This window comes from Fistularia commersonii, chromosome 11 (genome assembly GCF_037954325.1).
Source record: "Fistularia commersonii isolate RoL2024-O1a breed Wild chromosome 11, RoL_Fcom_v1.0, whole genome shotgun sequence".
NCBI classification, from domain to species: Eukaryota; Metazoa; Chordata; class Actinopteri; order Syngnathiformes; family Fistulariidae; genus Fistularia; species Fistularia commersonii.
The window spans coordinates 3,824,862-3,885,809 of record NC_141294.1 but is presented as its reverse complement, the minus strand read 5'-3'; the positions used below and the strand labels follow the sequence as shown (position 1 = coordinate 3,885,809).

The following is a 60,948-nucleotide window of genomic DNA, read 5'->3' as shown; positions in this document are numbered from 1 at the left end:
ATACAGAATTCATACTTGATGTGAGTAATTGAATGATTGGATCAATGAATGTGGGAGCTATAACGGGAGATTGTTTCATTTTTTGGAGCTACTTGAGATTTTTCCTGAGCTAAATGACTCAGATTGTCCTTGTGATTTAGCCTTCACTGTGGACATACTGACACAAATGAATGAGCTGCACGCGAGGCCACAAGGGAAAAACTGGTTTGTGCATGAAATGTATGCAAATGTCGGAGCCTTCAAAAACCAAGTTGGTTTTATTTTTAAAGCAAATATCAGACGAGTCTGATGTGCACTGTTTACAAATGCAATTTTTTTTTTTTATGTATCGTATCTTGTGCTGACCCGGCCCGTCCATCAAATTTAAAAAGTGAAAACGCCCCCTGAGTCCAAAAATTTGCACACCCCAGATCTATAATCATTGTGATGTTCAGTTCATCTCTGCTTAGCTTCTTGCAAGAATGATTCACATAATGTAACATCCCCCTCAATATAGCCGGGAGCTCTGAAGCTGCGCTTTTTCGTTAACTCGACGAAGCGTCACTCAAAAAAATTTCATTCAAAAATCAAGCGAATTCTGCAGCCGAAGAGAATGTGCAGTATGGTGTGTACGCCCGCCCTTGTTAATGGCCCAAGTTAACAGCCCTCATTATGAGCACACTCCACTCTAATGGGCCATAATAACACCTCCTGATAATCAACTCGATAGGTGACCCGCTGGACTGTCTAACGTTTGATTGGTTGGCCGGACGGTAATGTGGACACAGTGATAGGCCATCAATTAGAAAGGGGGCTGCACCGGCTGGCTTCTGGCCACTGGAAGTGATGGGACCCAGAGGAAAGCAGGCTGACAGGCAGGACATCACATAGATGAAAGAGTGCTGACGTAAACGCTCCGTTTTTGTGACGTTTGGGTTGAGCATTTTAGCCCCGACAAGAAATTACGAGCTACTTAGGGAGGAAAGTCCGGGTTTCTGAAAAAAATTGCATACATCTTTTCCGCGGAGACTTTCACAAGAAAGGATTACAGTCTTTTTTTTTTCATCAGCGACGATGAAACAGCCCTTCTCGCGTTTCAGTGGACGTGAATTGATCTTTATTATAAACTCTTGTCAAACATGTGTAGAATTACAGACAGCGATGATCCATTTCTTATCTCGGCTAGCCATGTCAGATGAATCGATTTTATAATGTTCACAATAATATCACATTTTAGAGGCTGGAAACTAGAAAAGAAGGAAACTTAAATTTAAGTGATGTCATGAAGGTTTTTGTAACATTTTAAAATACAAATATGCACATGTACACGCAGACAGACTGATAGGCAGACAGGCAGACAGATGGATAGATACAATTCAATCATCATTGTAATTCTGCTTCATTCCTGAAATAACAGGTAAAAATGGAGTGTTTACTTTTTTTTTTCAAATCCCCACCCCTTTTTTTCCCCCCTCTCATTTCCCCCGTGCTCCTATATAACCTCTGACAGAGACCTCCTCCTGCACATACTGCTGAAAGGGAGCCAGCAACAGGTGTCTTAGAGTTTTATTACATTTCTTTGTATCCATCTTTTTGGATGAGAAAAAAAAATAAAATAAAAATCAATTTACTTAGAGCAAAATTCAACCTTAAGACACCAAAACAGTGGACTGGTAAGTTGACGAGTATGACAAACCATCCATCTATTCGCCTCAGAATGGCTCTGCTGCTGCTGTTCCTGGTGTTGCATGCAGGTAAGATGTGTTTCTGTTTTGTGCTTTTTAGACGTAGTAGTTGAATTGTCATCATAAAATTCTCCTCACAATGTAAGCATGGTTAAAAGTAGGTATTTTTAAAATGGTAAGTATTGCATGTCCTTAGTCATATGTTCTACATCATATCAAGGGCTCTGTAGTTCCTGTATGTATTTTTTTGCAATTACAGTTTAAAAAGCCTTTTTTAAAAGTCTTTTTTAAATCATGCTGATGATCACCAATCTCTCTCATATACGTAGGTGAGCGTGATAATGATTTCATTTTAGTTACCCTTTGAAATGGAATTTTGTTTTGCAGGGATTCACTGAGCTCCATCTATGTAACAGCAATTGCTCTGAAAAGGAGTTGATTTTATGAATGGAACTGAAATCAACAGACTCACCAGATTTTCTCTCTTTTTCCAGATGCTAAAATGGAAATCACTAGCAGTAAGCAAGACATCATGGTGGGAGAAGAGATCTTATTGATGTGCTCAAGTAAGTCATATTCATTTTAATTGATAATTGTGCATCTGCGTGTATTAATACACGCGCCCATCAATACATGGGCTCCTCTGTCGTCTGCAGACGCTACTGGCATATTAAAATAATCAGAAAAGTGGTATGACGGGAGGCAACATCTGATGAATTGTGCAAGATAGACATTTTGAAAGACCCTCATTTCATTGTCTTTAGTGGGATGTTTTTTTTTTTCCTATTGACACCCTTTCACTGTCTGATGTTTCCAGCTGAAGGAGAAGTTGAGTTAACGTGGAAAAAGGATGGTGGGGATGTTAATGTAGGCCATGTGAAAAAAGTAGGCGATTCCTCGTCCCAACTCCTTATCCATAAAGCTACCATGGAAGATGCAGGCAGGTATACCTGCCTGGGTGATTATGAATGTGGACACAAGGATGAAGTTAAGATACAGCTGTATGTTTATGGTAGGTGAGAAATGACACACAAATTCACAAAACTACTTATTACTTATATATCAGCCAGGGAGTGAAACTTTGTTGAATATGCTTTCATATTCATATATGAGCGCTTAATGTAAATGAATGCAATCTTCTTCAGCACAGAAAATGAACTCTGCTATCCCCTCTCCTTTGACAGAGGGCCCATCCTTCAACAGCTCCACCCTTCATTATGAGTTTCTGCAGGGCACGGATGGGATGGTGCCTTGCCAGGTGACCGGCCGGCCTGAAGTGACCGTGCAGTGGCAAAGAAACAAGGAAGAAATCTCTTCAGAGGGTAGGAGCGACACGTCCTTTGCGGGATGTTAACCTAGAAATTATCATTTTGATAACGACTGCCCAGCTCATTCATGCCAAATAGCGCAAAAGGAAAACCAGCCGGGTATTGCACATCACTTGTTCACACTCATGCCCTCCGGGAGGCGCAACAGGTCTCTCACAACCAAATCTGTCTGATTTAAAAACAGCTTTTTTCCAATAGCCATACGGACTCTGAATCAATCAATGTCTTGATGTATCGTGTCTGTTAACCATGATTTTCTGTATGTATTGTTGACGATGGAACTGACACAGGAGAAATGTGAGCATTATGTGCTGTACCGAAAACAAATTCCACCAACGCTGTTGTGTGGCCTTTAATAAATGATTCTGATTCTGATTCTATTTCCCAATAACGTCTGACTGATGTTTTTTTTTCTCTTCGTTTCCCCTCTTTCCATTTATTTCTCTCACTCTCTCTTTGATACTAAAGGGGATCGAGTGCGACAGCTGCCCAACAACACACTCCTCATTGAAAACGTGGAGCGAGGGGATGCTGGGACATACGTGTGCAAGGCTGCAATCAAAGGAAGACCAATATATAAGGAGAAAATGATATCTGTTGTGGTCATTGGTCAGTATCTTTATCCTATATCAGTTTTTTAGATGAGAACACACTGTTACTGATTTTTAATATATTTCCAGAGAGATGAGGAAATTGTTCACGCTCAAAACAGACAACTGCTTTGATGACAAATTGGATCTGTATTTTAAAAAATCTATATTTCCTTCCTGCAGCTCCTCCAGTGGTGAATCTGAAAAAGAATGTGGAGAAAGCACCGGTCAGATCGGATACCAACGTTTCCCTGCTGTGTTTGGTGGACGGTCTTCCAAAACCCACGATCATATGGAACATGTGAGAAATGATTTTGCAGCTGTTTTCGCCAACATACTTCCAGTTTCCACATATTTTTTTCTGACTTCAAGATGGGATGAGATGACTAAATGTTTAACTTAATGTAAAACTCTGTCTCTCAGGCCAATGGAATTTGACGAAACGCATCACCACTTCAACTCTGACCGAAGCGAACTGACTATATGGTCGGTCGGCAGGAGTGACGATGGAGAGTACAGCTGCACCGCCACCAACAAGATCGGCCAAAAAACGGCCTCCATTAAGTTCAGTTACATTGGTCAGTTTACTTCAAGATTACTTATAACTGAGGCATAGGATATAACACAATGTTTCCCAACCTTTTTTGAGCCGCGGCACATATCACATGTCAGATTAGAAACCGTAGTCTCTTAGCATGAAAGGTGGTCCTGTCTGAACGATATTCTTGCAGGAACTGAGGAAAGATGCACACAAAAGTCTTCTTAAACTGCTCAGAGTCTCTCTTGTTTTAGTCTTATTGCAGTCGTGCTTGAAAAGCCCGGCTCACATGGTTATGTTGTGTAGAAAGGGAGCAGAGCTGAAATAGCGCTATTTGTCAGAATGGGGAACTCCTTCTATCCAAAGATAGAACGGCAAAGCTCAGTTTGAGACCACGATTTCTTCTCTGCCTGTTTCTCAGTCTGTTAACATAGATGAACAAAATAGTTGGTGTTATTATCATGAAGTGAGGGGTGTTTAGTTTGGAGATGGCATTTAAATTTGCTATCGTTGGACACCGGGCATAATGGAGTTGGCTCGGTTGGTTCCCCGGTAAAAGTGAATCCAGACGCAATATAACTTTCATCGTATTGTCTCGAGCTCACCTTTTTTTACTTTCTTCTGACCACCACTCCTGCTCGGGGCTCCATCTGGGTCAGAATGTTTGTCCGAGTGAGAGCATTTCATTGTTCTGCCTGTTACTGCACGCTGCCCGCATAGACAGACATATGGAGACACATTATTTCGTTTAATAAATCATATTTGGACCGTTCAGGTGAAAGTGGGCATTTTTCCACGGCATATTAGTGTGGTTGGGAAACACTGTTATAACACTTATAAATGTACTCACTGTGTTTTAAATGGGGACGTTTCATTTCAGAGGCCCCAGAAGTGTCTGTTTCAGCGGAGCGGCTGAGTGCATCAGTTGGCCAGCGAGTCTCTGTGTCGTGCAATGTTTCTGGAAATCCTCAGCCTGATCTGCACTGGATCAGAAAATCTAATGGACAAACACTGGTAAGAATGTTGGGATACTGCAGACAACATCATCTATGCATAGTTCTACCGCCAGATCAGTTTCACTGGGACTAGCAATTACGGAAGTAATCTGCAAGATTAGCAATCTTGTCTATTGCAAGATAGACATATCTCAAAGGGTGGTACGGAGACAAAGTGGTCAGTGCTTTTGAGGTTCGATTCTGACCTTTCTATCTGGAGTTTGCATGGTTTTCCGGTTTCCTCCCACAATCAGAAAAACTGCGGTAGGTGCACTGGAGATCCTAAATGGACTAAGACGTGTGAATGAGCGAGTCAGTGGTTCTTGACCTGGGTTCGATCGAACCCCAGGGTTCGGTGAGTCAGTCTCAGGGGTTCGACGGACGTCAACACACACACCCGACTCATATAATTCGTGATGACACAACCCGCTTGGCTGTCACTGGCTGAAGGTGATCATGCTAAATAGCTTGGCTATTGCTGGAGGGATTTTGGTGCACTCAATAGTCAACTTGTAACTGTCGTGATGGTGCATTGTGTGATTTCTTTCTAAATATTTCAACCCCTTCATACTAATTATGTCAAGCAAAAGCAGAAAGTGGACAGACAAATATGATTCACATGTATAACAGAACATGATTGGAGTCAGCGTTCTAAATGTTTTTGTGTGAAAATCATGTTTTGCTGGTTTTGTTCTTTGAACACATTCATTTTGTGCGCCAGTAAAGCAAATACCTATGTCTTGGATTTGAAAAATCATATTTTATTTTTCCAATAAAGATGGGTTCGGTGAATGCGTTTATAAACCTGGTGGGTTCAATATCTCCGACAAGGTTAAGAACCACTGCTCTCAAACCATATGGGTGCACGGCCCTGTGAACAACTGGTGAGCAGAACCCCTTCTCTCACTCCTGAGAGCAGGATAATGAATGAATGAATGAATGAATGGATGAATGGATGAATGAATGTATAAATATATCTGATGCTGAATTGTAATTTTCTTTGCGTGCAGGAGTTACAATCTGGTCGGGTCAATGTTGTGGGTGGCGTGTTGGTGATTGAAGAAATAGTGCCCACCGATGGCGGCCTTTATTCCTGCATGGCCGTCAGCTCGTCTGGGAACGCGTCAAGAGATGTCGCAATAGAAAGTATGTCTGATCAAGTGAAATATGTTACTCAGTAAGATCTCTGGAATGTAAAAGGATTGAAAATGAACCCAAACGTTATTTAAATGTTTTTTTTTCACATCTGTAATCCTCGAACCTGTCCCGCAGCCCAACCCGATCGGCCCCACTACATGACAGTGTCACCTGGGCCTACCTCAATCCGCTTTTCCTTCAAAATCCCTCCGATCGATGGAGGAACACCAATCACAAGCTTTACCCTGCAGTGGAGACAAAGCGCTGCAGAGGATTGGAAAGAGGTTGTCGTTCAAGCCTCAGGTAAAACGTTTGAATCTCCACAGAGGCTTTTCTTGTTCTGAATTCAAGCAAAAGTCAGGTTAAGTCAGTTTCATTTATGTAGCTTTGAATCACAAGCCTGTAAGGGTTTTACAATACAAATCCCAAGCATATTTTACTTTGAAAATACATTTTCATTTAATAAATTCTCCATTCATCTGACTTTCTACACTTTAAACCTCAAATGTATCAAGAAAAATTGACAACAAAGTGTGAACACGTGCAAACAATGTGTCCTGGTGGTGTTTGTAGATACCCTGGCCATCACACACCTCAAACCCTACACGACATATTCAGTACGATTGGCCGCTCTGAATGCAGTGGGACAAGGAGGATTTTCAGATGAAAAATCTATTAACACCCAAGGACAACGTAAGTGTCTCTCAACAATCGTGTTCACATTCATTTTTTTTGGGGGGGGGGTTCTGTATGCTGCACTGTAAGGGTGGTACATAAAGTAATTTAAGCATGTTTTTGTCTTGTGATTTGCAACTTCTGATCAAACCGTCGTCCCGCATCGTCTTCCAATGCACGATGTTCATTTATCCTGCTGATCATCCCATGTGATCCACCCCCGGTCATCCTCAGGAGGTAACTTACAATCTTCTTGGCTTTGAGATCATAAAAAGCATCCTCAGATAAAAGCAAAAAATTCTTTTTTCCACGTGTTTAAATTATAGTGGTTGAAAGAAAGGCTTGTTCATCGGTCAGTTCAATAAAGTCAACAGGCTTGAGTAATTTTTTTGTATTCCGAAAAAAGGAGGGAATGGTAAATATTCCCAATTTAATCATGCCATAAGCATTAAAGTTGCTGACATCCCTTCTTATCTCTTGTGTCTTGTTCGTAGGCGAGCCGGACCGTCCAATGTTGTCATCTGATGGGATGAAAGTTGAGGGCAACTCTTTATATCTGCCTCTCAAACAGAGCGATGAAGGTGAAACTCCTCTTCAGCACTTCAACATACGATACAGACAGGTGAGGGACAATGTGTGCTTCACACCTTAATGGACTTAAAATATGCATTTTCAGTGGAGTGCCTGGCAACTACATTAAAAATGTATGGATATCTTTGAAAGTGAAGCAGACTATTTCAGGTTCTCACTGTTTTTCCAATCTCAACCAATAATACATTTGTTTTTCCTACATTTTCTTCTCTGCATCACATGGGTAACTTTTCTCTGCTTTTCTGTGTCAGTTTTTGAGTCACCATCACTCTGTTGTGGTTCACCCCCTATTTTTCACCAGGTTAAAGACGGAGCTGAGTGGAAGGATTACAAACTGCCATCAAAATCTGAAGCCCTCTCTCTCAAGGACTTGTCTTACGGTGCCGAATATCAACTTGAAGTCACAGCAGTCAATACAAATGGTTCCTCAATGCCTGCCGTCTTTAACTTTTCCATCGCAGGAAAGCCTGGTAGGTCTTTGGGGACTAACTATTTCAAATAAATTGGCTTTCACACATAAGTCACTTTTACATAAACTTGTCACCTTCCTTTCCCTTTTCCATTTAATCACAGTGAGCAACCGTATGACCAAAGGTAGCATCGTTGGCATCGTCATGGTGATCTTCCTGGTAGTTTTCCTTGCAGTTGATGCCACCTGCTGTTATAGAAATCACTGTGGTCTGCTAATGTCCATTGCCGTGAAAATCTTTGGTAAGAAAGTGCCGGGCCTCAAAGTGCTCAATGACGGAGACGGGACCGTGAACGGGTAAGTCGGGTCTTTTTATATCCCTGTCTTTGCGGAAGTCATGCAAGCAAACTTGTGGTCATTTGCATTGTCGTATCGCTGTTGCAGAGATGTCAGCTTGAAGGGCATGTCCCTTCCAAGAGGCAGTTTGCAGCATGCAGGAATTAACACATACCAACAGGAGGGCGGGCAACTAACGGAGGTCACCTGTGACAAAGCTCCTCTCACCAAACATGAGTATGTTCACTTTGATTACCTTACCTTTTTGAATACAATTCAAAGGACACATTTTGAAAGCACGTGTAATATAAGGAGCTTCAGCTGCCAATCCTGTGTTTCTGTATTCATTCATCAATCATCACTATCCCATTCCCACAAATTTTTCTTTCTTTACATCCTACATCTTTGCACTCAAATTTCAGTCAGGATTTTTTTTTCTCCCACAGGAAATCACAAGCCATCAGAAACCTGCCTATTGCAGACGCTTGAGGTGCATTTCCGACTAAATAAAAAGAAACCAAATACTCAAAGCAAGAACATTTAGATGGAATGAAACAAGTCATACAGGGCAAGCCCAAAAGTGTAGGATGTTGTCAAGGTGTATTATAACAGAAAGCCGTGGTTCTGTCAAACGTCTGTTCAGTTGGAATAAACTGTGAGAGGACAGCAGGTCTGTGTTCTGTACCCCTGACGTCACGTTCATTCCTCAGGATGGAAATTTCAACTTGCAGTTAATAAAAGACGTGAGTCTTTTTCTAGTTCTGTTTGCTTCAAGATAGATAACATCAATATTAACTTTAATGTATTGTGTGTGAAAAAACAAACAAACTCTTTTTACAGTGTAATCTTGACATCTGTGTTTTACAGGGTAAAACTGTCCTTGTTATAATAATTTATTCTTTGTAGAATACTCTTACAAGTCATTGAAAGCCAAAACTACTGCCTTTTTTAATCTGTTTTTCTGAATATATGATGGTGAAGTGTTATGCTGCCTTTTTTTAATATTCAAGCTGTGTTTTGATATTTTTAGTCTTGTATTTATCTTTGTATTTACATTGCAACTTTGCTTCTCCACTATTCATGATGGCAGATACATTTTATAACTATATTGTGATAGTGACATATCAGAACATAATTTTAAATCTCTGGGACATTTAAGCTGTAAACAAACCGATCTAATCTTATAATATTTTGAAAACACGAGAGACATTCATTATGAGTGGCTCTGAGTCATTTATATGTTTGAAAGTGGAAATCAGGTTGCAGCGGTCACATTGTGAATCGTCAATCGCACACTCATCCGGAACCTAACAGGACTTTCAGTATCAATAAAGATGAGAAAAGATCCAAGTTCCTTGGTGAAAGTATACTTGCATTGTACAGTCACATTACACAACATACAAGCATGCGAATCTGCTAAATATATGAACTCAATTTTATGTTGTTTTTTTTTTTAATGCAATTACTAAAATATTGGCATTTGTGAAACATGTGGGTAAAATAATGATGCGCTGTACCTTTTTGTTTTTACCATTTGGTCTGTGATGAAACTCTATAAATGGTTTTATACACAGTTTATTTATCAATAAGTTGGATGAAACATGCATTACAAAATAGATGTGTATAAGATGTGCTTATTCTTACTTTAAAGTATTCTGACTTTTCCTCCATTTATCAGGGTCAGCAGTAACTGTACTCTAAAATACTTAGTCACAAGTATGTAATGTGCTCCTCTCACTATGCAGGTTGTTTCAAATCATAAAAGTAATATAAAATAGAATAGAATATCGCTATTTTCACTGTTTCAGTCATATTTTCTGTATACCAGCATTACAAAGGAGTTCAAAAACATAAACTTAAGAATACATACAGCATTAAAGATATGTATAAAACTAGAAATGTTTGTCCAAGACAGGACGCTGCTCTTTCTCAATGTAAATATGAAACTGTGGGAATGGGATAAAAATGAAACAGATATTGTCGGAGACCTGCTCAAAGCATCAGTGATTTGTAACTAAATAAATAAATATCTAAATGTGACAATTTTAATGTTATTTATGATTAAGTGCCAATTCATGCTACTCTGCGTGGATTAGTGGTGATAATATCCCACAATATATAATGTAATCCATATCTATGATTGGAATGTTTAATAATTCTTGCATTGCACCTTTCTAGCTAAGTGCTTAAAACTATTTAAAAAGGTATAAAACTACAGCAAAATAATGCAAATGGTGCCAATTTATTTTAATTCTTAAAAGTAGGTCAACTCTAATTTTAGTACTGTATAGCATGGTAGAAAGCACAGTATTTCCCGTGGGAAATTGTGAATTGAACGTATAAAATAGTGAAACACCTACATTTGTGCTGTGGTTGATCAATTGTGCTTTGTTCCTACTTAATCGAAACAAACCAAGATTTGGCATTCAAAAAATCTTTTGGAAATAAAACATTTATATGACCTCTAATGTCATAACATAGCATTAGATGCGCAGATGCAGAGCGATGCCAGGTGCTGTGTTCCCCCGTCATTTGGTTCCGCCCAAATATTGGTTCCGCCCGCCCGCCCTCTGATTGGGTCCTGCTGACAAGAAGCACATGACCAGGCGTGTTTACAGTCTCTGGTTTACACCTGCAATGACAGACGGATATACGCAATGCCGACTTACGCTGTCCCGCTAACAGCGAAGTCTGCAGTCTGAACGGCCACAGGAAGCGACGCTGCCGTGGGTTCTGTCTGTCCGTGGGTTTCGGTAAGTCAAGCAAATCGGCTGCGTTTAGTTGTTCTTAACGGTGATGCGTGGACGCTACGCGCTCTTCCGTAGCCGCGTCAGCTAGGCTAGCATGCTAATGTTTTATTATTTTTTTTCATTATTTTTTCTTCTCCCTCGGTTTCATCTCAATCCTAGCAGATTATTTTTAGAGCTAAAGAAGGAATCCGTAATATAATCCTGTTCAAACCATAGATGACAAATTGTCTAAATTGAGGTTACTCCATACATTTTCACTGAACGCTGTGCCTTTTTGTTGCTCCGTCAACATTCAAATTGCATGCTGTCATACTCGAATGTGTAAAAATTGAAAAAATAAAGATAAATTGATAATTTATTTGTTTTACACAGCCACTTAGGCTACAATTTTCGCTTACCTGTTTCTCAATCAGTCATGTGACTGTTAGCCATCATGTCAAGTGAAAACAAACACCTTTTTTTTACTGCAGATGAATACATATCAATATCTAAAAGAAACAAAGTAAAAGTATGTGTCAAATTCAATTTGTAAGCAATTTGGGGGAAAAAAAAAACTATTTCTACTTTGAAAGCAAATGTCATTTAACATAAAAGCCTATTTTTCACAGATACAATGACTCTTTTTATGTACACTCTTTTGTTCTGTAGCTCCAAAACGTCGTTGCCTTTTTTACGGTCCATCCTTTGCCACGGGCTGCAGGAAAGTAGTCCTCTCTTTGTTCGCCATGGATGACACAGACGTGGAACGTAAGCCTTCCTCAGAGAAAACCTTCTGATAACTTGCATCTTTTCTTTAGCTCTGTTGTACTCTAACAGCAACATTAACTCAGGCTAAAAGTTAACATCTGCATCTTTTCCCTCATACTCGACAGCAAACACTGATAATTTCTTTTGAAGATTTGTATCTGCCATGTGTGTTTTTCACTCCAGAGGTGACCCTGGCGCTGCTGGATGCAGCAAACGATAAAAACTGTGAAGTCCAGGAGCAGGTCAGAAAATCTATGTTGACTCTGGGAAAACAGCAGCCAGACCGAGTGTTAGCTATGTGTCAAGACTACCTTATGAGACACCCTAAGGTGAGACACTCCCACACTTGGATTTTCAGTCTTATCAACCACTACAGTACATGTTACAAATCAGAGAAAAATAACTAAACACAACTAACATATCACAAAGATACAACATACCATTTAGCTTCCTGGCAAATTCTGGTTTTATTTCTTTGATTGGCTGAGAAGGAAGAGGGTTCCAGTAAAACAATGAAACACTCGAGAGATTTGCAGCTCACATTCAATGTTATACTTGTGTGATACAAAGGTCTGTTGACATATTAGAGCTTTCTCTTGACTCCAGTAAACCCAGTGAACAGTGGACTGCTGTTAATCTGTTAAACCTGGTCACACTTAAAAGGCCTATCGGTGCCTCTAACATGTAGCTTTCCAGCATATTACAGAAGGCAACATGCAAGTTAAGACATTCACATTCACAGGAGGTAAAGATGCAATGACCCCAACTTAAGTTAGTGTGAAAGGCAACACTTCCCTAAAATTGTCATTTGTACTTCTGTTTTTGTTGTTTGTATCATAACCCTTTTTGGACATTTCATCTCAGTCATGAATGACTTTTGGTGTATGTATGTAATGTGATGAGGCATGTTGTCATACTCGGTCTTATGATAATCTGTTGATGTAAACATTACACTTGGAGAAGATGTAGAAAAACGTATTTATAAGTATTAATCAGGGTTTTGTTTTAAATCAAATGTTTTTTCATATAATTCAGAAAATCTATATGCGATGTTTTCATGTTGTTTTTATATTATTATTTACATCCTCTCTCCCTTCTGGTTCCTGCCCTCTTCCTCTTGATGTATCTTTGCCAATTCTTTTCCTTTTTTTAGTTGGTCATTGGCCACAGAGTTGTGATTCTTCAGACAATTGAACTGGTTGTCAGCTGTAAAATAGATGTGATCAGTTACTCAAGGATTAAGAGCATTATCTCCCTGGCTTCGGATGAGATGACACGATCAAAGGTAAAATGGTAAAATGTTTTTTTTTTTTTTTAAACCTTTTTTTACCTCTTGATCAGTGATTTATTTCAGAACAAAATGAGCAAAGACACTGACATGTAAAATAGACATTTTGCTTTTCTTTTAAGTCATTGTTACTCATTTTATTTGTCTCATAATCTTTTTGGTTCACTCAGGAAGTCATTCCTGATTGGCAGCAGGCAGCCAGCAATATCCTTGTTGCTGTGGGCAACAAGCACATCAATGATATCATGGAGGAGATACTTAACAAGTTTCAACCAGGGGTTTTACCTCACTTCTTTGTGGTCCAGACTCTAGCAAATCTCTCTGATTCCAACGGTAGGCATACAATTGCACACAGTCAAGAATTAATCATTTGTGTTTTTAAAAGCGGCATCGTTTTTGAAGCGTTTTTTTGTTTTAAAGCCTTTTTTTATTTTGGTATATTTTGTATTCATAGCAGTTACATTTAGGGATATCTGTAATTACAATCGTAATGGATATATTTTCAATGAATAAATCCCATGTATTGACAGCAAAATAGACAATGTACAGCTCTTGAGCCTCTCAGCTATTAGTACTCCAAATGCAACAGCAATCAATGTTTGTATAACAGAGGGGGCTCACTAAACGTTTTAAGTTCAGGATATTTACATAAAGCAGCAATATACTAGCCACATTTTCTCAGTTTAACAGGCCTCAAGTTCTGCTCATGACCTAAAAGTGGCATTTTCGATTATTGTGCAAAAACCTTTTGACTAAAGTTCAAGACTGTGACATTGTACAACAAGCGAAGAGTAAAAAAAAACAACTTTCTATTTCACAGACACAAATGGGATTCATAAGGAAAGGATGACTTTATTTTATAACAATGATCTGATGTTGGGGGAAAAACTCATCTTGCTACATCCTTTACTTTCATTGATGCGACTTCTGAGAGTTTAGAAACTATTTTGTTACATACTGTAAAATTATTAAAAAAAACAAATTCTGTCACTCATATCACACTTCCCTGATTGTTTTTTTTTTTTTTTTTTTCCAGTTTATGGTATGGTACCATTCCTGAATGCTATTCTTGGTACAATGTTGCCCATGCTGGGCTTGGCCAAGCAAGATAACATGAAGTGGGTATTCTCCTCAGGTAAGAGCTGCCAGCTGTTTGCTGAGCACCTTAATCACGTTTAGGTTTTTTAAGAAAAGGACATTGTATATCTTATCCATAAGATGCATACCCAACTCAAAATTCTTTTATGTCTTCAAAACTGCCTCCTTTCTCTTCCTGTTATATATGTATTCTCCTCTCATCAATCCCTTCTAGCCCTGTGTCATTTCAGTGAAAGCATCTTGGAGTACCTTGCCAACCTAGACAAGGCTCCGGATCCCACAGTCAGGAAAGACACATTCTCCACTGAAATCTGTGCCGCTTTTGACGTCCTCTTCAACAACTGGTTACAAAGCAGGGAATCAAAGGTAAAACCACAATTAGATAGAAATACGGGCTGAGTTTTAGACGTCTGGTTGGAAATTCTATTTGTTAAGGCTTTACTTTGGGAAGCTGAGGGACATGAAATTTGGCTTGTCATTTTGAGAATGGGATTATCCAAGTGGCTTAGAAGTGTTAAACCGTTCTGAAGGGCGCAAGAACTTTGAGTGTGATGAAACGTGCAAGTTGAAGGGGGTTTGTCAGAGGGTTCCTTTCATTTAAGCTTTCTTTGCTAAGAATTCTGACTATTAAATCTGTAATGAACCCTTTTCTGTAATTGTTCTTGTTTTTAGACTGAATTAAAATAGATTTTGTGTTGGCCAGAACTTTTACTTCTATTTTGATCTGGGGAAAGTATCCTGTCTTGAAGCCCTTAATGGGTTCTGGACACAACACGCTGTACAGTATGTCTTTTTGTGTTGAATCCTTCCTGGATGAGACCAGCCAAGTCCAACCACTTAAACAATATTGGTTTGTGCAGCATTAGAGAAGGCAGGGAACATATTACAACTAATGATGTTTGACTGGAATGTCTTCCAGATATTTGGTCATGAGGGAACAGAATTCAAACCAAATAATTACAGACTACTAAACTGTTGGCTATTCAGAATGGGGGGGGGAAACAATAAAATCACTATAATAAAGAGTAAACCATGATAAAGATGCTGTAACCATAAAGTGGAGCAAGATTTGTTTTTTTTTTTTTGACGGCTAGCATTCCCTGTGTCATTTCCTTTTCTGGTTATAAACACCTTGGTACTCAATGGATAAAAGTGTGGCCAGTTATTTGTAATATTTTTAACCGACTCTCTGCCCTTCTCTTTGTGTTTCAGCTGCGGCTGACCACAGCAGAGGCAGTGGGCTCCATGTGCCATTTGATGGCCAACGATAAGTTGGAGGAGCAGATTCCTAAACTTGTCCCTACCATCCTGTCCTTGTATAAGAAAAACAACGAGCACTACATAATAAGTAAGGTGTGTGTGAATTGTGGCATAGGTGAGATGAAATAAGAACCCGTGATGCTGGTTAATGGGTTCTAGAAAATGATATGATTTTTTTTTTTTCCACACATATCTTCACAGATATCTAATTGTGTAATTTTTTTCAAGTTATTCCCTTTAACATACATTTTGAAGGACTAACAATTTCTCCAGCATTAGCATTTTTAGCATTTGTCCTCGTAAATTATCATGTAATTTCCCTCCACCTAGAGCCTGTGCCAAGTTCTTGATGCCTCCATGAACATGGGCAGCAGGGTGCTGGAGTCTCAACTGGACAGTCTGCTTTTTGCTCTGCATCATCAGGTACATCAATTGACAATAGAAACATATTATTTACCTGGAGTGAACAAGATTATTATTAGCTTTTATCTAAATCCTAAAGGAGCTCATCTTAAAATCCAAGTCAAATTACAGGCATTTCAATAACAACTTACTATGTTTTTGGTGATCGGAAAATTGAAGTTATTTCCAAAGATGTATAACATGTAAAACCAAATTAAAATCTGAAGAGTAATGACAAAAATACACTCCCGATTTATTACTATCAATTGTTCACTCTCCTCACAGTTCAGTTATTACATTTTCACTTTGCTGGTCAGGTCAGTTCCATAGTCCTGAACTAGTTGGGGAACATTAATGACAAAACAACAATTTCAATCCAAAAAAATAAAAATAAAAAAGAGAGACCAATACCATTGTATTAGCTGTTACTAGATCATTGTAGTCTGATTGCCTGCAGCTCTCCTTGTTGCACTTTATATCATAACAACTTGTTTCTGTTACATCAGGTAAGCCTGTTACTGATGTTGTTTAGTTAGGAGAATGTCAAACCATAAATCTGTGGCATTATAGTTGACTGACTGGGTTCCTTCTTTGGTTTCTATTGTCTTAATTCCTTCCCATAGCCATGTCAAATGATTGTCATAGTTGCTGTCATCAGATGTTTTTATCATCTTGTGACTCAGCTGACACTTGGTCTAATGCTTTGTCTGATGCAAGAATATGACCATGATGGGGATGTGTCAGAGCTTGGGGTGCGCTTGTTAAAAATAACAAAACACAACCTCTTTCTTTGGCACATAGACCTATGACTCAGAAAAACAGACTTTCGGTATGGTACTTATTGATGATCTTCTAATGCCAAGTCCATCAAGTCTGACTTGATAGTGTTACTTTTTTGAAAAGGAAAAGTTGTGTTTTTTTTAATTTTTTTGTTTGTTTATTTTTTACAAAAGTGATAAGATTAGAACCAAAATTACTTCTAAAACCTGCTTCTCAGAGGCACTTATGTTTTGATCTAATAGATTGCTGAATGGCTCAAGGTTAAAGTGGTGAGTTTTCTAACACTGTATGCAAATGTGAGCATTAGGTTAGAGTAGTAGAACATCCCAAAATCATTAGAATTGTCCATAGCAAGATCAGCACAAAAATATGCCAATTCCAGGAAATTATTATAGTTCAGGAATAAAATGTAATTTCCAACACTCAAGGGGAAAGAGACTGTCATTAAATTATTTAAATGCAAGAATGACCACGTTAGGACTGATAGAATCACAACTACTTCATAGCACCTGCAGTTATAATTTGGTCTTAAGCATTTTTTCAAGCCTTTTGCCTTCATCTTAAAACAGATTATATTGGGCCTTTTTTTTTGTTACTTTTCAAAATCATCATTACTATTTTCGATTACCCAGGGCCGAGTCATGGACTGAAAAAGTCGACCAAGGTGCCCCCCAGCAACACGTTCAATCCCATCATTGTGTTTTGAGTCAACCTCAGGGCTGAATGTCTTTTAAAAAATGCTATCCATTAATTAATCGCATTACTAAAGGTTACAGCAGTTCATTAGGTACATATTTTGCTGTTGGAAATAAGAAATTCTCAAATATATTCTAAGCCGCTACTTCCTTGTGAGAAAATTATCTACAGAAAATGGTTGTGACCGTATTCTTGCAGATTCTCCTGTGTGACTTGGTGATCTGTCATGCTTTTGCCATGCTCGCTATTGTAGCAATTTAAGATTTTTTTTTTTTTCATCATTATCATGGTACTGCATAATTGTTGAGGTGACATAATTTTTCTCCCGTAGGTGTCCAGCTCTGTTGATTACAGCAACCCGCCTACGGTGAAGAATCACAACGAGGTCCTGCGCTGCTTTAGTCTGTTAGGTAGTAAAAACCATTATCAAGTCACTCCTTGTAGAGTAGCAAATAAGTGTTTGGTACGGAATTACTATCGTTTTTACAGCATTAAATCGTGAATAATTTGAAAAAATGTGAAGAGTTGTGGGAACCAAGTTGCGTGTGTAATTGTAGATAAACCCTATCCAACTGAATCAGGCTCTGTTAGTCTCAGTTCAGTCACAAGAACAGTAATGAGTTAATCCGTTAGTTTCAGAGACTCAGTGTCCCTCCACAGATAATCAAATTAATGTTGGCAGTCAATCTTTTTCCGCTGCATCATTTTTCTTTCTTGACTTGCTTCTTTCATGTGTATGTGCTTTTATCACATTTCTTAAATGAAGTTCATGTTTTGAATTAAAAATTTTGATGTCTTTCTGCATCTTCCCTTTTTTTTTTTGACTTCCTTCCAGCCAACGGCTTCCCAGATCGGCTAGTTATGTTCGTTCTGCAGAGGCTGGAGAACAGCAACGAACGAAACAGAATGGGATCTCTGGCTGTTTTACGTCATCTCATCAACTCAACCAGTGAGTTGAGTCTAAATCAGACCTGGGCATTTTACGGCCCGCGGGCCACATTGGGACAATTTTTTGTTTTTTTTTCATCCGGCTGCCAAACTATTTTTTTTTAATATTTTACTATACGAATATTTATTTTCATATATTAATATTTAATATTTTAGGTATTTTCAATCAATATTGAATGTAGAAACTTCTTATTTTTTCTTATTTTGAATGGATGATAACATACAAAATAATGTTGGTACATTTATATGATCATTAATTATTTTAAAGTTGAAATAAAATGCCAAAAAATTAAATATTCAAATTCTGTTCAATTTACATAATTGCCCGTGCATAACAATTAAATAAGAAATGTGGCCCGCCAGCTAAAATGATTGCCCACGCCTGGTCTAAGTGATTAACACGATTCGTTTTTTCTATAGCATGTAAATGTTTGAATGTGTGTGTTGTGCAGCTTCGATGATGGAGACTAAAAAGTTACTCATTTTAGCCAGCATCAGACAACCAATGGCTGACCATAGCAACAAGGTAACGCACGCATATCAAGTGGCACAATTTCAATGCAAATGTTCATGTAGGTTCACATGAAATGCTCCAGAACAATGTTGTGGTGCAATCAGTGATTTATTTCTGCTGTTCCAGGTTAAGAAGCGTGTTGTCCAGGTGATAAGTGCCATGGCCCATCATGGCTATCTGGAATTAGAGGGAGGGGAGTTACTAGTTCGATTTCTAGTTCAGCACTGTGCCTTACCGGACACGTATCAGGTAAATGTTCTGTGCCATTTATTTGCATGATTCTTTATTTTCCAATTTCTGTATTTTTTTTTTTCTAACTTATAAAAATATATAGTTTTATCACAAATTACTATCAATTTATGAGAATTCATACATATGCTTCAATATGGATTTAAAAAAAAAAGGAAGCGAAACCAAAATATATTTGTGCAGACCAATTGTTTAACCACATCCCTAGTATATCAAAAAATATTGCATATAACTGCAGACGATAATGTGTTCATTCAGTCAAAATGGGAAACAATGTTTGATGTCGAACCAAACACCATTTTCAATTTTTGTTGATTATTTTTTACCTGGAACAACTTTATTGGAATAGATCATTTTAGTTTCTCCATTTCTGTTTATTTGTTTGCATCCAGCGAGGCCAGAAGCCACCAGATCCTGATGATGTAAGTAATGAGGCATTGAGAACAATGTGTGACAACACTCTTCATCTCCTGACTACTACTGTGGGAAGACTAGCTGATGTAGGTATACATTTTTTTTTCCAAACATAATCCTACTTTTTTTTTCAGAGGATGATGAAATCTTTTAATTTGCTTTCAAGGACTCCAAATTATGCCACAGCTTAATAAGTGATGCGTATTTTAGAATTACAGGTATATTGTTATTTCTGTATACATGGATTACATTAAACATGCTCAGAAACATTGTTTTATACTTTCTTTTTTAGGTGTTATGGCCAAAGCTGCTTTATTACCTGACACCTTCACAGTTTAGCAATGCTACCACTCCTCTGTGTAAGAGTCTGATAGTGTTAGGCAACAAGAAGAAAGAGAACAAGGAGCCCAGCTTCAAAATAGACTTTACCCAGGAAGGTAGGTAGAACTATCAATTGGATCTGTTTGTATAATTTTCCTTGTTTTAATCCATTCCACATCTGTGTCAGTTATAAAAGGGGATGTAAAACATGGTAAGGTTACAGTACAAAGTACCAGTGATCTGACTCTCATGCACCTGTTTCTCAGAGCAGACTAGTATTTCATTTTGCACCACTTGCTGTCGACTCTTTATAGAGGTTAAATACACAGAGATGAATGATATTTATTTCTCTTGATTTGTCAATTAGTGTAGGTAAAGAGCCAGCTGGTTAACGATATAAACATTGTGCAAGATCAAGTGTTATGTTTTGCCCTGCTTTCGTCCCACCCTGGAGTTTAGAATACACAATATCATGTCTTTGTCCAGGTTGCAAAGTGGCTTTTTTGCCTCACAGCATGAAGTACCTTGGTTCTATTCTGATAGACGTTCCCCCCGTGTGGGTTTTCTCCCGGTTCCCTGATTTACTCCCACAGTCCAAAAACATACTGCAGGCTAATTCGAAAAATTGCACAGATGTGGATGGGTGGATGGATGCCTTTGTCTATAATTACTGATCGCTCTTAAATATCTACAGTTTTAGCATGTGAAAATGTGCCTGTCATTGATGGTTGTCTGAAAGTCTCTTATATTTCTCCTTCAGTCAACCTGCCTTCTCCGCAAACACTTATGATCAAGCTGCTGGTGAGTAGTCAACGTCCTCAGAACATGCAAAAAATCAGGAGTCATTTTTAGACTGGCAAATACAGCAGAGCCACCATCTTAATGTTTTTAATGAAAGTTGTGTGCTTGTGTGTGTCTGCATGTGTTTGTCATACTATGACAGTCTCTGATTATTTCATTGATTTTTCCACTCCTGTTTTATAGGTGAATGCAGCATTCCCATTTAGTTGCAGAGACCATGGAGCCCCATCGCTCTCTCTTCTTCAGATTCTCAGTATCAACATACACCCCAACACAGAGACACTCTGGGAGAAAGAGATACCCCTGCTTCTGACCACATTAGAGGGTATTCTACATCAGTTATTTGAAAATATACATTTCCTTTAGTGCTAAATAGAATCTCTGTACTACTCGACTTCACTAAGATGCAGCTTGTTTGTTTACATTTTCTAAAAGGGGTTACTTTAGAAATGCTATTGAGTGCTACCTAAGGTTTGCTAAATAAATGGCATCTAAATGTGGATTGCTTTGGTCATCAGTTTGGAATTTTAAGGTGAAGCCGAAACATTTCAATTGCTCTGCACAATGTGTCCAATGTTTGGTTCTTTACTGAAACTGTGTGACTGTTGTTGTTGTTGTTGTTGTTTCCAGAGTCAAAAGCCGAGAACCTAGATAAGAAGCTCTGGGATGAAAATCTGCTTAAGGTCTGCTTTTCTTGATAGAAATTTTCCTTAACTGACACAATAATGACTGAATTATTGTGGGACTGAATTGAATTAAAAATTCCTTAGCTTATTTTCAATATATATTTTTTGTATCTTTCTGTCCATTTTTAAATTTTACTGGAATGGGACACATTCCCATTTACTCACCACTAAGCACTACCTAAGAATTAGTGGCAGTAGACTGATAGTTACTAAAACTATACTTAATATAAATCTACGAAGTCCAAGTTGTTTAAATTGATGACTTTAAGAGAATGCAGCCCATTCAGTCTGGACTGATTTTACTGAATTATCATAATAAAATGATGACATTGTTTACAGCTATTCTCCAAAACCCTGGCCGCTATTGATGATGACAAATGGGTGTGTCAGCTGGCAGCTGAAGCAACAGGATATCTCCCCATGTATAACAACGCATTAGAAGAGAAGGTAAGGTCTCTAAACAGCTTTTTCCCAAGAGTGCTAAGAAACTGCAACACTTATTGAAAAAGAACGGGATCAGGTCAAGTCAAACCGAGATTTTCAGCAGATTAGCAAGTAATGTAATCGGTTTGAAATGTAGATGCATATTCTGATACAGTAAGTCATGTTATTTATAACATATTTCGGATGTGACAACATTTTATGAGTGTTTTTCCCTCATTTGCAGAGTTTCCTGTATCGATGCATCGGAGTGACACTTCAGCAATGCTTTAATAAGGAAGTAGTGAAAAAGCAACTGCAGGAAGTCCTACTGACAGCACGTCATAATGATGCAGTGGAAAGAGAGGTACTGTCTGAGTGATTGATCACTTATGCCGATTATTTCTGGGTTTACTGAAATTTTTTTGTGGTGATGCGGCCTCTCGTTACTTCAATCCATTACAATTTTGACACTTGGTAATAAGCAGCGAGGCGCATTAATCAAGGTTTTGGTGAAGCTAACAGCAGCTAATTTCCTTGCGGAAATGCAAGGAAGTAGAACCCTTTTTTTTCACTTGCAGATCAAGAAATAATTTCATGCATAGTTTACCTTTGTGGGCAAGAATGGTTCATGATTTCACTTCTTTTTAAACTTGGAGCAACAGCTGGACTTTGTCAGACTAACTCTGGTCTCTATCCTCTGTGTCTATCAGGGCGTCGCATTGGGCATTGGCCTTTGTGCCAACAGCCACTTAGAGGGAACCCTGGCCAAGCTGGATGAGTTTGGAAAATCTGATGCTTTCAAGAAATCACCAAGCATCTTCAACCTGCTGAAAGTACAGAAGCTGACCTTACACAATTAAAAAAAAAATCTTTACTTAGGCTTGAGTTGTCACTTTTCCCCTTTCCTTAACTCAGGAACGCAATGATGTCGAGATAGAAAAAGTGAAAAGCACGTTAATCCTTTGTTATGGTCAAGTGGCAGTGAATGCACCTCCAGACAAGATACTGTCTCGCATTGATCAGGACATTCTTCGCTGCATCAGCAAACACTTCAATACCAAGGTAAGATGAAAATCAGAGTTTAGGGAAAACAGTTGCCAAATCAGTTACTGTATACGTTCATAACTGAGTTCTATTAATACATGTTCTTTTTAAAATAATACTTTTGTTTCAGACGATTTTTTTTTCCCTTTTGAATTCGAGCTTCTTTATAAAAGGTGAAAAGAAGAAAATGCCAGAATCCTGAAACTGATGCCATGTTGATTTATTGATTAACAACTTTCTTTGCATACTGATGTTTCAAAATAGGAGAAAACACCTTTTGTTACATGGCTCTAAATTGTAATGTTATTCTTTTTAATCCATAATAAATGCAAGTAAATTCTAGCAAGCTTAAGACCTATGTATTTTACAACAGGCTTCACGGTATCTGGCAGTGTTTCTCTCCCATCATGGATTGATGTCCAGTTTAAGTCAGATTTAAGTGTGAAAACTGTGCCATAAAGCAGGAGACATTGAGACGGAGGGTAATAAGGGTTATGTTTTACAGTGTATTTGACGTAGAGGGAGCAAACGTATTATCCACTTGTTTATTGAGTTTGCCGTTTTGTTATCTTTTGGCATTTTTCAAGTTAGAATCAAATAAATTTGGATAAGATCCATGAATCGACATACAGGCGTGCTTTTTTGGCTGTCAACTAAATCAAAAAGCCATGTCTAGAAGCACAACTTGTGCTTCCTTTTATTTAACTCGAAATGTGGCTGTAATTTTCAAAATTAACAGTAAGCCAATGCATGGAGTTTAAAGTTGGATCACTTTCTCACTCAAGCCTTCGCGGTCATTTGTTTTTGCAGCCACACACATCGCCCGCTGTCGGCCATTCTTAATAATAGAGGCTTTAGGCATTTCTGCCACGCCTTTGTGTAATGGACCAAACAGAGTCTATTAATGAAATACAAGGTATTATTGTGCAGACGTTCATGACTATATCGCCTTTATTTCATACAGGTTCTGGGGATTAAAGTAGAGACTAAGGTATCGTCACAGGATTCAAGGCCCACTTTTTTTTTTCCTCTTTATTCTTGCTAGTTATTCAATTTCCTCCGTTTTTTTTTTTCTCTGCCTCCGACCGTATTTTGCTTCTGTTTCACACTTTTGTGGGGATGTTGTATCCAAATCATTCACCTTCGCTCACCAACTCACGAAGAACGATAACATTGGTGTTATTTTAATGAGTTTCAAATTATTTTTCACAACTTTACACATTTTGGTCCGATTGTTCACACTAAAGTATCCATGGTGGGGAAAATCAGATGGTCGCTATATAGAATGTAGAAGCATGCATGGCTGTTGGTGGCTTAGGTGTTATGTTGGGAGGTTTTCAATGCTTTGTTTCTCTCTGAATATCAGTGCAAAATCATTTGATACTTCCTGATGTGGCACACACATAAAAAAAAAAAAGTCAAACTTTTTCCAGCTTACAGTGCCACTCAAAACATCACTAATATATTATTAGTGCCAACTTTGGAAAATTTAGCAAGTTGTAAAATCGACATTCTTTAAAGTCCCTTTTAAAACCAATTTCCAGTAAAAAGGTGCAAGTCACATTTGAGATGATAAATGCCTTCATCTGCTTTTGGTCTTTCCTCAACCAGTGAGCAAACCAGATACCATTCCTTCACGGCAACAAGGTATATACCAAATTTGAATCCACTGATCACGCATGAAACCACTTCTTAAAATTAGTTCTTTGTCTATCTTTGGGATTAAATTGCTTTTACATTTAAAAGCAGCTAGCATTAAAAAAACATTATTGGTGATTTCTTATACCAGCTTCTTATCTAAGATGGATAAAATCCAAACATGCACATGTAACCGAGTAACTGCTTAAAGTATCCTTTTTATTATAGGAGTGGTAATTCCCTCATGCTGGATTCATGGATTTGTTTCAGAATTGTATTCGAAGCAGCTATCACAAATAAAATAGTCATATCACGTATCAAGTTTTATTTTTCATTTTCAACATTTATTATTGATAACCTACTAGTTTTAAATGCTTGGTGTGAAAAGGTTTTGCAAATTCTTGCCAACTCCTAACCTTCTTCTGCCTCCAGACTTTCAAAACATCTGTCACTTCCTTAACCAGAGCCTGATGGTGGTTTGCTGTTCAATCTACTAATTTCAATTTCTCTCCATCCATCGGCATGGAGGATCAATCTGCACTAAAAGATTGATTGATAGACTGAACCCATTGATTTTGATTTATTTCAAATTTTGCTTTCATGATTGTAGACTGATTTGGCCAATGCTATGCTATTAGCAATGATAATCTGCTGTCGCCACCACACTTGTTTGCCCCCCTGGCAATTTGGGAAATGCAGTGATGAGAATGGCTCCATATTTCTCTGTTCAGAAATGGGACTTTCTTCATATTTTTCTCAACATTAATCTTCTGAGCTGCTTCTCACTTTCTATTTATGTCTTTTCTTTATTTTGTTTGTGTGCATGTGTATTATCTTTTTTCAGGACCTAACTATGAAACTGAGTTTGATCCAGAGTCTTGGGCTTATTGCTAAAGCCATCAGCGTTTGTGTGAAGAAACAAAGCTACATCTTCTCCCGGAAGCAGGAGCTTGTTACGGTCTTACTCGTGAGTGGAACTCCAGCACTACGAATTTTGCATTAAAGAGACAGACATTGTCAATTATTGTTAATTGGCACATCGGTTCCACGTAATTGGTGACCAGGCATATATTATGATTTTTCTCCCTACTTGTGGACTTTCAGGATTTCATCAAGGCAGAGCCTGCAGATGTAATGCGAACACCGGTACGCCACCTTGTAATGAGCACCTGTGCCAACCTGATGTATCCTTTGCTTTAATACCAAGACGCCATTGTTCTTCTAGTGTGACAGTCATTGACCCACTATGTTTTTATATCTCAAGTTGAGGCATTATTGTTTGATATTTTCATTTTACCAATTGAGAGGACGGAGTATTAAAGGATTAGCTTTGACGAATATCTCGAAAATTTATAACCCATCTTGAGAATTTGTTCATGATAACATGAAAAAGTCATTTCACCTCTATTTTCTGGATTCCTCGCCATGCTTTTGTTTCCCAGTATTTCACCCTTGACCTCTAGCACCTCAGATCTCTGGACCCGGCGCTGAGTGAAAACGAGAACTTTGACCTGCTGAAAGTTTGCGTAAATAGCGTGATCCCTCTGCCACCTGATACTCAAACTCCAGAGAAATCTAAAGAAGAAGAGGTACTGGACCCCAATCAGAGAAAGGTAAAGCACGTCGTGTGAACCTTGAAAATATTACTTACTTCAAATATGACTTTATCCAACTGACTCTGCCTGTGGTGAAATCTATGCAGACGTTGTACCAGGACACACTGCATGCATTGCACGAGCTGCTGAAGAGCGTATTGGCTCGGGATCCAACGCCTGAGGGCCTGCAGAGTGTCTTCAAGGTGAGGACTGAGATTTCATAGCAGCGTCTCTAAGTGTAATTGATGGATATCTGGGTTAAAGTCAAAGTCAAAAGTCAATCAATGTCAACTTTATCGTCAAATAGTGCCGTATGTTCACATGTACCGGGCATTGAAATAGCGTTACTTTTGCACCTTTCCCACGATGCAAAAGTGCAAAAACATGTCATTTGTATTCGTCTTTTCCAGCACATAGAATCGTGGTTGAGGTCAGGACAAGACTACGAGAGAGAGAGAGCCGTGGCAGCCATTTCTCACATGCTGGCTTATTATTTGGAAAACCAGACTGTTAAGGTACACAGATACACACAGATATAAGCAAGAACGCAGATGTTCTTGCTTGTCGGGAATAGATTGTGTTTGTACATTTCTTTATGTAGTTACTTATACCTTTTCTTTCATGTTTGTCTAGAACATCGTGTCCTTCCACAACCTTGGCGCCCTGCTGGGCCGACTCTCTCCACGTTGCTCTGACCCTCACCCTACTATACGTACAACTGCTATTGATTGTATACACACGCTACTTTACATACAACTACGATATGAAGGTACAACTAAGCATGACGTTCTCCTCATGTCACCGATTGAAAAATATCACTGAACTATAGCGTTGTTTTGTCTTGTGTGGTGTTAAGTACCATTCGGTGACTAGTACCGAGAGGCCTTACTAATCTTAGTTCATCTAATCATGAGGTATAACCATACTGTCATCTGGATGGTAATAGTATTTTGGAAACTTTTTTTGCGTAGGTTTCTCCCATGATTATAAGGATGACTCTGTGGACAGTCTTTTGCCCTTGAAAGAGCAACTGATAAACCCAGATCCTTCAATACTCTACAAGGCCTGCTCTGAACTCACCAAGGTTACACTTTAAATCACACACGTATTTACATTCGATCTTCTCGTCTGCTCGACGCTGGAGGTTAAAGGAACATATATTTTTCTTTCTGTGTCAGGTGATGAGTAAACGTCTCCCACAGCAGCAGCTGACAGCACTGGTGTTCATGTTGTTTGAGGGTCTGGTTGACACTCAGACAAACTGTTGCCGCGCTTCATCTGTGATTTTGAATACTCTGCTGAAGAACAGAGGCGGTGGACTGCAAGAGCTGGTAGGGCATATGCACACTATCTCATGTATACAATTTTTTTTACCATTGTTATTTACTATGCTACTATGCATTCATACACTTTATTTGAACTTGCATATGTTTTGGCCACATCTTGTGTGTGTGCGCTTCCACGCATGTGGATCTATGTGTGTTAGGTTCCAGAGATGCTGGAGATACTCCATATGCGGCTCCAGAATATCACAGAGGAGCAGGTAAAAGAAGTGAAGTGAAGTATTAACGTATACCTTTGCTGTTTTCTTTTTCAAAGCCTTTTTAATTGATCCATATTTTTGTGGCTGTTACATTTTTTTTTTTAGCACGGAATCTGATTTTCTCTGTGCTTATGCTTAGGTGAGAGTGGCAGTTGGACAGTCAGTGTTGATCCTGGCCTCGCAGCATCTCTATACAGTTGTTAACGCGCTAGTAAACCAACCCCTTCCATATGACAGGTATGTATATGCAGAAAATATCTAAATAATAAAATTAAGTCGAACAAAAAACACCCCAAGGCCATTCCATCAGCTTCTAATCACCAAACATTGTCAGTTGCTATGTGCGTTTTTTTGTTTGTTTGTTTTTTCTCGTCGAAGAATTCTTAATCATTTGGCTTAAGATGATTCTAACATTGTCTTTATCTTACCTGTCCAGCTGGACCAGTGAGATGTGGATGGCTCTGGGAGCAGAGCCCATCGTGGCCAATCAGATTATAGAAATGGTGATGGAGAAACTTGCCATCATGGCACCTTACGTAGACAAGAAGGAGTCAATGATCAGAGGAGGGACGACTAAGGTGGCCACTAATCAGCCACTTGCTGTAAGTCAAAATCACTTCCAGTTACAGGCTCATCCCTTTTACATTTTGCAGTAACATGGATCCCTTATGTATGGATTGAGGACACTGCAAGACTAAGACCCCCATTTGAAATTCCACAGGCCGTAAGTGGCCAGATCATTCCTGGTTTTAAGTAAAGCTGAAATTGATGCGTCCCATACTTAAGACCCCAATCAATTTCTGTCCATTGCATAAGCAGGAGAATTTAACCCTATCATCTGGACAAGATGCAGCTTTCTAGAGAGGAAAATCAAATATCATTGTAAATTATAAACACATGTAAATTGACACAATTGATTCTTAATTTTACTTGCGTGGCAATTTGACCCAACTTAGCATAGCTTAAACTATGATTTGATTCGTGTGTGTGCTTGCTATTCCCAGATGACGTGCGGTCTCAAAGAGCTGCTGTTGAATGGCCAGAGCCAGGAGCCGGCGATCAGTGTGTTTCCTCAGCTCTTCTCCTGTCTCACTGTCAGACTGGGAGCCAGCGTCGGTGTCACAGCCCCGAAGGACAATAGCAGCAAACACACCCCGTCGTTCCACGTTGCAGGGTGGGCATCGATGTCTCATAAGATAGGCCGAAAGTGTTATGGATTGAAAGCGGATTGATTGGTCATGGGAAAGCCCTGAATTCAAGCTCGGTTCTATCGACTAACTGCGTCACGTCGTCTCGTCTCCAGGGTGGCCGCTGATGCACTTAGAATCTTGTTAGCGCGAGCTCAGTTAGACGAGGTGATGAAGATCTTGGATGAGGAACATGGCTGGGATGCGATGAAGGAAGCGAATTCTCACATTACTGGAATTACACTACTAGCGAGGTATACAACTTTCTGTTATAAAATTGTACCAACCATCTATGTTGAAAAAGATCTACTAATGTTCCACAACAATCTAGTCTTTCTTAATGTATGGCAAAAACAAGAGAAATCCCAGGATATCTTAAACAAGTCCATAGAGCAGGTCTCGATGTGGTTTCATTGCTTTTATAACCAGGGCGATGGCGAAACATGCCGGTCCGAGGTTGCCTGCCATTGTGGAGTGTCTGTGTCCGTCTTTGAACAACATCTATGAATGTCAGAGAATCACCGTCACCGCTTTCTTTTCTGAGGTGATTGACTATGAAACACTGCATCGCAAGTTTTCAAACATTATTTTTTCCAGTTCTTCTCACATTATCGCCCGTCGTTACTATTTTCCTGCGAAACATTTAGAATGCGCACTGTTGACTTTGAAAACTGCTTTACTCCCTTTTGCACTATAACTTAATCAGGATCAGTGAAGAACTTATCTGTTTCTCTCTTATTTCCCGAGTCTAGCTCTTAAACCATCACGTGGTTACAGAGCTGATGTTAATAGACGTGTTAATGAACAACATGATGGAGAGAATATCGGATCCCAGCTGCACTGTTCGCATGTTGGCTGTGCGGGGACTTGGCAATATAGCAGTGGGATCACCCGAAAAGGTAAACACATGCATAGTGCTACTGTAGCCCGCTGTTATGGGAAATAGCTGTATCGCACCCTTGGGACACACATTTTGTCATTTTTTTCTTCCGTCCTCCCTCTTTTCTTTAAAGGTAAACAAATATGCCAAGGAGCTGCTGGCAGCCATGAGTTCAGGCATGGAAGAGAAGGACGACCCAGGTAATCTTGAGTACTGCCGGCGGTGACTGTGTTTTGGAAAATGGTCAGCGCACACTTCTGTTTTTGTATCTGCTATTAAATGGAATTGCAGTTTCCCTTAGTTAGACCCCTGCCATCTGCTGGAATTATTTCATCTCAAACATGCAAATTATTTTTATGCTTGATGGCCAGTCAACTGATAGCTCTGCAGCCTTTTGTCATGCAAAACAGGGCACCACAAGTGTTGCCTTAAGTTAAACTTACATTGGTTTTCTTAACATTAGTCTGGTGTTTCCTATCATTAAAATGTTTCGCAATAAAATATCTAAAAAAAAATAGTTGAAAGTGTAACAATCACAATTTGTTACATTACTGTGTCTCCTTCCAGTCCAGTTTGACTTGAGCTTGTCCATCCATAGCCAACCTGTAGCTCAAGTCATCTTATGTTTTGTAAATTTGAGTATGACGGTGCTATTTTGGCCATGAGGCTGAATTGCAAATCCATGACTGATTTGAGAGAAACTCTTCTCTCTGCTGTTCCGTAAAGGAACAGGGAAACGAGACTAATTGCAGTCCAAAGTGCTACATTACTGTTAGATTTTCATTTTGGTACCACTTTTCTTGCCCCTACCCGACTGCTTTTCCTTTATCATTTTTATCATATCACACAGAATTTCTTGTCCCTGATGAATGTTCCTTTTTGTTTCTGGCTACTTCTGGCAGGTAAGCTGATTACGCTGGAGGCCATGTCAGGCCTGTCCAAAGTCCTCCTCCACCTGGACCAGAAGAACGTCCACCTACTAGTCGTCTATATCTTCATGAAAATTAAACCCTTTTTGGAGAGCGTAAGTTTGTTTCCGTCCTCTTAAGGGATTCTATGATTCATCGCATGTTGTTCAAGCAACCGAGGAAGGTCTCTTCGCTCAGACCGATGTGCTAACAGAACCTGCGGGATTTCTGTCCGTCCAGGAAAATGACGAGATCCGCTGTGCTTCTATTCATCTCATGGGAAACCTGTCCAAATTTGGTTCAGGGGAGCCAGTGTTTAAGGATCAGATCCACAATGTTCTCGTCAGTCTGTTATTACACCTGGTCGATCCAAACCCTCATGTTGTCAAGGTCAGTTTTTCACCTTCTCAGCAACGTTCTCTTCTTCCTGCCTTTAAATTGTCACGCCGCTGATCGGTTTACTTCATTTATTTGTGACAAACATGGCTTTTGTTTTTGCATCTGTGCAGGCTTGTAAATATGCAATGCGTGTGTGTGCTCCTGTGGTGGGATCAGAACAAATCACCGCCATGTTTCAGAACCACCTGCATGAGGACAAGAGCTTGCACTATGGCGAGTTCATCAACGACCTCACCAAGTACCTGGTAAGGCCATTACAAGTGTGCAGACATCAGTGTGATTGTGAAATGAGTGTGATGTGGAATCCTCTGGATTTGCTGTTGGATCTTAATACAGGGTGATACATTCATTTTTTTTAATTGGTGTTTTTTTTTTTTTTGCATATGTTTGCAGATCCAGGATTTCCCGGCCATGTTGAATTTCTACCACATTTCCGTCATCCAGTTCTTCAAGAGTAACTGGTCGGAGGTTCGAGCAGGAGCTGCCATGTTTATAGGTACATGGGGGAAACATTGTTAAACACTGTCAAATGGTTGGATATTGAACACCAGAATAGAAGCCACTACAGTTTTGCATCATCTTTAAACAGTAAAATCTCACCATTCACGTAATATGCATGGATTAGAAACTGTGTGATATGTGTTTTCAGGGTTCCTGCTTAGTAATCTTCCAGAGGAGCATCTCTCCCACCTCAACATGGGGACTGTCACTAAAGGTGATGCAACTTTGATCACTTCACGGCCTTCAAAAGTCGGTTTTGCCTATCCTCTTTTTTTTTTTTTCCCCATGTAATTGAAGCATAAATGTCCCTACCCAGGTCTTGTGATGCTGCTCCAAGATCCGGATCCCGTTGTGAGAGTAAAGGCAGCTGAGGCCATGGGACATTTCAACTGAATCACACACACAAAGGTCATCGTACACACACGGCGTTCACCGTGAATCATCGAACCCTGTGAAAGTAGTTTTAATTTGGCATATAGAAATTCAGTTTCCACCGTAACGACAGCAATGCAAACATGACGCTGCAACTCAATGCCACCATTTTACTCAAACTCCTTTGCCCTGGGAATCCTTGTGCATACAAATACATTCATACCTAGACATTTGAATTTTGCAAATTTGTTAGGCTTATTTTGACACTTGATAATGGTACTTATAAGAACGTGTTACTTTGGGGGGAAAAAAAAGACCAAAGACTGTGTTATGGTGAGAATAATGTCACTTTTAGATAAAATAGAAATAGATACAATAGTTTCTTCAATTACTGTTTATGTGCAAAAAAGAGCAATGCAAATTTCCACAATACGTGATGGAATCGTTTTACATGGCTAGAGGTTCAGTGTGGTTGTGTGTGTGTGTGTGTGTGTGTGTGTGTGTGTGTGCGTGTGTGTGTGTGCGCGTGTGCGCGTGCGTGCGTGCGTGTGTGTGTGTTCATACCAGCATATCGAGATACTTGTGAATTTTCATACTTTTTTTCTGAAGGTGTTAGTTTTAGATGTAACTAAAGTACTTGAGCTCAGTCTAATTAATGGAAAATATTTTTAGATTATTTAAATGTATGCTACTACAAACTGTGTAAAAATAGATTATAGGTCAGTAGCTGAAAAAAAAAAATGCTGTGTTCCAGAACCACAGAAGAAAGTGTCTCTTGAGGTTTTGGGTGACGAGTAGAATTCGAATAAACGGGTTATCGTTTCATCGCTCTCGGATCATCTTGATGATTTTGTCATATCAGCCAACAGCAAAGAGCCAACCGTTCTCAACAACCGGCTCAATTTTAGACAATGAGGGATGAAGCTCTCCCGTCTGTCGTATCCAGATCGGTGCCAAGCCACCTTCATGTCTGCCGCTTGACAAAGTTTGTCATACTTCACTGCCAAAGCTGACACCATCACTGTCCTTTTCAAAGAGTGCCCTTGTCCTCCGTCGGTGTACTGTGACGCAGTCGAGCTCCATAGAAACATTTTTGTACCATTTATCGCTTTTTTTTTTTTGTTTGTTTAACAACAAAACTTTTCCACCATTGTTGGCTTGAAACGACCATTTGGTCATACATCTGTGCCAAACCGTCTTTCTAACATGAATTCTTTAAAATGTTCTTGACACTCACACTGTGTTGTTAGTTAATGTTTTTTTTTTTTTTTTTTTTTTTTTTTCCCCTGTTGCTATCCACTGGGTACAATTTGTTTGCGTGAGTGATTGTGCGTGCATGTGTGTGTGTGCGTGTGTGTTTGTTTTGGATGCCAGGAAAGTCAAAACGAACATTAATGCTTTTTTTTTCTTTAATGTTTTTGATTCCATATGGATTTTTGATTTTTCTGTCGCACTTTTCAGCTCAACAATGTTCCTGATCTAAGAAGGAACGAGCCTGTCTGGCTTCTTCTGACCTCACTTTACATTCCTTGCTTAAGTCGCACATTAATAAATATCTCCTGATTTGAGCATTAGCTTTAAGCTGCTTGTACGATCCGGCCACTGCAAAACTGGATAGCAGTAATAACTTCAACAGTTCAATGTAGTTTAAACAAAGTTTAGTCTTCCACCATACTAGATAACTGATTCAAAATTTATTTTTGTCATGTGAATACAATTTAATTATTATACTTAAATATTATACACTGATCTAAGATGTGTATTTATTGTCTGGGATTTTCTTTTGAGCAGGGATTCTTGCACTTTGGTTGGGTCATTGGTACAAAGTAAGAGGTAGCTTTTTTTTTTTTTTTTTAATTTCTTTTGAATGTTCAAAGCTGTAGTAAACTTTATACCTTCCAATGTTTTTTTTCATTGCATTTAAAAAAAACAAAAAAACATGTATAATTATGTTTTATAAATGTCTTACAAAGGTAAGGCTGTTCAAGTGGCTCATTTGTGAATTTTTAGAACAGTGAATGCTTGCATGTAAATTCTTTAATTTGTTAATGGCCTAAAGGAGAGTACGGGTGTTGAAAGGAGTACATAGACAATAAAGACCTTTAAAAGACAAAAATCTTAATTTTTTGGGGGGTTTTATTCTCGATTCTAGGTTTGTCATTTTTAAATTCCAGGATGCAGTGTATAAGATACTAATGAAAGTCAGGAAATAAACATCCTGACATATTGACATTGTTGCCGCTTATGTTTAACTGTCAAAACAAACAAAAAACATATTCAAAAATATGTGACTGTAGGTCAAACCAGTGTAGTGTTGCATATTTTCAATTTTTCTATGCTTGTTAGTTCTTTCACAAATTATATCGTGAAAAAAAATGAAAAGTTTTGTTAGCTAAAAATAAGATGTGATTTAAAAAGCAATAATAATGATAAGATGAATGCTTCCTCTGAAGAATGGCCCTAATAATTGGGGTGAAACACCCGGTTCAGTATCCGCTGAAAAACTACAACTCCCAGCCGAGCCCTAACATACCCTTACGTCATAATTACAAACAAATATATGTGGATATCTTCTTTACATTAGAGGGAAATTAGTCTTTATTTGAATCCTACTGAATCAGAGTTGGTAGAAAGATATTTATTACAGACTTTTAGGAATGTATACATTCTCTCTCTCTCACACACAGACACACACAGGTTCATACAACAAGCATGTATTGATATCTACAATATTTGTAATCATTACTGGAATATGCCGGCCACCAAGGTTCACTGTAAAATCTGCAAAAATCTCCAGACTTTTCAGACAGATGATGAAGCGCTGGCCGAAATACATCTGATGCTTTTCACGCCAAACCTGTGAGCCGGACGTTTGCTTACAGCTGAATGTACAGCTTGTTTCTCTCGCTGTCGATTGGGCTGAAGTAGAAAATATGGTGTTAACTTGAACGCACTCTGTTCCACTTTTATGGTTTATTTGGCTTTTTATGGTTCACTGTCAGGGCATAGATTCTGCTTTAACGGCTGGACAGTTTTGCTTCATTGGGACAAACTTTTAGTCCCCAAAATAGTTTACATTTGAAGTTGCAGATTTTGCAAAACTATGATTTTTGTCTCAAAATTAAATCAGTCTAACTTGTATTTCACAACATTTGTGATGTAGTTTTTTTATTTTGTTTGTTTTGTTTTGTTTTTTAAAATTTATGTCTCATATGGGGAAAAATGCAGAAGAGAAAAAAACAACTTTGAACTGCTTTTGATTGCAAATATTTCCCAGGGAAGTGAAAGAACTGCTGTATCGAGAAAAATATATATGGTCCGTACACTGCGTTTTACTCAGGATGTCATTCATTCAGGTATTTGGAGGCATTGTCCAGAAGAGCCTTACATTTGGACCTCTCCTTGATATTTACCGAAGCTAAAATAAATGTAATAAGTATATGTTTTGTGATTATAGTTATGATAATCTGAGACAAGCTGGGAATAGTGGAGGAGTTGTATCGAGAGACATGTTCATTCCTTCGCATGAGATTGTCAGATTATCCTCGCCACTTGGATGATATGAATTTGGTCGAAGCCTAGTTTGCAGCTTTTATTTAGTTTAGATTGATTTTGTTGTTGCGATTATTGAAAAACACTCTTCAGCTCAGTGTGGAAAACATTTTCTCAGAGATCAGAGACTGTATTCCGGTAATGCGATGCAGTTTCATACACAATAACGCTAAAGTCGTTATAAGGTCCAGTTGCCCCCCCGCATCCCCCATTTCTCCCCTGGCCGCTTCCCCAATTACATTAAGTGCATTGTGAAATGTGATTTCATCTTGTGGAATTACTGTTTTTATTTATACAGTTAGTATGTGGGTTTAGATGATTTTTTTTTTTTTTTCTGTTTTGAGAAATCAAGTTGTGCCTTTATGAGGAGTATTCATATTCCTCTGCACTGCGTCTTCCAAAATCCATCCAGCCCAGGTAATCTCTGTCCTTTATCCTGTGGTTGGGGGCCGGACCGGTGGCTCTGCTGCTGATGGAGGATCTGATTTGGTTTGCAGAGCCTGGAAGAGATTGAGACAGAAGGGTGTAGGTGTCTACGTGCAGCTGAGACCGCAGGACTTTCTATCGATATGAACGTGAAGAACCCCGAATGGCGTCCTTGAAGTAACTCGCGCTGACTCGGTGGGGTTTCTATTCCTGGCTTCGTGATTCGTCACAACAGAGAGTTCAACGCGTGGCCGTGTGACGCGGCGATGGGTTGAGAAAGAAACGGAGACGCGGGGTGACAGGGGACGCGGGGCGTCAGGACGTGAGGTAGGAACGGACAGACAAGAAGGAGCCAAGAACAGGACCAGAAATGGGAATGACAGAAGGAAAGTGACTGGGAAAAATGTGAAGCACGAGAGCGGATGCTGGAGGGAAGAGGTGAATACCAGATGGCGGTGGGACTGCAGCGCAGCAGGAAAGGCAGCAGATCACAGAAGGAATGCGTGAAACTACGAGCGAATAAGAAGCGCGTCCCATCGGGAACACGGATCCTGTGACCGTGCACCTTTCGGCACACACCTTTCCTGGATAGCAGTTTGGCCAGCAGCTGGCTGAGGCTGTATTCTGCATCGGCGTCTCGCTGAGGTTGATTGTAGTTGGCGAGCTGATCCGAGGGAGGCACTCGAGCCGAGCGAGCCTGGCGTGTGTGGTTTGAGGGAGGGGTGGTTCGGCTGTCTAACGCCACAGCTTCGCCCTCTGTTCTGTGTGACTGGAGAAAATAAAGCCATGCGAGTCGATGGATGGGCGCTAAAGTGCTATCGTGATCGTATATTGAAGAGATATGGAGTATTGCAATCATTGTAGAATTACTACAGTTGTGTGTGTGTGTGTGTGTGACCTACCTCAAACTGTGAGGGCAAACTCAAGGCGTTGCTGGACAGCGCAGCCACCAAAACACACACATAGATGACTACATTCATGGCTGGAGGGGCAGAGGAGAGGATGATAAATACAACAAAGAGGTGAAAATATTTTTAAAAATCCCCCACATCCTTCAGTTTTAGTGCACATTTTCATTAAACTTTCATTAAACGCTCCTTCTCTCCCACTCTCTCTCACACACACACACACACATCTGATCATTCAGAATTGGGCTTCTTAGCGGAGGAAGTAGGCGTCAGGGACATTTTACTGAAAGAGGCAATAAATCATGTTCTGCTCAGATTTGCCTCAAAGGTGAGCAAAGAGATTAACCTTTGCTTTTTCTGCTGGAACCCCTGAGCAAAGTCCTTCCGTCTTTATTGCTTAACACAAACTTGCACAGCATTTTGCCTGTAACACACAAACACACACACACACACACACACACACACGAGTGTCGCGTGGTCCAAATGCATGCTGTCATCACTTCTGAAGGAAAACCGATCCAATGATCCTTCGGTCTTCGCCGCGGTCTTCAGGTAACTTGAGAGAGTCGATCTTTAATACTAGAGTGTTAAAAGAATTGATTACCCGGACTCGTCCTGCGCTGTCCGTCACTACACAACCCGGTCAAGGAGGCAGTGGCGTTCATTTCATTATTTTCTGGCTTTTCAGCCACCCTGATGCTTCAGGACATCCCAGGATGTAGTATTTCCCACAAAAATGATATGATGTATTTTTTTTTTTTTTTTTGCAGGATGTAAGAGTTCTGCCAGCCGTAGACGCTGCACGGACTGCAGGTGTAACCGGCCTTTTCTTCACATGCTAATTCCATCCCCGTTGGCAGCTGTTCATTGTTTTTATTCATTATTCAACAGGCTGCTAATGATTTTCTGGAGTATGTGTGAAAATCCTCCTCTCCTCCTCCCATCCCATATTTTCCTCTCCTCTCCTCCTGTCATCCCTGATATTCCTTTCCTCCTCTCTCCCCTTTCTATCATCCCAAATATCCCTCTCTTCTCTTCTCTGCTCCTCTTCCCCCTTCTCCTATCATCCTATATTTTCCTCTCCTCTTCTGTCCTGTCATCCCCAGTTCCTCTCCTCTTCTCTCCTCAATCTCTATTTTCCACTCAGTCCTTATTTTCCTCCCCTTTCCTGTCCTCTCATCCCCTAAATTCTTCTTTTCTTTTCCTCTTGCATCCCTTCTCCTCTCATCCCATAATTTCCTTTCCTTTCCTTCCTCTCCTCTCCTCTCATTTCCTTTCCTTTCCCGTCCTCTCCTCTCGTTTCCTTTCCTCTCTTTTCATCTCCTCTCCTTTCGTTTCCTTTCCTCTCCTCTTCTCTCCTCCATTCTCCTCAAATGAGATATTTTTCTTTCCCCTCCTCATCCCCCATGTTCCTCCTCTCCTCTCCTCTCATCCCCTATGTTCATCTCCTCTCTCCTCTCTTCTCTCATTCATTATTTTCCTTTCCTTTCCTCTCCTCTCATTACCTTTCCTTTCCTTTCCTTTCCTTTCCTTTCCTTTCCTTTCCTCTCCTCTCCTCTCCTCTCCTCTCCTCTCGTTTCCTTTCCTCTCTTTTCATCTCCTCTCCTTTAATTTCCTCTCCTCTTCTCTCCTCCATTCTCCTCAAATTAGATATTTTTCTCTCCCCTCCTCATCCCCCATGTTCCTCCTTTCCTCCTCATCTCCTATGTTCATCTCCTCTCTCCTTCTGGCTTCTCTCATTCATTATTTTCCTCTCCTCTCCGAGCTCAGTGCGATCCTTTCGCTTATTCTCCATAAAAACATCTCCAAATCATGAAGTGAAGATATGAAACTAAACCCTGCCACATTTTTTTGACAATAACTGTCCAGAAAAGTTTTATTGTGCTTGTTTAATTACTCAGGTACTCCTTAATTCCGATGGAGTACTTTCAAAAATAAACGAGAAACATATATCCATAAATTCTACAAGACACTGGAGGTAATAACAGTATCCTAAAATCAGATGCAATTGTTTTTTAATTTTTATTGTTTTAGTTTTTTGTTTCCGAATATGAAATGGCACCAGCCACAAAACAAAAAAAAGCACAATAAAAAAAGATAAAAAAATAAAAAAATTGCAGAATTGATTTTTCTCTTTTTCTTACCTGCAGTTGATTCTGTTTGCAAGGAGAGAATAATCTGAGGATGCGGGTTGCTGGAGGGGGTTGTTCCTGAGTTCAGGCTGTGAGTGAACGAACCAGAACGAGCGCGATGCTTTTATAATGGCACACAGGAAAGGGGAGGAGCCTCAGCGGTGGGCGGAGCCTCCTGCTGGCGCAGGAACCCACATTGCTGACGCAATTGAACACGCCAACATGTGACGTCACACCAACTACATCGTCATTTGCCACTTGACCTGTGTCTGTTTGGACAGATATTTACTAAAATCACACTTCCATGACTTTTTACTCAATAACATCACAACGAAGGCCCATCCTCACTTCGACCCTCAAGCAGATTAGGACCCTCAAACCATCGCAGTGTCTAAGAGCAGATCCCCAAATACCGACATTAATGCAAAAAAAAACAAGTTTTGAAAATTGGTTGTCACAGCCACACACACACACACACAAATCAAAAAAAACATGCGCACACTCATTTCAAGAATCTGAGAAACTCTAACATCTTTGACATCAGCTCATTGAATGTCCAAGCAGTTAAGTGACTTACAAAACACACACACGTGTGCACTCCCTCCACACATCGACACACAACGTTGCGTTGTTTTTCGACACGGCGGCTCAACAGTCCTTTACCGTATTCGTATATTTCTAATTCAGCAGCTGCAGCTCCCCTTTAGTGTCATTTGGATTCCAACTAGGGTGAAGTTACTGTTCCTCATTAGACAGTGAGAGCTGCTCATGTATGATTGTTAAGTCAGATTTCTTTCTTTTTCCAGCAATCAAAAGTGATACTGCCAGTTGAGGAATTTTTTTTTTTTCCTTTTTTTCTTTAATTTAAGCTCAAATAATCCATCCAGACATTTTTGTTTTGTTTGGGAGTTTGCACTTATTATTATTTTGATGGATGTTTAACTTCAGAAGCAGCTTCCTGTTTTGTTGACAAATCCTCCTTTCTGGTAAAACCTGTGTGAGAAACTAAAAAAGAACTATTTGTTTTCGCATGCATTGCACACTGTGTTGAATTATATCACTATATTATGTGAACGATACCCACTGGGTATTAGTGTGTCGCAAAGTGACGAAGAACCCTCCCCTCCACACACACACACACACACACACACACACACACATCATTTTGCAGATAGATTTTGTGCTTTGAGATACATATACATATCATATTTTTTATTTATAGGTATATGATATAAAATGTCAGGAAAGGACTACAGTTTCGAGGAACACATTTCACAGTAATACGGCCTCAAGGAAGCAGGAGGAACATTTCCATTGCAAGTCAAAGTTAAGTAAAAGCATTCAATTACATTTATGCGATCTGAGCCATCTCCAGTGAGGTCAGAGGTCACCTAAGTGTATTCACTGTCACATTTATATCCAAATCTATGTAATCACAAATGCGTTTATTATATTGATTGCTCACATGCGGCTTTTGCTAGCGGGTACGTTCTATCGCCACGCAGTTATGGTTTTCCATCTAAAACCGATCTGCTTGCAGGGCTCGTCTCGAACATTTCCAAGTCATCGGTTTATAGCTTCTCTCAAGGCCGAGGCACAACAACGACACGGATCTGATAAATGAGTTCACGCCTCTGCTTTGCAATCTAGACCCCTGAAGTTTTCAGGCCCCGTGGGATCTCTCCCTTCTCCCCGGCGTTATTGGAATAAACTTTAATAAGCACATTGCTCCTGTTCGCCCTTGAAAGTCAACACTGTGGGTCTACAATTCTTCCACCAGTTGGCCGGTATTTTTATATGTTTTTTTTTTTGGGGGGGGGTGGCGGACATGTTGACGGTGATGACAGAAATTAAAAATCAGCCACTGTGAGGAACTGTTACCGATATGCAGATGTTTTAATGCATTTTTTCATGCAGCAAAATCTAGTGGTGGCGGTAACACTATCATATGTGTGTGTGTGTCAAAAAGAGAGAGAGAGAATCACTGAGGGCATACCTGTATGTTTTTAGCTCTCCTCTAGTATGTTAATGAGGTTGATGTTAGTGATTTCCGCCGTCGTTTGCAGCTGCACTCTGTCACCGGCACCTGTCCCAACTTCCTACGGCCACATTTTCCATTTTCCATTTCCCGCGGAGCTCACAGAACCAACCATCTTTGTTTCTTTAGAAATGTTTCCGAAGTCCACGGAGACACCTGCTTGGCATATTCAGTATTCAGGCATAACTTTTGCCGCGTGCAACCTACCACGTGGATCTTCTTTTCTTTCTTGTGCTCGTAAAACACCATGACTGGTTTCTCTTAGTTTTGAAGTGCTTGGAAAATGTGGATGTTTTTGAATTAGTGATATTATATGTGCAGGATTTGAACTGTGAAACATATTTTCAGTTGTTGTTGTAACTAAAACTCTTGGTATTTTTATGACTTGTTCTTAGTCTCATACAAGTTTTCAAAACAGTCCGTTGAGGCTCTGGGGAGCTGTTTAGTTTTTATCCGAAACTGCTGCGTCACTCTAACAGAGCATCTCTGCCGTGCACAGATTCAATTGTAACAAACACCTATGACTTTTTGATACTGTGAGACTCAAAGGACTAAGGATGTGTTGTTCGACTAAAAGCAGAACAAGACTCAGAATTGCCAAAATGTGAACAACACCAACCTGCACACAGAGCTCGAGGCTCGCCGCGGCAATATTTTTTGACCTGGCAGAGGAAACGTGCGCGCAGAATGTGAGCGTGTTTGCCCTCCGTCTCTCCCCTCCCACTAATGAGTCACGGTCCTCCAGTTAATTGCGCCATTGTGTTGTGCGGGTCAGAAACCTCTTCAGTGGATGGAGCCTCTTATCTGCTCTAATCAACTGGTTTGGACTGTATGGTCAGAAATGACGGGGAGGCCGCTGGTAGAAATGAACGACTGAGGAGGAAAGTGGGCAGAAAATGCTTCTGATTGTAAATATACAAATAAGAGCGTTTTTGAAAGCTGTCATCAAGTGCTTTATATAATTAATATGAATGTTTTAGTCTTGCCATTTCACCACGGTCTAGTTTGTATTGCTGCGGTATAATGTCTTGTCGATAATCTTTCGTCAGACTGATTCCTAATTCAATTTTTAGTTTTTCCCGGTTCATTTGTAAGACTTTTCCAAGTTTAACAGAACTCCTGAGTGTTTAAATGGCAAATTGATGTTTTGCACGTCATATTTTTACGCTTTAGCATGTTAAAATACTACTACAAGATAGGAAAATGTTAATATTGTTGGTTAAGAAACATCCCATGACTGTTTTCGCAAAAAAATAAGCATAAAAAATAAATAAAATAAATGAATAAAATAAAATGAATGAATTAATAATCCATCTTCCCTCGTGTATCCAGAGTCAGGTCACGGGGATAATAATAATAATAACAATAATAATAATAACAACAACAACAACAACAAAAACAACAACAACAATAATAATAATAACATCTCAGGAGAGATATTTGATTTATATGACTGAGTATATGACATGTGTGCTATAATTCAAAACTGTGCAATTAGAGATGGAGGCTCATTCACGAGAAGTCACTGAGAGGATTGTTCACTGGAGAATGACAGGAACCAACTCCGAACCGCTTAAGTTCCTCCAATCCTTAAATCCTGAAGCTTTATTATGCAATTTTTTTTATTTCTCCAGACACAACATCTTACCTTAATGACTGCTGTACGATATTCAGACAGAATGTGTTGCCACCTTGTTCCAGAGGGAGGTATGTTTCTAACTTTCATCGCTTTCTTCAGACAGTTGGAGGATACTAATAAATCAAATACGGAAGAGGGTATTATCAATATCTCCAGAGCCATGTCTCGTGTTTTCCTTGGTTTAAGATCACAAATAATACTTATTTCCATGTCATTTTTAATGTCAACTGTTATTATATGTATGAGAAAATGTGTGCCTGTCCCTCTTGACTTTCATTTTGCTTTTTTTCTCGCTGTCTCCCGCACTTTTTCTTTTTACCCCAACTGGTGGAGACGGGAGGCCACCCACATTGAGGTGGGATCTGTCCAGGGTTTCCGCCGAGTGAAAGGCAACTTTTCCCTCACCGCTATCGTCAAGTGCGTGCTCACGGGTGGAATTTTGGATTTTTGTAAATCGATAAAAAGAGTCCTGTCATGAGCGTTGTGCTCGGGCACCATATTATCAAAATCTGATTGACTTATGACTTTAATTTATGATGATCTCATGATTTCAGTTTTAAGAGCCGAGGAGAATCCAAGAAACATCGGCAGATCATCACTTTGCATGACCGACCTCTTTAACACACGCAAGGTCTGTAATTCAAATTGATTTATCCTGAGGCTATTTTTACGTGGTGTCTTGGGGTGTTTTTTTGACATGGTTTGTCAAAACTTAATCGTTCTTCATGCCAAACTAATCTGAAGCTAATGTGTTTTGGGAGGAATAACAATCTTCTCTATTGAAGGTAGGATTAGGTTGTCATTTATGCAATTTATTCAGTTGTATTCTATAAAAATCCAAGATATTTTAGATGGAACTCTTGAGTATCACAGGGTCGTCTATCTCGCCAACATGCTTTGGAAATACTGCACACTGATTTAATAGCATTGATTTTACTTTTGCCATAATACTTGGAATATTTTTGAAAACATATCCCGGTGGATTCCATACTGATTTAGCGCAACAGCATTTTCGCCGAAAGAATCCACTCCTGCAATTTTCAACACTGTAAAAAACGGAGCAGGTTCAGGAATCAACTTCAGTCTTTCCCTCCTTTGTTTTGACAGATAGTTTGGACAGTTATATTGCCAGCCTGAGGCCGTCTGTCACCGACACAAGATAGAAGAGTCTTGCTCGCTGAATGGATATTTATGTTTGAAACGGCAGAGTGAAACACACAAGCGCACGTGGATTATAATGCAGCTGTAATGGATGAATGGCCGCCCAACCTGTACAAATTCATTGCTCTAATTTATATATTCATACCTGTATTTATTCATCCAAGATCTGCAACCCCCACGCACACACAAATACCTCACAAGTACCTGCTATTATGCCTTACGCATTCACTTCAATGAAAAAATGCATTGTAAAACTTCACTTTCATACTGCTATTACTTTTCTTTTTTTTTTTTTTTTTTGCAACTGCACCTTAGCATTCCTGTCACTTTAAAAGTCAAACCATTTCGCATTTTCGTTTGTTGTTTTCTGTGACAAAATTAGTTATAGATTTCGTACTTTTGCACCGTGGGTCTTTATGCGTGATCGTATGGCGGCGTTGATGATAAAGTTAATCGGGACTTGACTGTGTGAACTCTCCACCTTATGAAAAACGTAGAGATGTGCGATCTCTGCTACTGTGTGATTTGTTTCTCGTGGGTTCTTCGCATTCATTGATGGTTGTTTTCAAATTTTGAATTCAGATTAGAGAGGCTGCTGTTGATTTTGACTTGAGAAAACTTATATTTAAGATTCTTTACACCAGAAATGAGACTACGACACTGAACTCAATTCAGGTTGGTACACACATCAGACTCGATACTTTTAATTTTTTTTTCCCCCCAAACTAATCCTGCTTGTCGGGTTGACATGGGGTTTGGAGCTCATCCCAGTCTTCTTTATGGGTCACCCATTTTCTGGATTTGCTGTGATTGTTTGCTTTTAGAGAATACAGACTCAGAGACAATACTCATGTAGAATAGTAAAATTTAGACCTGAATTTTTGACTGGAAACCTCCTGATCTATTTTTCTAAAAAAAAATCCGTTGAGACCTTCACATCTTTGATGAAAAATTCCGAGATTATGTATCAAACTCAAAGAAAGGGTGAGATTTTCTCCAGGGAATTTTTCTGCTTGATGACAGGCGTCGTCGTGATAAAGGAGATCATAAATGCGATATCTACAGCAGCTTAGATTGTGTCAGCAGAATAAATTTACTTTTATTCTACTCCTCCTTCACTTCAATGGTGTGCGACTGCTACTGGAGTTGACATGAATTCCTCTGATGAGCAACAGAACGTGTCGGCTCTGTTTTTTGTCACGTCGCTGACTCTTGACCCCGGTTCCCCCCGGGATCGACCGGCTGCCCTGCCACATCCGTTCTTTCAAGATGCACGTATCATTTATGAAGATACCGATAAAGTCCAAAAATGTTCAAATATTTTCAATGCATCTTATTTTTTTTTATCCAATCAGTATTGTTTAATTGTGTCATGAATGAATCAATGCGATTTACAGAATCTGATATTCTTGGCTCATCCCTATTTCTAGGAGTTGTTCTGGAAATGAAAGAATGAAAATCATGTGAGCGCTCACTGGTCTCCGGGTCAAATTATAATGAAACAAAAAGATGCGTTATATCCTTAATGGAAAATTATCAAACCAAACTCAGAGTGGGGAGACAGGCATTGCAGTAGCTGTGCATTATACATGAGCTTCTACACTTGTGGTCCTCAAGCCCTTTTAGACGGAGGTTGTAGAACACAGAACCGGCTTCTGAATGAGCTGTTCAGTTGTTCTACATTTCCCATTTGGACACTGTGAATATATTTACCTGCTCAGAGGAACACGGACAAGATTCAAGATTCAAAGCGTTTATTGTCACATGAACAGTGTAGAATCATGTTTCCACTTTTTGCATGTATTGATAGGAAACAACGATAGTAAACATTGTTATAAATATGAACAGTGTTGGCACCGCAATAAGATTTAAGTTTAGCTTAATGTGCAACTTTGAAAGTGCAGGTGCAAGGATGACTGCAGTTTAAATATTAAAAATATGCATTTTTTTTCAAAAGGTCATCGTACATTGAGAAAGTTTTGTTTAGGGTGAATCTTTCGGTTAAACTATGCCGAAATATCGCCAATCAGTAAATTAGGATCTGTATCGGCATGTGACCCGTCATCGCGCTGAAAATGAAACTGAGTAAAAAACAATGTAAACACTGACACTGATCTCAGAGTTTTTTTTACTCTTATTTGACACCTGACACTTATTTTTCTTTTCTGCACTTTACATGCAGTGCAGTCGGTGCTGCGCTCATCTGCACGTGTAACTACTGCCCATTTAAACTGCGCTCATCCTTTCACCTGCTATTGGTGAGTTGCACACCGAGCTGCGCTCAAATGTCTTATTGCACTGCCAACACTGGTCATATTTATACCAATGTTTACTATCATTATTTCTTATCATTACATACATACAGTAAATGCACTGCGGACAGAAAAGTAGAATTTCAACTGTACAGGGAAACACGTTTCTAGACAGTGCATGTGACAATAAACGTGTGACAATAAAATCTTTTTTTTTTTTGTTTTCTCTGCAGATGAAATCAATACAGTCTAACACCGAGCAAAACGCCAGCAGGGAAGGGAAACAACTTGCTATTTGATTAATCTGCAGGGACAGGCTATACTGTTCACCTCCCACAGGGTATCTGAGGTGTCATTGAGTGTGTGTGTGTGTGTGTGTGTGTGTTTGTTTGTGTGTAGCAGGTGGGCCTGCAGGCGGCTTGGCACCAATAAAGAGATGTCAAAGAGAACATCATTCTAGGCATGAAGACAACTGGGGAAATGAAAGTATGATACCTTCGGGAGAAATGAGAGTAAGAAGTGCGTAAAATGTTGTTTATTTTGAGGAATCACTTAAAGCCAAACAACTTTGTTTATTTACACACAGGTCAGAAGTCAAACTGCTGTTTAAAGGTACAATATAAAGTTACCGAAAGACTTCATATGTCCCCTGTCAAATTCAGCGGGGGGCAGTAAATCCAGAGAAAACTTATTTTTCTCATTAAAAAAGCCGATTCTTAATGAGTTCTTTGTTATATTTGATTATGAATTTCAGACTCAAACGACTCTGAGAACGAGATAATCGATTCAAATGGCGGGAATTTTATCCGTACAGCGTTCCTGTACGTTTGTTGACAACGATTTAGTTCTGTGATGAGAGTTCACATTTGAGATAAAAAAAAAAATAAATCCGCTGGCAATCCACCCAGCTGCGACAGCAGAAGAGGGCCAGAACAAAATGCCAAATCCTGGATGTATGAGAAGAGCTATTGAACTGAACCAGACTCTGTTCTATGTTTCCTCATTAATTACACAAACCAATTTCTCCGCCACTGTATTTTAGCAATGGTTTTATACAGACAAAGGCATAGAGAGGTTACTTTTGTGCGGAACTCTTTACTTTTGCTGATATCCTTTATCTTATCAACCAGCGCTTCTGCGCCAGGGGAAAAAAAAAAGCCTCCGACTCACAAGCGCTCAGGTTTCTTGCACTCAAAGCTCAGCGTTTCTAGTGGAGTGACCCGGCCTTAAATTAAAATGATAGCCGTGTTGTACATCGGTCATACGTCTACGTGACCGAAATCTGACGTTGCACGGCCAATTCTTTTTTCACTTGTAGGAAACGTGAATGAGCTGTATTCCGAGATGTGTATTTGTGTGTACGTTGCTTTCAAACTGACACTGCCCACGGCGCAGTGTCGGCTCATTTAGGAGCTCAACATTAAACAAACAGCCGCTTATCAGCCAACCGGGCCATGAGTTGGCTGGCTTTGCCCCTGATTTTGTGGATCACTTTTGTTGTCTTACATGATGACGGCCAGGGAACACGGCTAAACTGGGGGAAAAAATGCCTTGGAAGTAAATTAATGTACAGAATGATGGGTTTAAATGATTTTTTGAATTCAGAGAGAACGCAATTTCATTTGCATTTGGCAGGATAGCAATAACTGACACTCAAGTAAGGTCTTGTAGGAAAAAAAAAAAACACAGCAGCTTGATTCGGTCTGCTCACCAGTCATATTCTTGTCATTAAGATGAATTGCAATTGGCGTAATAACCACGCGTGACACATGCATAAACAAACAAACACAAACAGAGGAATCTGTGTGGTCATTAGATAAGAGGAAGCCTGACAAACTCCACATATAGCTTGTTATAACATTCCCTGTTGCCTAATGATTGCAGCTGTTGCACGCATGGATGACACAAAGATACATGGATTGCACGGCGCCCCTCTCTCGGGTTCTATCTGTCATATAACATTGACACAGTCGTGATAAATAGCGGGCTATTAGCTGTTTTTGAGTGACCCTAGTTTTACTCCAAGATGAGAAGATACACACTCAAATCACACATACGCATTTCCACTCGCTCGCTCATGCACTTAACCACACACAGGAGCGAGCTGCACAAAACCAAATACATAAACACAATAAATATTAATGTACATACAGGCACACACACACACACACACACACTTTGAGTGGGTTAGGTGATCAGTCATTATGATGCAGACGACCGCTGCAAATGAATCACTGGATCAACATCCTGTCGTCACTATGTTTGTTATGTAGTAATGAGCAGCCGGTTGAGGGGTCTAATAGTCCCTCAATAGTCATTTGTGCGCCCTGATTGTATCATGTAGTATTTTTATTCCTGTTAGCCCCATTGTTATATTATCACAGGATTTCCCAATGTTGAAATTATCGTTTGTGGTGAATTTAAGTATTGCCTAGATTTGGTTGTGTTGTTTTGTGTGCTCATTGTTTCTCTTTAAGTCCAGGAAATGTCATTATCAGATCGATGCACGGATTGTTTCTGTGCTTGATCTGAGAAAAACATTTAATTGGCATTTCAGCAGAGATTCGGGTGAGAAGGACTTTGTTGCAATATCATATACATGATATGTGGATATTATGAGAGTCATAAAAGTCGCAATTGGTATTGATGCCATATGCGTTAAGGGTAAAAACAAGTCAATTCAGAAATTATTATTATATAAACATTATCTCCTGATGTTACACCAATGTCCAATGATGATATTGTGCTGCAAAAATGTGATATGTCACCGGGTTTCCCTATTGCCGGTAGAGGTTATTGAAAGTGGCAATTACAAGCCGACATTTAAGTATGCATTAACCGCTTCCTGTTTTTCAAAGTACAGATACACGGACGAAAAGCAAATTGGGTCGACTAAATTCTGTGGGTAGCAAGATGAATCACGGGAGAAGACTTGAGAACGACAGGAAGAATGAAAAGAAAAGTTGTTTAATTGGACGCAAGTCATTGCCGAGTCACTTGTCCTTCATTAATGTCAAAGAAGCACACATCTAACATGAGCACTGACAGCGATACTCAATTAAAACTCACACACACTGCAGTATAATCAGGTTGGAGCTGTGCATATTGACCAAGCCTTTCTTTCAAGTTCTGAAACAATTGTTTGAGTTATTCTTGTGGAACAGAGGAGTTTCCCGTTGTGTTGAACCGTTGCATCATAGATATATCCTATGACCAATTAGCTGGCAAGTGGTTTACTGGAGATCACAGAGAAAGAGACAAGGATGGTCAAATTCAGGTCAGCCTGACAGGGAAACTAACAACTTACTACATTACAGCAAGCTCAAGGAGAAAAACTCACAAAAAAAACCCCACAACACAAAAACAAAGAGCGCTTTTGTATTCGGTCGTGGCTTTTTCACCATCTTCATGCTTTGTCTTTGGCAGATCATTCGCTGCCACAATTTCTGTCAATATGCAGATGATACACTGTTATACCTTAGCAACCACACCAAACCCTTGTTTATGTCACACTCCCTGCAAGAAAAGGAATTCAAGTCAGGGCTTTTTAGCACGTTAAGAACATCTCCAACCTCCCCCTTATCAATGAAGTCTTTCTCACTCTTGCGTCACCCATTTTCTCAGAGGGAAACATAGCAAAACTAAGCACCGGTAAAATTTAAAAATAGAAATCGTCTTTAAATGAAAGCTACCACACTAACTATTTGCTGACACCGATTCACCACATCTACTGTACGTGCTGCTGACAAAAAGGAAGATTCAGTAAACAAACGAAAAACTTATTTGGTAATTGTTTTTTTAGGGAAATCGTTTCATTGTCCAGCATGATTATAGTACTCATTTTCTTTCACCGTTTGGGAATTTCCATGACGTATTTTGAATCGCCATAAACATCTTCCGAGAGACACTGTTTGGAGCGTGACTTGCAACTTTTCCCTGAGCCAGCAATATGTCTCTATCGAAATTTAGGACTATAACCAAATATGGACATACGTTCACCTACCGTTGTCTCAGTTGGCCTGTATCATATAAAAGCCCGCTATTCTGAATAATTTAGTGCTCTATATTTTTTTGATTGATCATTTTGTTTGTTCACGTGATGTTTTTTTATGTTACAGTTTTATAATAATCATCAATATTTGTATATATTCAATATATGTTGTTAATGTGACGCTTGAAAGAAAATGCATGTTGAACAAAGACGTTAGCCATGTTCAAAAATAACATTTGACCCATGAGGTTTAGCCTTTTATTTTCCAGCCTGCATGGTAAGGGTAGAGCTACTAAAAAATTAGAATTCATTTTGCAAGTGTGACCAATACGTCGATTGCGATCTACCGGTCGATCGTAAAAGTAGAGTAGGTTTTTTATTTTAGTTTTTTTGCAAAGGTAGTATAGGTAGAGAGCATGGCATTAAAATGTAGACATCAACCTCATTATAAAATTTGTCATTTGACTAAAACGTATCACTTGCATACAGAATGGGAGATGGACTTTTTTTTTACTATGGCATTTTCAAAATGCGTTTGCCTCATCTGCCATTGCCGAAAAAGGAAATATGGAACGGCATTTTCAGATCGTGCATAAAAACTACAAGACTGACTTCCCTCCGAAAAGTGAGTTGAGAAGGAGAAAAGTGAAGGAACTAAAATCCCAGCTGTCAGGACAGCAGTTATTTTTCTCACAGCAAACCTCAACTATGCTGCTGACTCCATTCAAGCCATCCGAATAAGGTATTTACCAAAAAAGTACTCCGTTGTAGTGTGACGTAAGGTTTCATGCAGTTATGAAAGATCCACAAACATTTATTGTGTTAAGTACACTCAGTAGATATGCAAATAAATATATATTCAGCATTTATAGTGGAGGTAGATCATTTTCACTCGGTCATTTGAAAAGTAGCTCACAAGGGGAAAAAGTGTGATTTAGAGCCCCAAATTCCTGCAAACAATCGTGTGGTTCATTAAAACCATGTTTATTTCATTTACATTTACATGGATGGAGAAGATGAAGGTTAAATCTTATGATGGGATAGAATTGCATAAAGTAGGAAAAATAAGATGAGAAACTTCCACCTAAGGAGTAACTGAACACACGAACAAACACTTGGAAATTGAGTTAGAAATCCAATAATGTCCTTTTTCACATTGTCACACGATCTTTATAACGCGCACAAATTCTGAATACGCATTCACACATTTCGAAATAAATATATCTTTTTTTACTGACATGCAGATCATTCCTGCAGTTTCATTCTCCTTGTGGGCATCAACCAAATAGAGTCAGCGAAAAGTTGGAATTCACAATGCAGTTTGGCTTTGAATAAGAACATCAATTCACGATCTGAGAGACAGCGGAAGATTGGTAAATCCTGAGAACAGAACCCATCATCCGTTTTTTGCAATTAACAGCATTTTGTTTTTCCCTTCTTGTTTTAACTTTCATGCTTTGTTTATTTTATTACCTTTTGCAGGTGTTAGCTAACAGCTACTTTGCATCTGTTGGCCCATGGCATGTAGATTTGAAGCCTTCTGCTGAACAGGAAATATGCTCTTATTGTAACATTTTAAACATAAGAATAACATAAGAATAAATAAATGAAGGCATTAATAAATGAATTCATAATTATAAATGTATGAATAAATAATGAAATAAATAAATGAACATATTGATAAATAAACAAGTGAATGAAACAGACAAAACCCAAAAATCCAAACAAAAACAAACAAGTAAATGGATAAATAGCATAGCACATTGATCTTCTATAGAGGTTGTTTGTCGCAATATTTATTCATCAGTGCTGCATACGTGTCACTTTTTAATTATAGTAACATTTTAGGAATGTTGAAGGAATTTCTATTAGAATATAAGAAGGATAACTTGACAAATTAAAACAAGGCTCATGATTTGTCTTTATAATTCATGCAATTGAACAATTTCAATCTCCTCTTTATATGACATATATATGGATTCCTGTCAATGACAGCTGAGTCATAGGTTTTGAAAAGGCAAAAATAATTATTAGTAAATGTTTATTCAAGATCTTTTACTGCTGAGGACTTAAACTGTGCTTCACAGATAAAGAAAAAAAAAAGAAAAAGAATCATTGGGGAGTCAAATCAATTAGAGGATGCGATTTCATATATAACGTCAACAAGTTGTTATAGGGATATTAAATAAAAGAATGACTGAAAAGTAAATTAGCCAAAGCATGAATGTATTAATTATTTCTATTGCTTATCTGGTCCATTGGGTGTTGTAGCCAGTCCCAGCTTCATAACATGATTCTCCCTGCCATAACTTGAATCCAAATTTTTTATTACAAATTAGAAGTTTATTAGCTGGTCCCAGAATAACACAAATATTTTATCACCTAGCAACTTTTTCATCCGAATTTTCTGTTGAATGAGTAAATGTGATAACATTAGTAATAAATGTCTACAAATGTTCAGTGGAGCCTTAGAGGACAGGAAGTCTGAAATCCTCCATTAATAAATATCTGATGTGTGATTCAGCAAACACAACCAGGAGTCCCTTATCAGGCTGGTTCAACACAGAGGAAACAGTATACAGAACGGCCAATACACACACACACACACACACACACACACACACACACACACACACACACACACACACACACACACACACACACCGCAGGAGAGAGAGGAAAATGAAGAATTAATCACAATTTAAATGATTATTATTCATATTATGTAAGTCTCTGTCTTTTAGATGTATTTGTTAATAATGCGACACATCTATTACCCCACGTGATGTCAGGCTGACAGGAACAGGCTAATCCAGCATGGGAACAGGCACATCTATGAGCGCAAACACACACACACACACACACACACACACAAACACACACACTCAGGGTTTGCCAACTTGGTGTTTTTTATGATTATTAACATAATGGCTTCCGGGAAAAATGCTGAGCGGCATGATGGCTAAGGGTCATTAGTGACAAATATTTGATCATAAATCACACTTAACACTAGTTAACCTTTCATTAATGATAACATCATGCAATAGGATTTTTTTTAACATTAATTTTAATGATGATATTTTGTTTTCTAGCTTGCATATGTGTTCTTGTGAAACAGATTTATTTTTTGACCCTTAAACACACAACTGAAAAAGGAAAATGTAATTAAAAAATATAACTATACATATATATTACTATATATATATATATATATATATATATATATATTTAGACATTGTTAATTGTATAAGATGACATGAAAAGATTCACATTTTATTTTTTGCATGCACTCTATTGAACTGAATTTTGACTGGAGTGGATGTTGAGGCAACCAGGCTGAATGATTAATCATAGACTGTATTTACCTACTAACAGAGTTACTGTCGTGCATGGGAATAAGGACACATTTATTTAGTCAACAAACATATAATAAAATAAGTATCCTTTACCTCTACTACCAATATTGATCCTTGAGCCAAAATAAGATTTGAGTGTTTCATCAGGCACATGCAATCTATCCTGCAAAATACTGGCATCAAAGCAGAAAAACAGAAAATAAAATATGGTACTTGAAAATTAAATTTGAAAGACTGTCTTCCAACTTTTAGTGCCCAATCTTTTGGCTTTCATCATCAATTCTAATATAAATAAATAAACATATATGTATACTTTCCTTTAGATTTCTATAATAGTAACAATATCAGTAGAAATAACAAGCATTTAATGATGACATGTATTATATAACTCACAATTTCACCATAATATGTTCGTAGAAAACACAATAATTAAAATGCATTATGAATATGGTGAAGGTTTATGTTAATAATTTTGGAGTTGCGTCGAGTGGAGGCAGTGAGAATCGACATAGAAATGGGAAAACTCTATGTCAAGTAAAATGTAATTTTAGGCTTTTGAACAGTATGATATGTACAAAAATACATTGCATTTTTTTTTAGATGTTTGATGCGTATCTGGATAACTTTATTTCTTTTCACAATTTGCAAGAATGAAATATTTAGTTAGAACAAGAAAAAAATATTTTGAAATGAATATATTCCTTAGCGAACATTTTAATTAATTGAATTATTGAGCAAAAGTTACTACATAAATCAAAAATGTTGGATCTTTCACTGAAATCTTGAAGCAGGTCTCCTAGTCATAACAATGGGATGCTGCTTCTTCAAGAATATACACTCATGACTCTTCAATATTCTCATAGGGGGTAATGAGTTTGATTTTTACTCTTACTTTTGTGCTTCCTCTCCAGTATATACATATTCTAAACTAATATTCAATATAAAACAACATGAGTGCTCATTGAAGGAGATAATTTGAAAAAGCAGTCATCTCGAGCTGCTCCAAAAGTCCTGTTGGTCGTGAGCGGCTTGAGAAACAGAAAAAGAAATCTGAGCAATTCTGATAAGCAAAACAGTGTGGCTGCACATAACAACTACCGCAATGCCCTCAACGTCAAGTGGCCGCACAGAACAATAACACAACCAGCAGCACGCCTGTGTGTGACCCATGCTCCCTCCTTTGTGCCTATGCATTTTACTACGATTATCCCTCTCGGAGTGTGCACAAGTGACAACATGCCGAATTATGGCCCGTCAGGTACGCATCTGCCTGGCATTTGATGGTTGGATTTTCAGCGTGAGGCCCTCTGACTTGGAGGCAATGACAAGTTAATGGAAGTGTATATATTTGAAGGCATTTTTTCTTGTATTAACAGTTTCAAAGTCCAAGGTACTTTGGGTATTTTCTATTTTTTTTTTCTATCATGCCATGGTGCTCTAATAATCTCTGATAATATTGTTGTTGTTGGCAGCTAGATATTGGCCTGCAGTTGATGATGCATATTATTATAGTGTCACACCAGGTTAGAAGGGAACTCTGCAAAATGAAAAATCAGGATCCAGGTCTAATAATGTTTTGAGCTCTCATAAGTAGCATCATAGCATAAGACATGGAGTTTTTCATTTTTAGATGTTCACCAACTCTCATTAACAGTGCATTTAAATAACCAGCCCATCACACCTACACAGTAAATAGATTAATGACTGTATCTTTGTATGACTGGATAATCGCAGTAACACTCATATCGTTGTTGTCCTAAGTAAAAATAATCACATCCTAAAGCGATTATGTTTATTGCCGCTGATGTTTGTAGGCCCGCAGCAGTGCACAAGAGGAACCCATTATTTTAAATATTCAATCAAATTAAAGCACATTAAACCCACAAGACACCAAAGTCTTGGCAACATTTGCTTGTAAAAACATAATTTTAAAAATTGTAACGTGTAAATATCAACAAATGAAATGCTAAAAACACATGAAGAAATAAATAAAAAATATACATAATATAGAATTTATTTCAGTTACTAGAAATATCATTTAGTAAGTGGTGTGCACGAACATTTGCACTTCTAAACAGTTCCTTTTGTAATTAGAGTATCTAAAGCAGGAACCTCTCGCACAACAACGAAAAAAACAAGTAGACTTGCCATGACATTTTCAAAATGAAATTATAAACAGTTATGAAAAAAAACAAAACACAAAAATAAATTGAAAGAAAAAAAAAACGCAGTAGTGATGATAGTATAACATATCAATATTCAGTGCTAGAATTTTATTCTTTAAATCTGTCCATGTTAATTGATTAATAATTGTCTAACTAGTTATTCCAGAAGTTATTAATACCGATATATTTTTAGGAATATATTGATTATGAACTGAATGTAAAGATTGTTGTTTCACATCACAATCACAGAGATTTCCAATGTGTTGCTGCTCCTTAGATGTGTTTCCTTCCGTGTTGAGCAAAACACGGAACCACGCAACCACAGGAGGCGTGAACAATAAAACACGTGCACACCGATCGGTTCGATCAGATCCGATCCAGCAAATTACCGAAGGGTAGGATAGAAAAGTAACGCCCCAAATGCTACAGTAATATATTGCAAGTGTCTGGGAGCGTGTGGTTTTTCAGTTCAGTCAATGTCTGTGTCTCACTACACAAAAATAATGGTTGAGCATTTAAATTCCATTTCTCTGGGATGTGACTTAGATATTCTCTCACACAAAGGTTGCACGGTCATTTAATCTGCATCCATAGTCTCGAAGTATGAATTCTACTATCCTTGTTGATGCTGGTACCGGCAGCTTGGGTGTCCTTCCACTCTGTCAGGTGGGATATTGGGATTAATATATTTATATTACGCTTGGCCCATCTTCTCATCATCTCTTTTGAGTTTGTTCATTTTTATCTTCTATAATTTATTTAGGAGAGCATTGTTGGAGTCAATAACATCCAGCCACGAAATGCGCAGCAAATTTCTTACACCATGGTTACAGTGCTGATAAATGCAACACTAGGCTTTTGTGGTTTTCACATCCATTTACATCAGTGTCTGATAGCTTAAGTAGCCCCAACTACAATTTACATTAATGTGTAACAAATACAACACAGTCATAATGTCTCAATGTCGGATATGTTCGATTTTCTGTCCGTATAAGGTTTTTTTTTCCGTGAGCTGTTTCTAGATGGAATAGATTTCAGCAGTGATGGGAGCAGTTGGATACGAGAGATCTGTGCAAGCACACAGTAAATCTGAGTGCAAGCACACAGTGTGATCAGGAGGAAATCCGCAGGGCTGTTTGAGAGCTGCAGAGGTATTTTGAGAGCTTTTCCATGTGGAAGTTATGTATCCGAAAAACATCATTCTTGAATAAGGATGCAAAAGAATCTGATCGCTTTCATTTCATGACGTCGATTCAGTCGATCAAAATGACCGATTGCCAACATTATTCGAGACAATGTTGAGAATTTCAAACAATGTGAAGCTGAGTGACGGTGATTAAATAAATGAATATTTAAAATATCACACTCTTCAGAAGCTAAATCTACATTTTGAATTATATAGATATATACTTTAAAATAGGATATATCATTGCTTATTGGCAGGGAGGTGAAACATCCAAAATGCATTTCCAAAATCCAGCCAGGAACTTTTGACTCTTTTGCCAGACAATAATGCTTTTTTTTTTTTTTTTTTTTTCAAAGGAAGCTTATAAAAAAAAACAAAACAAAAAATTTCACTTTGGTAAACCTGATTTGATTTGTCTGTCACAAAATTAGAATAATCTAATGTAAAAGTTCAAAATCTCCCCATGAAAGCGCAATGAGGCGACGCCCACAGCATCTTCTCTTCACAGGCCACCCGAGTGGGAAACAATTTCGTTGTTGCTCCAGGAGGTGCTGCTAATCACATAAAGTGTGTGACGCCTGCAATAAACGAGAATAAAATGAAGCAAGTTATCTTGTTTTCTTACTGTCTTAAGCAACATTTGCAGGAGAGTAAGAAATGTTCTCTCAAGAAAATGATCATGCAATTCTCCTCACCATGGCTGGTGAATACGTGAAAACTAATTTTAAGTTGAAGCCGATCGACAAATACGTATTGTTCGATCATTAGAGGGACTTGTTTATAGGAAAGCAAACAGAGCAAATGACCACAAGCAGTGTTCTGTCCAATATCTGCTGATCACGGGAAATTCAGTGACCCCAAGGGAAGGTGGGAGGAAAGGGGAGGCTGCAAGGAAAGGAAACTTATTGACAGCGGGAGTCGGATCCTTGACTGTGGCGGAATCTGTGTTGGGGAAAGAAAAAAATGGAAAATGAAAAAAAATAATTAAATGGTTATATTTATCAGTGATTTGCACTATGAAGTTATTTTTCATTTAACTTTACCAGTTTTAGTTTTTTATTCAAAATCGATTTCGGTTACGGTTCGATTCCCATAAGGGGGCCTTTTTTGTGTGGAGTTTGCATGTTCTCCCCATGTCTGCATGGGGTTCCTCCTGGTTCTCCGGTTTCCTCCCACAATCCAAAAACATGCAGCAAGTTCATTGGAAAAAATTGGGAAAATGCCAGGATAGCCTCCAGCCTCCCCCACGACCCTGAGAGCAGGATAAACAGTAGAAGACGGATGGATGGATGGGTAATAGCCTCAACAGCTACATGCTAATAGCTGAAATAATACAATAATAGCAAACCGAATATTCCTGTTCCGATTCCCGGCTCCTCCCAGTGTATCGAAGTGTTGCTGAGCAAGACACTGAACCCCTCACTGAACGCCTGGCGCTGGTGGACGGCAGCCTACTGCTCACGGCTCATTCTTCTTCTTCTTCTTCTTCTTCTTCTTCTTCTTTCGGCTTTTCCCGTCAGGGGTCGCCACAGCGAGTCAACTTTCTCCGTCTAACCCTATTCTCTGTATCCTCCTCTCTCACACCAACTACCTTCATATCCTCTCTCACTACATCCATAAATCTTCTCTTTGGTCTTCCTCGAGACCTCTTGCATCGCAGCTCCAATTCCAGCATCCGTCTACCGATATATTCACTATCCCTTCTCTGTACATGACCCAACCATCTCAGTCTGGCTTCTCTGACCTTCTTTCCAAAACATCTAACATGTGCTCCCAAAGAGAACCTCAACATCTTCATCTCTGCAACCTCTAGTTCTGCCTGCTGTCTTTTGGTCATTGTAACAGTTTCTAGTCCAAACATCATCGCTGGTCTCACCACTGTCTTGTACACCTTTCCTTTTATTCTGGCTGAAAGTCTTCTATCACATAGTACCCGTGACACTTTTCTCCACCCATTTCAACCTGCTTGGACCCGTCTCTTCACCTCTTTTCCGCACTCTCCGTTGCTCTGGACTGTTGACCCTAAGTACCTGAAATTCTCCAGCTTCTTGATCTCCACTCCCTGTAGCCTCACCGTTCCACCCGAGTTCCTCTCATTCACACACATATATTCTGTCTTGCTGCGACTAACTTTCATTCCTCTCCTTTCCAGAGCATACCTCCACCTCTCTAGATTTTCCTCTACCTGTTTTCTGCTCTCACTACAGATCACAATGTCATCCGCAAACATCATGGTCCATGGGGATTCCTGTCTAACCTCATCTGTCAGCCTGTCCATCACCATTGCGAACAAGAAGGGGCTCAGAGCTGATCCCTGATGGAGTCCCACCTCCACCTTGAACCTCTCTGTTACCCCAACAGCACACCGTACCAGAGTCTCACAGCTAGCATACATGTCCTGCACCAGTCTAACGTACTTCTCTGCCACTCCAGACTTCCTCATACAGTACCAGAGCTGCTCTCTTTTTTCTAGGTCTACAAAAACACAATGCAGCTCCCTCTGGCCTTCTCTGTACTTTTCTATTAGCATTCTAAACGCAAATACTGCATCTGCAGTACTCTTCCTAGGCATGAAGCCATACTGCTGTTCACAAATACTGACTTCTGCTCTCAGTCCAGTTTCCTCCACTCTTTCCCATAACTTCATTGTATGGCTCATTCATGATTGGATAATTGCAGAGACCGAATTTCCCCACTGGGATTAATAAAAGATAAATTAAAAAAATCATAATAATTAACAATATTATTGTTGTATTCATAAAATAAATCACAAGCAGCAAAGCTGCATGAGCAGATCAAGCCATGTCCCGCTCTCCTGCTATGATGCAGTGATGAAGGAAGGGAGTAGGAAGCGTTGGAGGAATGAGAGGGATGTATCATGGGATACTCGTCCCCAGAGTAAGCCTGGCGGCGTGTTTTGATTCTGTGTTTGGTGATGTCAATCTAGTGGTTCCATCAAGAAAGTATTAGAAAAATCAGCAATCAACAATTACAAAAGAATATCATGAAAATGTGTAGCCAGTAACTTGTTTTTATACAATCACCCATTTTGGAAATAACAGAGTAAATATGCTCATTACAAAAATGTCCATTGGCTTTGGAACAATGTAATTGCGGATCTTCAGCTTTTTCTGTTAGGCTCTGCCCTTTGAGGGGTTGCCACAGTGAGTCATTTGTAAAATATTAATAAGAAGTGATTTGCAAAGAGTTCGTCAAACTGTTCTTGTGAGGTTCATTTCTGAAAATTTTTACAAGCCGGAGGAAACCGAAACCGAACATAACGAGACGTATAAAAGATTCATATTCACATAAGTCCAATATGAATATGAATGAGGCAACAATCTCAGCGCTGAAATGATATGAGATCTCATTAGAAGACTTTTCATGCACAAATACGAGGAGGGTGAACTGGGGGGGTGGATGAGGAAAAGTAAATAACTAAATAAAGCGGATGTCATGGACTCCACTGCGAACCACTGCAAGACTGGTACGATGTGTGGTTACGTGGACGAAAGCCTGGGAACCTCAGTTCACATTTACTCAGGCATTTGTGCATGTGTTTGTGTGTGTGTGTGTGTGTGTGTGTGTTTGCATGTTGGGTTCAGCTGAACTAAATAGAGTTTGAAATAAATTGGTAAAATTTGAAATAAATTGGTAAAACCTTTGGAATCTAAGAAGCGAGACGTTTGACATATATATATATATATATGTATATATATATATACGTATGTATATATATGTGTGTGTGTGTATATATATGTGTTTATGTATATATATACACACACACATATATATATATATATGTATGTATATATATATATACTGCTCAAAAAAAAAGGGAACACTAAAATAATACATCCTAGAGCTGAATGAATTAAATATTCTTATGAAATACTTCGTTCTTTACATAGTTAAATGTGCTGGGAACAAAATCACAGAAAAATGATCGATTGAAATCAAACTCATGGAGGTGTGGATTTGGAGTCATACCCAAAATTAAAAGTGGAAAACACACTAGAGGCTGATCCAACTTGGATGTAATGTCCTTAAAACAAGTCATTTTGAACATTTTGGTTTCATAGAAGTGTGAATTACTTGGAGTTACATTGTGTTGTTTAAGTGTTTATTTTTTGAGCAGTATAAATATATTTGACTCTATAGCAGTTTATTCCATCATTATGAGACTTCATTTATTTTGATTGAAAATTCTCTGAATCTTTTAATGCCATGCTGCAGAGAATTATCAACAGAAAATTCCCCCAAATTGTTTGAATCTTAATATCCAACAATTGAAGTGACCGTGGAGAACAAGGGTCGCGTTTTTTACGAATTTCTCGTCCCCCGCCATGACTCAAACCGGTGACACGTCCTCTTCCATCACAATGTGCCAGGCTGCCGCCGAGAGCGGCTGGCCGTCCTGCAGCCCATCAGCCCT

General features: G+C 38.9%; 3 protein-coding genes across 4 annotated transcripts; 2 read left to right on the top strand and 1 right to left on the bottom strand.

The window, feature by feature from the left end:
* Positions 1 to 1,531: 1,531 nt before the first annotated feature.
* Positions 1,532 to 10,279, top strand: ncam3 (neural cell adhesion molecule 3). The gene is made up of 16 exons (XM_086155835.1): positions 1,532 to 1,733; positions 2,159 to 2,230; positions 2,482 to 2,676; positions 2,849 to 2,986; positions 3,461 to 3,601; positions 3,766 to 3,883; positions 4,006 to 4,160; positions 5,001 to 5,134; positions 6,126 to 6,261; positions 6,388 to 6,555; positions 6,826 to 6,946; positions 7,420 to 7,549; positions 7,820 to 7,988; positions 8,092 to 8,284; positions 8,372 to 8,500; positions 8,710 to 10,279. The coding sequence occupies exons 1-16, from the start codon at positions 1,577 to 1,579 to the stop codon at positions 8,750 to 8,752; spliced, it is 2,199 nt and encodes a 732-aa protein (XP_086011961.1). The 5' UTR covers positions 1,532 to 1,576; the 3' UTR covers positions 8,753 to 10,279.
* Positions 10,280 to 10,862: 583 nt separating this feature from the next.
* On the top strand, positions 10,863 to 32,028 carry mroh1 (maestro heat-like repeat family member 1). Of its 2 annotated transcripts, XM_086154547.1 has the most exons (45): positions 10,863 to 11,016; positions 11,662 to 11,760; positions 11,944 to 12,089; positions 12,914 to 13,045; positions 13,219 to 13,381; positions 14,085 to 14,183; positions 14,361 to 14,512; positions 15,359 to 15,499; positions 15,737 to 15,829; positions 17,616 to 17,694; positions 18,120 to 18,233; positions 18,685 to 18,758; positions 18,873 to 18,995; positions 19,388 to 19,495; positions 19,702 to 19,846; positions 20,491 to 20,531; positions 20,715 to 20,856; positions 21,162 to 21,214; positions 21,557 to 21,664; positions 21,885 to 22,004; positions 22,351 to 22,473; positions 22,556 to 22,702; positions 23,649 to 23,675; positions 25,167 to 25,289; positions 25,427 to 25,506; positions 25,794 to 25,935; positions 26,025 to 26,120; positions 26,328 to 26,432; positions 26,551 to 26,686; positions 26,889 to 27,001; positions 27,096 to 27,248; positions 27,404 to 27,460; positions 27,600 to 27,697; positions 27,897 to 28,062; positions 28,465 to 28,634; positions 28,764 to 28,901; positions 29,077 to 29,191; positions 29,400 to 29,546; positions 29,661 to 29,727; positions 30,430 to 30,551; positions 30,676 to 30,825; positions 30,945 to 31,079; positions 31,228 to 31,330; positions 31,484 to 31,549; positions 31,652 to 32,028. In XM_086154547.1, the coding sequence occupies exons 2-45, from the start codon at positions 11,739 to 11,741 to the stop codon at positions 31,726 to 31,728; spliced, it is 4,911 nt and encodes a 1,636-aa protein (XP_086010673.1). In that variant the 5' UTR covers positions 10,863 to 11,016; positions 11,662 to 11,738; the 3' UTR covers positions 31,729 to 32,028. The 2 variants fall into 2 exon arrangements, with proteins under 2 accessions (XP_086010673.1, XP_086010674.1); XM_086154548.1 differs by lacking the exon at positions 23,649 to 23,675.
* A 2,258-nt stretch (positions 32,029 to 34,286) lies between these two features.
* LOC147229239 (cholecystokinin-like) lies at positions 34,287 to 38,817 on the bottom strand. Its single transcript, XM_086154549.1, has 4 exons — positions 38,738 to 38,817; positions 36,588 to 36,667; positions 36,265 to 36,454; positions 34,287 to 35,759 (listed from the first exon to the last, which is right to left on the bottom strand). Exons 2-4 carry the CDS (start codon positions 36,663 to 36,665, stop codon positions 35,620 to 35,622), a joined length of 408 nt encoding a protein of 135 aa, XP_086010675.1. The 5' UTR covers positions 36,666 to 36,667; positions 38,738 to 38,817; the 3' UTR covers positions 34,287 to 35,619.
* Positions 38,818 to 60,948: the final 22,131 nt, after the last annotated feature.

What these genes read in the sequence shown, in the direction of transcription:
- ncam3 (XM_086155835.1), top strand. Translation starts at nt 1,577, where the DNA reads ATGAGAAAAAAAAATAAAATAAAAATCAATTTACTTAGAGCAAAATTC. An exon ending in GATATCTGTTGTGGTCATTG is followed by an intron (nt 3,602 to 3,765) that starts GTCAGTATCTTT and finishes TCCTTCCTGCAG; the next exon opens with CTCCTCCAGTGGTGAATCTG. An exon ending in TCAACATACGATACAGACAG is followed by an intron (nt 7,550 to 7,819) that starts GTGAGGGACAAT and finishes ATTTTTCACCAG; the next exon opens with GTTAAAGACGGAGCTGAGTG.
- mroh1 (XM_086154547.1), top strand. Translation starts at nt 11,739, where the DNA reads ATGGATGACACAGACGTGGAAC. An exon ending in AGCACTACATAATAAGTAAG is followed by an intron (nt 15,500 to 15,736) that starts GTGTGTGTGAAT and finishes CCCTCCACCTAG; the next exon opens with AGCCTGTGCCAAGTTCTTGA. An exon ending in ACGACCTCACCAAGTACCTG is followed by an intron (nt 31,080 to 31,227) that starts GTAAGGCCATTA and finishes ATATGTTTGCAG; the next exon opens with ATCCAGGATTTCCCGGCCAT.
- LOC147229239 (XM_086154549.1), bottom strand. Translation starts at nt 36,665, where the DNA reads ATGAATGTAGTCATCTATGTGTGTGTTTTGGTGGCTGCGCTGTCCAGC. An exon ending in GTTTGCCCTCACAGTTTGAG is followed by an intron (nt 36,455 to 36,587) that starts GTAGGTCACACA and finishes TATTTTCTCCAG; the next exon opens with TCACACAGAACAGAGGGCGA. An exon ending in CAAACTGCTATCCAGGAAAG is followed by an intron (nt 35,760 to 36,264) that starts GTGTGTGCCGAA and finishes AATCTCTTCCAG; the next exon opens with GCTCTGCAAACCAAATCAGA.